Source organism: Triticum aestivum, chromosome 4A (genome assembly GCF_018294505.1).
Source record: "Triticum aestivum cultivar Chinese Spring chromosome 4A, IWGSC CS RefSeq v2.1, whole genome shotgun sequence".
Classification (NCBI taxonomy): Eukaryota; Viridiplantae; Streptophyta; class Magnoliopsida; order Poales; family Poaceae; genus Triticum; species Triticum aestivum.
In genome coordinates this window covers 170,838,425-170,905,930 of record NC_057803.1, presented here as the reverse complement: position 1 = coordinate 170,905,930, position 67,506 = coordinate 170,838,425, and the positions used below count along the sequence as shown (strand labels likewise).

Below are 67,506 nucleotides of genomic sequence, written 5' to 3'. Positions count from 1 at the left end.
CGCGATGACCGCTGTGCGTGTTGACCCGGAGGAACACCTCGCTGCCGCCGACATGGTGCAGGCTTTGGCCCAGATGAAGTGCCCCAGCGACTACCCCCATGACTTAACAAGTAAGATTTGACCAGCTAAATCTTACCAATACCACTTGCAACGGCTATGATTTGTACGATTGATGTATTAAGCATGTTCGTGCCTTGTTTATTTCAGTACTGCACACTGTGTGATGTTCAAATATTACTGTGTCCAGCTCAATTTCACCAATACCAGCAACAAACTTACAATACATGACTCGGGATATCACTAGAGATGTTGCCCATTTGCTATTTTTAGTGAATGCTAACCCTATTGTACTTAACATGCATGTCCATGTACTTACGCAGGGTCATAATGGCTAATGCTTTTGTTAGCCGTCGAGGTGAGCTACATCCCATGTCTTACAGTATTTCACATAATTTGTGCAATTGCGGTTTAACTTCTACCATTTACTGGTTGCCTGTAGGTACACATGTCAGTGGCACTGATCCATGCTTCGACCCGAAGGAATAGTTCGCCTCAGCCGTCGCTGACTTTGGGAGAGCTCTGGCTAAGATGAAGTGCCCCAGCAACTACCTCTCAGGACTTACCAAGTATGTACTCTCCAGTTCATTCTTACCAATACCAGTTGCAATTAATGGCTATGTTCTGTACGATCGATGTATTAAGCATGTTCTAGTAAACATGCCTAACACATTTTTGCTACTTTCCCTACCATTTTATAGACATCTGGGCCATTCTCTGCTCTCGCAGCACCTGCCTTGTGATGTTTAACTATGCCAATTGCATTTTTATCAGTATCGGTTTCAATATCTATTAAGCCTGTTGCAATTAACAGTTGAATCCATTTTTAAACAGTTGTATTTCAATGGCTACAAACTTACAAAACATGACTTAGGATGTTGTTAAGCCTGTTGCAATTAACAGTTGTATCCATTTTTTAATCTGTCCATTTACTACCATGCTACTCTCCACAATGAAGATATACTAGAGATGCTGCCCATTTGCTATTTTTGGTGGATGCTAACCTTGTTGTACTTAACATGCTTGTCCATGTACTTACGCAGGGTCATAACGGCCGATGTTGTTGTTTGCCGTCGAGGTTAGCTGCATCCCATGTCTTACAGTATTTCACATCATTTGTGCAATTGCAGTTTAACTTCTACCATTTACTGGTTGCCTGTAGGTACACATGTCAGTGGCACTGATCCACGCTTCGACCCGGAGGAATAGCTCGCCTCCGCCGCCGCTGACTTTGGGTGGGCTCTGGCCAAGATGAAGTGCCCCGGCAACTACCTCTCAGGACTTACCAAGTATGTACCCACCAGTTCAATCTTACCAATACCATTTGTAATTAATGGTTATGTTTTGTACTGTCGATGTATTAAGCATGTCGTAGTAAACATCCTAACACGTTTTAGCTATTTTCTCTACCTTTTTATAGACAAGTGGGTCATTATCTACTCTGGCAGCACCTGCCTTGTGATGTTTAACTCTGCCAATTGCATTTTTATCAGTACTGGCTTCAATGGTCATTAAGCCTGTTGCAATTAACATTTGTATCTATTTTTAAAGAGTTGTATTTCAATGACTACAAACTTACAAAACATGAATTAGGATGTTGTTAAGCCTGTTGCAATTAACAGTTGTATCCATTTTTTAATTCGTCCCTTTGCTACCGTGATACTCTTTCAAAATGAAGATATCACTAAAGATGTTGCCGTTTTATTACCATTTGCTATTTTTGGTGGATGTTAATCCTGTTGCAGTTAACCTTGGCTTTCCATGTACTTACACAGGGCTACAGTGGGCGATGTTGTTGTTTGCCGTCGAGGTTAGTTTCATCCCATGTCTTATACACCATCTATTCCTAAATATAAATATTTTTAGAGATTCCAATATAGACTACATAAGGAACAAAATGAGTGAATCTGGATTCTAATCTAAACTATATCTATAATTCTATATACATTTGTATGTAGTTCATATTGAAATCTCAAAAAAAAATACTTGTACTTAGGAACATAGGTAGTTGTATTTTACATCATTTGTGCAATCTTAGTTTAGCTTCTAACATTTACTGGTTGCTTGTAGGTACATATATGAGCGGTACTGATCCATGCTTCGATCCCTGTTGCGTATGGGGCAATGAGATATTCATGAACAAGCGTCAAGTGAGGAAACTAAGAAAGATTGTTAGGTGAAAGAAACGGGTGATTGGAATTAAGCTCTTTATTTACACTTTGTCGAAGACAACAGTGAACTTTAGGATGGTAAGTAATGTGTTGCCTTTCCCCCCTGCCCACAAAAAGTTACTCTATTAGACCTCAGTATCTAATATTTTTCTCTTTTCAGTGGTTTCTGAAGCTATTTACTGATGATTACCTTGAAAACTACATGACCGGAGTGGAGGCAACTAAGGTTAAAGTATATAATTCATGCTACCATGATAATGCTCTAGAAGTCTTCCTGAAGGCGGTGAAGGATGGGCGGGCGATCGTCACAAGGGGTTGGACAAAAGTGGTTCATGCCTATGGCATGCAGGAAGGCACATTATGGGCATTCCGCTTCTTCAACACCGTCGACAGTCAAAATGATTTACACTTGTCTCTTCACCTTTACCGCCTTTAAATACTGTGGTTCATCATTGTTAATTGCTGCCTAATCCTGTAATTACTGAACATATTGTACTGGCAATTTTATTTATGGATTCTTTGTTGAACCATTGTGCTGAGAATTTGAATTGCACGTTTCATATTTCAATATTTCCAATTAGAATAATAAATTACAGGCAAAAATAAAAAGAGAACAGACGGTCATGGAACTTTGCAAACGGTTCAGACAGTAAAAGTGCTTGTGATGGATAGCCCAATGCCACACAGTTTTCTATATCAAATCGTGTGTGATGTGGTTAATGAAAGCAAACAGTTAACCAAGGCAGACCGTGTGTGATAGTTACACCTTTCACACACGAGCGTATACATAAAACTGTGTGGGATGTACATACGAACGGAAACATTTTCCCTGGATTGACTGTGTGGGATGTACATAAGAACGGAAACATATTCATTGGATTGATTGTGTGTGATATACATACGAACGAAAATATTTTTCTGGGATTCACCGTGTCGGATATACATACCTACGGAAATGATTTTCTCGGATTACCGTGTGAGATGTACATACCGATGGAAATGATTGGGTTTCGATGCCTCGCTCGATCGCACACGGCCCCATCCTGGGTCCCAGGAGGGCCTATCCCCGACGATTTCTGGGTCGTGTGGGAAGGACACCCTATCGCACACACTCACTTGGCAACGGTTCCAAATGCCATCGCGGAAAGGGGTTAAAAACCATTTGTTTAGGACCGACGCGTACCAGTGTTTGTTCACTATATTTTCACTGGTGGCGAACTTTGATGCCGAGTGGATGTAATATTTGTAATATCCTAGCATAGTTTCTTGCTTATTTATTTCCTTGTTTATTTTTTTGCTGGTAGTCGATGCAGTTCTTTTTCCACGGTAACCTTTTTATTTAGATGTAGTCTTGCTACCTGCTGAAGTGGGCCTCCTAAGGTCCGTATGATCCATGGGCCTTCTACGGGCCGTAGATTCAATGGGACTTCTACGGGACGTATGATCGATTGGCCAAACATGGGCCATTCTTTCGTGGACAATTAACGGACCGCAATACGGGTCGTAAACGGACTATAAAGGGAATCGTCTGTTTATGGGCCGTTAATAGGCCCATGTGTACAACAGGCTTAATTCGAACGGCGCGCATAACGGGTCATTAATGGGCCATATGTGATGACGCCATGAAAATGGACCAACAACTTAAAGGGCCACAGACGGGCAACTTTAACCACGGGCTGAATTTAGCCCACAACCGGAACATGCCAATAACGGACCGTAAGTAATCGAATGTCGGAAATGAGCCCAATAATAAATGGGCCCTTAGAAGGCCGAAAGATAACATGGGCTGAAACGGTCCAATGGAATAATGGGCAGTTAATGGGTATAAAGCTATATACTGTTCATTATAGGCCAGTTTCACCACGGGCCGTTTAGGGGCCAAGATTTAGAAAGGGCCTCATACGGGCCGAAAGACGTCATAGGCCATACATGGGCCGGAAGTTACAACGGGCTGGAATCATATTGGAAGGCCCATATGGCGCTACTGGGCCTAATTCGGATAGGCTATAACGAGTCGTGAGTTAGCGGGCTGTAAATGGGCTATATGCAAACATGCCGTTAACATGCTTTTCGTGGGCCAGCCTGCTACCTTTTGACCAAGTTAGACGGGCCGACATTTTCACCTGAATGGGCCTCTGTTGGGCTGAGCCACGTGTCGACTTATCATAGGCGCGTCCCGTCCATTGGCTAGATGACATCTATCCCGAGGCTGAGCTGACACGTGGATCCTTCGGCGTATCAGAATTTTACACGTGGAAAATCCCCATTGGTCAAGGCTGTTAACAGGTTATCGGATCCAAACCGGACCCTGATAGCTTAACGACGACCCGTTATGGTGGATGCCATGTGTCGGTTACCCTTGACGAAAGCACTTCTATGACGCGCGATTTATCGTCATGCTTCAGTGATAATTTTGGTAATGTCATGGAACACTTCTACGACAGCATGAGTATGCCTATCTTCATTCTGTCATAAAATCATCATGGATGTACAAGCATGACAGAAAATGTGACCTACTGTGACAAACACGTATCATCATGGAAGTGGTTTTTTTTGTAGTCATGATTGAGTATGTGGAGCTCTTACTTAGACTTTGTTGAGAATAAGTTGAATTGCAATTGTTTGGTGACTAAGAACATAGGTTGTTAAGTTTCAAGAGAAGGCATTGTTTGAACTGTAACATGTGAATTGATTTCTACTTTATCATGATGAGTTTTATGAGAAAGAGTTGTTGTTATGATGCTAGGAAAAGTGATTGAAATTATCATTGATCAAACTTATGCATTATGCTAGCATTCACACTTCATAAATTATTTCTTTTATCATTTACCAACTCGAGGACGAGCAAGAATTAAGCTTGGGGATGCTGATGTGTCTCCAACGTATCTATAATTTATGAAGTACTCATGCCATGTTTACAACAATTTTATATGGTTTGGGTGCAATTTTATATGATTTAAATGAAACTAACCTGGACCGACGCTGTTTTCAGCAGAACTACCGTGGTGTTGTTTTTTGTGCAGAAGTCAAAGTTCTCCAGACGCAGTGAAACTTTTTGATGATTTTTTTGGGAAAAGAGGCATTAGAAGCTTCATGTGAGGGCCAGAAGAGCCAGGAGGTGGTCACTACCCACCTGGGCGCGCCACCCCCTTCCGGTGTGTGCTGGTGGGTAGTGGGCCCCTTGAAGCCCATCTTAGTGTGAGACCGACGCAAAAAATCCTATAAATATAGAAACCCCCAGAAATAACCCTAGATCGGAAGTTCCGCCGCCGCAAGCCTCTATAGCCACGAAAACTCAATCGGGAGCTCGTTCCGGCACCCTGCCGGAGGGGGAAATCATCACCGAAGGCCATCTTCGCCATCTTGGCGGCCACCATGATGAGGAGGGAGTAGTCCACCCTCGGGGCTGAGGGTTTGTACTAGTAGCTATGTGTTTGATCTCTTTCTCTCTCTCTCGTGTTCTGGCATGATCTTGATATATCGCGAGCTTTGTTAATATAGCTGGAACATATGGTGTTTTCCCCTCTCCATCTTGTTGTGATGGATTTAGTTTTACCTTTGAGATCTCATTATTATCGGATTGAATACTTTTATGGATTTGAGAACACTTGATGTATGTCTTGCTATGAATACCCGTGGTGACAATGGGGTATCATATTGATTCACTATTGTATGTTTTGGCACTCAACTCGTTGATTCCCGAGGTGACACTGGGGTAATCTATGCATAGGGGTTGAGCACGTTTTCGTCTTTGTTTCTCCGGTAGAAATCTTAGGGCATTTTTTGAAATTCTTTGTGTTGGATTGAGTATTATGAATCTGAAGTTGTTTGATGCATATCGTATAATTAACTCACGGATACTTGTGGTGATATTGGAGTATCTAGGTGACATTAGAGTTGGTTGATGTGTATCATATGATGTTATTTTAGTACGAACTCTTGGGCTGTTTGTGACACTTATAGGAATAGCTCGATAGGTCAATTAGAAAGGATAACTTTAAGGTGGTTTCGTACCCTACAAACAATTTCATCTTATGTTCTCTGCCGGATAAGAACTTTGGAGTGATTATTTATCGCATGTTGAGGGATTGCCATATGATCTAACTATGTTAGCATTGTTGAGAGATTGCACTAACGAAAGTATGAACCCTAGGCCTTATTTCAAGCATTGCAATACCGTTTGTGCTCACTTTCGTTACTTGCTAACTTGCTGTTTTTTATTGTTGCTATTAAAAAAATCAATATCTACTATCATTGCTACACTTGTATCACCGTCTCTTCACCGAACTAGTGCACTATACAATTTACCATTGTATTTGGTGTGTTGGGGACATAAGAGACTCTTTGTTATTTGGTTGCAGGGTTGTTTGAGAGAGACCAACTTCATCCTACACCTCCCATGGATTGATAAACCTTAGGTCATCCACTTGAGGGAATTTTGCTACTATCCTAAAAAAACTCTGCGCTTGGAGGCCCAACACGAGTCTAGAAGAACAAGTTGTGTAGTAGACATCACGAGGGTGGGAGGGGAGGGTGGGGGAGCCCGCCATGGCCGAAATCTCGCAAGGAGGTGGCGCCGACGGTAGGGTAGAAGGGCCTGGTGCTCACCAAGAACGCCGACTGAGGAGCGGCAAAGGGGGTGGAGAAGAGGCGGCAACGATGATGTCGGGGACGCACAGAGCGTGATCGACGTCTTTGCCCGTGCTGCAGTCCAAGGAGGAGCAGAGTGCATGAGCTGCAGCGTCCACTCCTCCTAACAACGCTGATGCACGGACTTGATGGAGGAGCAGCGGCCCGAGCGAGACCGGGCCTCTCTTGGCAATGGAGGAGAAGGAGGAGCGACGGGGAAGGGGCGGCGAGACGGGAACAGATGCTAGCGGGTGGCGGCGGTGGCACCGGCGTGAGTGAGAGGGATAGAGAAGAATGAGAGGAGAGAGACCAAACCCTAGCATCTCCCCTGATTGGGGATGGAGCAGCGCATCGGTGTAGGGCGCGTCACAATGGATCACGCGAAATACCACTCGTACCCTCGGCGGGGCATGGAAATTACATGTGGTGGCACATGGTATTTTTGCTGGAGAGTGCACTGTTCATTGATATAGTGCTTAGTTTTTTATCCGGCGGAAGATCGATCAGGAGGGGGATCCTACAGGTCAAAACGCATCAAGCAAACCGATCCGACGGTTAAAATGCTTTAAGACTACCTAACATAGGTGATAACATCACACTTATTTAGAAAAAATAGATGATATGGCATGTAATTAATGAAGAAAGAGATGCATGTGGTAACATAATAGTTACTGTAACATCACACATATCAAGAAAAGATGAGTCTAGAAAAGAGAGGCATATGGTAACATAGTAGTTACTGTAATATCACACATATTAAAAAAAGATGAGTCTAGAACCTAATAAATGAAGTTATGCATAACACAACACATATGTTGTTGTCCACTGTGGAAATAGTAACATACGCATGTTACTACTCTAAGTTACTCCCCACCGTGACTAGTCTAAGCTCTGAGAGAGCCCAAGTTCTCCTGCGAGTCTTATTTTTGGATGCTACCATCATATAGCGCTCCCCGATAAAAATTAAGTCAACAAGCTAATAAATACTTCTAAGAAAAAGAAAAAGAAAAAGTTACTTTAAAAAAAGCCTAAGGTAGCAAAATCCGGGGCCCACAAACCCCCTGGACTCGGTCCATGCGCATCAGCGCCTGACGCCTTCCGGTCCAATTTGAGCACCCGCCGTCCCTGACTAATTTCCATCTGCAGTCCCTGACCATTTTCCATCTGGAAGAGAGTTGGCCGTCGCACTCGCACTCGCAGCAAAGCTTCTCCTCTCCTTCCCCGCGAATTGATAACACAGCTGGAGTCTGCAGACCCTTCGAACTCCCCGCCTGTCTCGCGCAAACGACCAAGCGATCCCTCCAAAACCTTTGGCCGATCTCGTTAACTCCAGTGCAGACAAATCAAGTAATCATCCCTTCTTGTTCCTCGCTTGGCTAAATCCAATCTGAACATAGTACTAGTTGCGCCTAGCGGCTGGGTGCTTTAGTTAGTACTACGTACTCTTCCACGTGCTACGTACACCAGCATGCGGCCGCAAGGGCAATTGCCGCCACCACATCCGTTGCAATTGCAACGGCCGCAGCAAGCGACCGGAGCAGATATGGACCCGCCCGCCAGGATGCCGGACCCGGTGCCGTCGCCGATACTGAAGCACTCGCCGTCCGTATCGCGCTCGCTGCGGTCCGCGCCAGACACCTCGTCCGTCACCTTCGCGGCCGACTTCCGGTCGCCCTCCAAGCCGGAATCCACCTCGCCGTCCTTCGACAGCTTCCGGACCGCCCGGTCCAGGCCGTCCAGCGTCTCGCGGTCGTCCACCAGGCGATCCGCGTCCGAGCGCGCCGGCTCGCAGCGGGACCTCCGCGACGAGGACGCCCGGTTCGTCTACATCAACGACGCGCCGCGCACCAACGCGCCGCCGGCCATGTTCCCGGACAACTCCATCCACACCTCCAAGTACTCCGTCCTCACCTTCATCCCGCGCAACCTCTACGAGCAGTTCCACAGGGTGGCCTACATCTACTTCCTCGTCCTGGCGGTGCTCAACTTCGTGCCGCAACTCCTCGTGCTCTCCAAGGAAGCGGGCGTTCTGCCGCTGGCCTTCGTGCTCGGCGTCACGGCAGTCAAGGACGCGTACGAGGACTGGAGGCGCCACCGGTCAGACAAGAACGAGAACAACCGCACGGCGTCTGTGCTCGCGGACGGCGTGTTCCGGCCGAAGCGCTGGAAGGACATTCAGGTCGGCGACGTGGTGCGTCTCGTGGCTAACGAGACGCTGCCGTGCGACATGGTGCTTGTGTCCACGAGCGACCCCACCGGCGTGGCCTACATCCAGACCATCAACCTCGACGGCGAGTCCAACCTCAAGACGCGCTACGCCAAGCAGGAAACCATGTCCACGCCGCCGGAGGCGCTCGCCGGTGTCATCAAGTGCGAGAAACCCAACCGCAACATCTACGGCTTCCTCGCCACCGTGGACCTCAACGGCCGCCGCGCCATCTCCCTCGGCGCCTCCAACGTCATGCTCCGTGGCTGCGAGCTCAAGAATACGGTCTGGGCCATCGGAGTGGCGGTGTACACCGGCCGGGACACCAAGGTGGTGCTCAACAGCTCGGGTGCGCCATCCAAGCGCAGCCGCCTCGAGACGCACATGAACCGCGAAATCATCGCGCTGGCCGTGGCTCTGGTCGTTCTCTGCTCGGTGGTGTCTCTCCTCACCGGCATCTGGATGGGTGACCATGTGGACCGGCTCGGCATCATCCCCTTTTTCCACAAATACGACTACTCTGGGGCTGCTGAGCACGGCCACGGGAGGTACAACTGGTACGGCACGGGCGTGCAGGTGGTGTTCACGTTCATGTCGGCGGTGATACAGTTCCAGGTGATGATCCCCATCGCGCTCATCATCTCCATGGAGCTCATCAGGGTGGGGCAGGCATACTTCATGGTGCAGGACGAGCACATGTTCGACGAAAAGAGCCAGGCCAGGTTCCAATGCCGGGCGCTCAACATCAACGAGGACCTCGGGCAGATCAAGTACGTCTTCTCCGACAAGACCGGCACGCTCACGCAGAATCGGATGGAGTTCCGCTGCGCCAGCGTGCAAGGCCGCGACTTCAGCGAGACCGACGGCGGCGAGGAGGACGGACATGCCGTGCAAGGTAAGCAAATGTTTGTTTTGGTTGAAATTTTCACCAGCGGTAAGCTTGGTTGGCTAATCACCGATTTTGAGCGGCGGCGTTGGCATTATCTGACCGTAAGAAAACTAATACTACTAGAAGACATGTCACTCGCCAGTGTGTTGCGTGCTAGGACGATCGCCATGGTTATTTCGGGTACACGTATGCAGAATTTGAAGTTTCTGCATCCACACGCCGAACCAGAAACGAGCACGCGAGTTCTGCAAACACGCAAGATACAAGCACTGACACATTTCGATAGTTAGATGACCGGTGAAAAGAAAGAACATCTTTTCATGGTTACATGACAAGTACGTGCAATGGTACTGTTCATTACTGATTAGTAATGCCACTGATCGAGTCAAACTTCTGAATGAACTTTCCTCCCCCTTTTTAAGCCCAAAAGGCAAAAGCGAGATGTTCCACTATGCAAAACATTTAATCTACCGGGACCTGAAAATCCTGTAGTAGCTTGTGTTGCAAAACATTTGACTCTTCGGCTGGTCGTAATGAGAGTAGCAATAAGCGGTATCATGCATGCCAACTAGACTTTTTGTACTTTCTCCGGGGTTTTTTATTCGCATATAAGATTTGATTGAAGTCAAGTCTCGTAAAGTTTGACCAGCTTTGTAGAAAAAAGTGTCAACATTCACAATCTAAAATGAATACCACTAGATGTGTCATGACTTAAAGTTTCATATTATATAACTTTAGCATGGCAGATGTTGATATTTTTTCATATAAATGCAATCAAACTTTGTGAAGTTTGACTTCAGAGAATTCTAATATGCAGAGTAAAAAGGACCGGAGGGAGTATGATACGACACACAATTAAATGAGAAAAAGAGCGGGTGTGATTCATATCATGATACCATATCATATTAAATGTTGTACTACTACTTTGTGTCATGCATGACAATTAATAAGGCAATCTAAGATACCAACTTATAATACTCCCTCGGTTCCTAAATGTAGGTCTTTCTAGAGATTTTAACAAGTGACTGCAAGCGGAACAAAATGAGTGAATCTACACTATAAAATATATCTATATACATCCGTATGTGGTAGTCCATTTGAATCTCTAAAAAAAACTTATATCCATGAACGGAGGAAGTGCTATGCATTGTGAAGGTAGTATCATATACTAGTATCATATGCTTCATTACAACCAGCCTTCTAGCGAATGATACAACCTCGGGTCACTGATCAGGGTTGACCGTCATCTGGCCCAATAAGCATAGAATTACCGGACGTCAACAACCAACATTCTTTCGGATTTCAATTTGAGACTGACTGGGTGTATCGATAACGATGAATCCTCACCATCCATTTTCCTGGGATGGGAGCCCGACACGACACACTAATGTTACAGCACACCTTCGTTTGACACCCCAGTTATTTTTCTAGTAAGTAAAATTCAACATCCAATCACGAGGAGAAACGAATCTGATCTGGTCCATGTTTGGCGGGACATTCTGTTTGGGTGCAGCTGACGGCGTGGTTCTGAGACCCAAGACGGCGGTGAATACGGACCCGAAGCTGACGGCGCTGCTCAAGGACGGGACGGGCGCCAAGGCCAGCCGCGCCCGCGACCTGTTCCTTGCGCTGGCGACCTGCAACACCATCGTGCCCATCGTCGAGGACACGGCGAACCCGGCGGCGAAGCTGGTGGAGTACCAGGGCGAGTCCCCCGACGAGCAGGCGCTGGTGTACGCCGCCGCGGCGTACGGGCACAAGCTCGTCGAGCGCACCTCCGGCCACATCGTCGTCGACGTGTTCGGCGCCAGGCAAAGGTACGAGCTCAACACCCCGCCCGTCTACTGCAAAAAAATATTTGCTTCTCATAGCATTGCCGGCGTTTGACGTTGGTGAAATTGATTTGTTTTCTGTTAGGATTTGACTGCATTGTTTGTGGGTGAAATTTCTGTTTGTTTGTTTGTTTGTTGCCATAACGATAAATATGCGAGGTTGTGATGCGATCGACATTGACATTTCCATAGGCAGACGTCATATAGGAGTAGGAGGAGAGACGTTAGTGAGACAAGGGGAAAACTAATGTGTCCAGTTGGTGTCACAAAATCCTGGGTCCGGCGGCTAATGTGATACTCCTACGTCGCTCCGACCATCTGGGCGCACAAAGCGAAACCGTCAACTGCTCCACTTCCGTGCAAGCCACAGGGCAGGTGTGGCTGCTCGTTAGACCCGGTACTATTTCAGGCATGTCAAATCTGATGTTTTTCAGGCATGTCAAATCTGATGTTTTTCATGACAATTTATTGTTATGATGATGACAAATTTAGTTTGCAAGCATAGTAATTTTCTGACAATATAATTGAACCGAGATGGATTTGTCATGTTTGCCAGGTAAACTTGCCATTCTCAAAGAACATCATTTGTCATTAAAAATGTTTGATTTTCCATGGTAAAAACTCTGATGGCAGATTTGTAGTGGAGTCTTTAATCCTAGCCTGCTCAAGCTTTCAATCGAGAGTATATTGAGTATTTAACAAAAAATACAACATTCCAGGTTCCGATCCCACAGAACTATCACTTTCAAAACGGCAACAAAAAATAAATAGATAAAGCTAGTTTTTGCAAAAACTACCATTTTCAAATAGTGATCGGTTTGAACGATTTAGACACGTTTATAACAGGCAGGACCCATCCATCAAAACTGACGTGGCAAGAAAGTCAACTCTTTTTATTTTGATTAGTAAAAGTATCTGTAGCTGGACTTTGCAAATCCGGCCCCTCAAATTAGCCATTCTGCATCCGAGTCTTCATATTTTAACTCTTACATTCATATAAAGCATGCAAAAGAAATCATACGTACTATCTTAGCTAATGTTCGTCGTCGAAGATGTCCACGACGTTGGTGCTAGGCGCATAGGAGGGCTTTGGCTCATCCTCCTCCTGCTCGACCTCATCCATGTAGGCGAGCATCTCCGACTTCTCCGCGGCCTCCATCTCCTGCCGGCGATGACGGCTGGCCTCTGCAGCCGACTCCGAGCGAAGGGAATCTAGGTTGGCCTGCTGCTTCGCCCGCAGATTCACGTCGCCAGCGTCCCCCACATCCTCCTCCTCCTTATCCAGCTCATCCTCCTCCTTCTCAACCTCCTCCTCCTCGTCGCCGTCGTCCTCCTCCTCCTTCTCCGGTTCATCCTCCTCCTCCTCCTTTTCGGCCTCCTCCTCCTGCCCCCCCCCCACCTCCTCCTCCGGATCCACTGCATCCGGAGGTAGCCGCGCGGCGATCCAGGCTTCACACCTTGCCCGGATCTACTCAAGGGGCTCCAGCCGGCGCTCCAGCGTTAGACATGGGTGGGCTCCTCACTCGGCGGCATGGGGGCATGACTACTAGGCGAACAGGGAGTGAAAAGTGGCGGCGACCGCGGACACGCGGAGGAAAATGTGGATGATAGGATTTCGATGCCGATGGTCGACTTAAATAGCCGGCTAGGTACTACACGGCCTGGCGGAGCGGCGCCACGCGACGACATTTGTCTGATGGAGGAGACAAGTTTTGGACCGCCGGGATTCCAGGCGATTCCGCGTTGGACCCCACCGTCAGTCCGAGTGGCGGGCACGCCCGGACGCCCCCATATCAGCTCCATATTTAGGCTGGATATGAGGGGTGTTGGTTAGCCCAGGCGTCTAAGACCCGTTTGAGGCGTTCGTCTGGGTCAGATTTTCATGATCAGGCGGGCATTCCAGTCGTTTGAGCCCGGTTTAAGGCACCCGACTGTAGATGCTCTAAGTAGACTATTATGACAGATGGGGCCAACACGTCAGCATCAACTCTCTTCTTCCTCCTCCTTCTCCTCCCTCTCGTGCATCACACTTCTGCCAAAGTGCATCACCCTTCTTATATTAGGGAGTTCCGTAAGTTGAATTTGTGATGACCTAGTAGTTGTCGTCAGGGAATGCAATCCTTGGTCTGAACCATTTTTCCAGGCATGACTGGACCACCGGCTTAGGGCATCTCCAGTCGTTGGCCCCCCAGGAGGGGCAAAAAATCACCCCCTGGGGGCGCACCGGCGCTAAACCGCGCACTGGGGGCGTGATGCCCCCCAGTCGCGCCCCCCACGGGTTTTTAAAATGTTCAAATTCGGCGCAAACACAACGCAAACACGGGCGAGTTCGTTTAAATTTAAACATATTTTACAAAAAAAAGAAAAAAAACTATCGCGGGCTACCCCCGCCGTCTCCCTCACCGCCCGCCTCGTCGCCCGCCCACGCGATTCTACATGCCGAGGAGGCTGTAGAACCGCGTGTAGTCACCGTCGTCGTCGTCGTCGTCGCCTCCGCCTACGCCTCCGCCGTCCCTGCTGCATCCCTTCCCCGGTTGGCGTGGCGGGTTAGACGGTCCGGGGGCGGCGTCGTCGTCGCTATCGAGGACGATGACACCGTCCTCGTCCTCGCGCCCACGTTTGCGGGCGGCGATCTCCTCCAGGGCCCGGTGCTGCCGGATCATCTCCTCGCGCAGGTAGTCGTCGCGCGACCACCGCATGGCGTCCTTGTCGGAGAAGCCACGCCGGGCTATCTCCTCGTACTCCGGGGGGAGGCTGGACTCCGCCTTGGGCTCGACGAGGGCGCCGGAGCTGCGGGTGCGCGTGCTGACAGGCGTGTCCTGGGGCTCCGGCTTGACGGGGCGGAGGTGGAGGCAGGGAGAGCCGCCGGAGTTGCGGGTACGCGCGCTGACAGGCGTGTCCTGGGGCTCCGGCTTGACGGGGCGGAGGTGGAGGCAGGGAGAGCCGCCGGACGAGGAGGAGGACACCCCGGTCTCCATGCGCCTCGGCGTCCAGGAGCTTCCCCGGTGGCGGCGTGAGGAGCACGGGGGAGCGGGGTACTCGAGGCGCGGCGTGTTGCCGCCCTCGATGTACTCGAGGACGGACTCCAACGTGCGCCCGGGCACGCCCCACCATCGACACCGGCCGACGGCGTTGAACCTGCCGGAGGGCACGACGCTGTTGGTGGCCTCGAGTTGCTCGCCGTGCCGGCGGCGGAAGTACGACTCCGAGATTGGGCTGTCGGGGACGTATCGGGGCCCCTCCCTCGCCGCACGCGGCAGGGACGAGCGGATGCATGCGATCTCCGCACGCCGCGCCGCGCCGGTGGGTACCGGGGGCACCGGCACGCCGCCGGCACTGATCCTCCACGCCCCGGGCACCCGCATGTCTGGCGGGACCGGGTACTCGGCCTCAAAAAGGAGGCGAGCCTCGTCCTCGTGCAGATGACGGCGCCCGAATCCGTTCGCCGCCGCGCCGTCGCCTGGGAAACGCTCGGCCATGCTTTCTCAACTGGTGACGGCGAGAGGAGGAAAGGGGGAGAAATGAGCGCGTCATCGGTGGATGATCGGGGTGAGTCTCTCCGGCGCGCTTGCAGTCGGCTTTTATAGACGGAGACGCCGCGTGGTAGGCTTGGCCGACGCGTTACGCGTGGCGTGATTGCGTGGCGGCTGAGGGACGCGTCGCCCAGCCTTCACTGCGCCGCCCGTGAGGCACCAATGGAGGCTGACCGGCGCGGCAGCGCGCGACAGTTTTGGCATTGATTCGCCATGGAAAACGAGGCGATGAGGACGACGAAGGTGCGAGAAGAGAGTAGAGTCGCTGACGCGGCGGGCCCGTGGCTCTTCGCGCCAAAAACGATTCGCCCGGCGCCCCCAAGTGACCCCCAGCGCACCGGGTTCGGGTTGAGTCCGCCGGCGCCAATTTCGGTCCGAGCCGGCAAAAACTGGGCTCTTGGGGGCACGACTGGACCGATTTTTTGACGTTAGCGGACAAAAACATGTCTGGGGGGCCTTGTTGGGGGCACGGCTGAAGATGCCCTTAGTTATTTGGCTATCCAAAACCATCAATTTGTTCCAGACGATCAGCAACATCTACTAAATCCTAGTTTCCCGAAGCCTACGTGGCAAACAGAATATTCAAAGTCGAGACCTTCTAGCCTCTCTGACCAACTGCGATGCTCGTGTCTAGTGGCAACCATGAAAGCGATATAAGAAGTTTCCAAGATGAATATCCATCCGCGTTTCCAATCAGAGGCGTGGCGTAGAATTGTGACCAATTTACCTGAATTTTATTTCTTTTACAATCTTCTTATAGCAAACGATCATGCCACGAGGCTTTGACGTAGGAAGCTAGTATTTGCATGTACCACACGTAGGGGCAATCAGAGCTGCAGGCAGGCTGACTATTCTTGGCGGGGAAAATTATGCGATGGTTGGATGTGACAGGTCTCGCAGTAGACCAACTGCAAGGATCAATTCCCGATTGTGTGCGGGAATATGATGAATGCAAATGCAACCCCGTCTAGAAGCCGAGAGACTAGTACTATCCGACATGGACGTGTACTCGTACGTGTCAATTAATGGAGGGAAGAAGAATTAAGTCGAGAGAAACTCCATACTGGGTGTGCGCCCGAGCGCACAAAACACGCCGGACTGGTGTAGCATTTCACATGTGTTCCGTGCTGTGTTGGACTTGGACCTTCCCATATGGTTTGCAGGATTGTCCCACAGCTCCCAGAAGGTCAAAATTAAGCACAAGGATGTTACTCACTCTTTACCCTTCTTTGGGTTTTTTGAGCGGGTTTTACCCTTTTTTGAGGGGGTTTTAGCTCCAGAGCGTGCGAATTGGGTGGTGCGCGGCGGCACTCGTCCCGTGCTGCCCAAGGCACGTGGGCCCGTGCCTGGCCCAAAGAGGCCAAACCCGGCGGCGCCTACAAGGCTTCCAAACTAGTCTTCCATCGTCCTGGGCGGCGCCTAGTCTGGTCGGCCCACCTGCGCAGCGGCCTGCGCGGACGTGGACGTGCGCGGCCGGGTGCCATATGTCGGGCCCCATCGCATGCGAGCCATCTTGATGACCCTCCTGGCCTAGCCTACCCGGCCGTGCACGGCGACGTGAGACGATCGCGACGCCTCGAGAATGACTGGCACGGTACCCCACCATCGCACGCTACCCTCCCCTCTGCTCAACTAGTGCGTCAAAAGGGTCTCCGTGCCATGGATTTACCGCTGCCGTGGGAGCTTTTTCCGCGCTCATGGTTATGGACGGGATGGAAAATGGGATCCTAGTGCAACCGTGCGCGAGTCTGCTCCATACGTGATTATCAATGAACCTTCTAACTCGTGTGCATGCGGAATACTTTTACTTGTTTGTATCAATGAACCTCCTATCTCATGTGTGGAATACTACTTTTACTTGTTTGCGCATGGCATGACACAGACTTTTGCACGAGAGTCCGCTCCCATTCTTCATATGTGTGGAATACTAATTTTTTTAACTCATCCTAAGGATTTCAATCATGAATAAATCTTATAAAATTCCTTTCAATCAAAGAAGCCCTTAATACCTTCGTCTCGGTCCAAAATATGCGATGACTTAATAAACCGGCAGTAGTTTGTTTATGTACTATCTTTTCTTTATAATATAGGTAGACAAAAATGTCAATGTAAATGGGCTACTCTAATGGGAGTGCCTGGCGCATGGATGGTTCGTTAGTCCGGCAGCCCAGCCATGGCGTTGTTTAGATCTAACTAATCTGGGATGGAGCCTACACGACACCAATGGATCCGTATCCCATTCACGTGGCTGCCTGTCTTGTATTTCTCCATCTCAAATGGTCAACTTTAGACACCTAGACACGGGGAAAATATTCCATAAACCCCTTTTCGGTCACTGTCTGGCCTTCATACACAAGAAATCTCATCTGCACTAAGTTGATGAGAACACGCATAAATGATTACTGTGCCAAAACTCGTTTGGTCAAAGGCATGCACCCTCAAAATACCTACTCGTGAAGAGTGAAATTCCTTGGTAGTCAAAGGCATGCAACCCTCAAAATACTCGAAATTCCTTGATTATCTGGAAGAGATATACTACAAGAATTGATCCAGTCAGGTTGGGCATAAAAGTGGGCAGATACAAAGGAAAAAAGGAAAGAGCAACTTTGTCCTCTCCTGCGAGCTCCTAAGAACCAGTACTCTGCCTACTCTACTTTCCAAGGACAGATCACATCCAATTATAAAATAAAATACTTTTCTTTGTCCTAGTCAAATCCACTGTGCGAGCGATATGGCGTGGTCACTTCTTCATACATCGTCGGTCATCCATCAATCCATCCATGAACCGCGACGAGAGAGCTCTGAATTTGTGGACAATGCTCCCAGTTGGACCTCTTTTCCAGTTTTGCCATGCTCTGCGCACGGCATAGCTCCTTCCTTTTTTACCAGCTGAGAAACTTTATGCTTTCGTGAGAAGGCCTAAAATGTTTTGACCAGTTATTAGTTCCCTCCCTCTGTGCCTGGCTCTGGTGGATGGATAGATAGATACATCCCAACATCTGCAAATTGCGACACTGAATTTAAAAGCTTGGAGACGAATAGGAACATGCGGGTAGAGCCAAGACCGGTGCAGGAGCAGCCTAGTTTAGTGCAACGTAGCTTGTGGGTTCCCCGCAAAAAAAAAACAAAAAAACGTAGCTTGTGGGTTTGGTCACTGGATTAGACGATGGCGCATGCGCTATCGTCACGCATGGGTTTCTTTCTAGAATTCTTTACAGAGTCCGTCCGTCCGTCCGATGACTGCTCGCCATGTTTACCAAAGCACATGCCGTGGTTTACGGGGACTTTTGAGTCGAGGGTTTGATGTCAACTCTTACATATTGCGCGGAGGTTGAAAGCCGGCCTTGCCAAGATTTATGGCCTCCATCTCCATGCTCTGCTCCTGAAGCAAGCAGAGCAGAGCTATCCTCTGTCAAGATTCTTCCGGGCTAAAATATGATTGCGTCCAACAATTAGGTTATTTATTATGAAGGCACTTGTTCATCTAATGTAGTATTCCATTGCGAGCGTTGACTTGATTCGAAACTAAACTGTGAAAAAAATGCAGCAGCCTTGGCGTAGCGAAAAGTCATCAAGTCAGAGATGCTAGTATTTCGTGATTGCCGTGCAAGTAATGCAAATGAAATGACTTTTCTTTCGCTCTTGGTTTACGTGGGCTTAATATACTCCTACCGGACACGAATATTAAATCTTAAATCTCACCCAAAAAATGAAGGCCGAGGGGACTCCAACAGAAACCGAAGCTTCGCCCAGCACACGGTTGCAAACTGTTCGCCTGTAATTGGGAGGGAGAGGGACCCATGGGTCGCCGGCACACCATGGATGACCGAAGAAATGAAGAAGCGTCATCGATGATCGAGCCATCTGCAATCCATTTGGCGTGTCTGGAAGCTTCGCCATCTCCGCCAGAAAGAAAGAAAGCCGGCACCCCAAAGTACCAACCCGGCGAAAATGACAAGCTTGTTTAGCGAGTCGCCGTCACCGTCTCCCCACTTTCGGAGCCCGTTTCTATCCACCATTTCTTGACCAGCTATAAGCTACCGGCTGCGCTACTCCGAGTCTGTCTACGTATGACAGCTTTGTTTCTGCACTAATTAAACCACATTATTAAGTTATAAGCCGCCTATAAATAAACAAAATTAACAGCTCAAATAGTTGGCTTCATTCCCTTGTCTTCTGTCTTCTCCATCGTCTCCAATTGAAATCCTAATCAAATTTCTACTTGCCTTTGATGACTTGACTAACTAATACCGATTACTTGTCAGACTTTATTTCTAGACTTGAATCCCTTGCTTGTAAGATAGACTATTTGAGTCATGAGACATGAAGAGGAGCAGCCCCGAAACCCAAAGCCTACAGGTCTCTCCCTCGCTCGCTCATCCAAACGGTGCTTTTGTCCTCACCAACTCCCCTCTCCCAGATTTTAAGCGCCATTTCAAGCCCTCAGCAAGATCGCGTATCTTTTCTCTGCTTGCTTCCGCTTCGTCTCCGTCTCCCCCCTGAAATAAAAATTCCTCTGCAGCAGCAGCAGCAGCCCATCTTTAATGCAACACTCGCCATGGTTACTCCCACGCATCCACTTCAACCCAACCACTGCTCTGCTTCCTTCCTTCCTCCCCTGTTTCTGTTTGTTTCTTGAACCCAAACCCAGCTTGTGCCCCGTTCAAAATCGGACTTTGCCGAGCGTCGCCATGGGCGGGGATTCGAGGTTCTCCCACTGACGCGGCTGGTCCGGCCGGTCAGCGACAGCGCGCGCCATGGCCGAGGACCATGGATCGTCGCGGCACATGTCGTCCATGTCCATGTCGCACAAGGAGCTGGGCGACGACGACGCGCGGGTGGTGCATGTGGGCGACCCGGAGCGCACCAACGAGCGCCTCCAGTTCGCCGGGAACGCCGTGCGCACCGCCAAGTACTCGCCGCTCACCTTCCTGCCGCGGAACCTGTTCGAGCAGTTCCACCGCCTCGCCTACGTCTATTTCCTCGTCATCGCCGTGCTCAACCAGCTCCCCCAGCTCGCGGTCTTCGGCCGCGGGGCCTCCGTCATGCCGCTCGCCTTCGTCCTCGCGGTGACCGCCGTCAAGGACGCGTACGAGGACTGGCGACGCCACCGCTCCGACCGCGCCGAGAATAACCGCCTCGCCGCTGTCCTGTCCCCCGGCGCGGCCGCCCAATTCGTCCCCACCGAGTGGAAGCACGTCCGCGTCGGCGACGTCGTGCGGGTCGGTGCCAACGAGTCGCCCCCGGCGGACATGGTCCTCCTGGCCACCAGCGACACCACCGGCGTAGCCTACGTGCAGACGCTCAACCTTGACGGCGAGTCCAACCTAAAGACTCGCTACGCTAAGCAAGAGACGCTGACGACGCCGCTCGAGCATCTCGCCGGCGCCGTCGTCAGGTGCGAGCGCCCGAACCGTAACATTTACGGCTTCCAGGCCAACCTGGAGCTCCAGGGGGAGGGCCGCCGGATACCGCTGGGCCCGTCCAACATCGTGCTGCGCGGCTGCGACCTCAAGAACACGTCCTGGGCCGTGGGCGTGGTGGTCTACGCGGGGCGCGAGACCAAGGCGATGCTGAACAACGCGGGCACGCCGACCAAACGCAGCCGCCTGGAGACGCACATGAACCGCGAGACGCTCTTCCTCTCCGGCATCCTCATCGCGCTCTGCTCGGCCGTGGCCACGCTCTCGGGCGTGTGGCTGCGCACCCACCAGACCGACCTGGAGCTCGCGCAGTTCTTCCATAAGAAGGACTACCTCAAGGTCGGCAAGGAGGACAACGAGAACTACAACTACTACGGCATCGCGGCGCAGATCGTGTTCAACTTCCTCATGGCGGTCATCGTGTTCCAGATCATGATACCCATCTCGCTCTACATCTCCATGGAGCTGGTGAGGCTCGGTCAGGCCTACTTCATGATCCGGGACGCCAAGCTGTACGACGCGTCGTCCGACTCGAGGTTCCAGTGCAGGGCTCTCAACATCAACGAGGACCTGGGGCAGGTCAAGTGCGTCTTCTCCGATAAGACCGGCACGCTGACGCAGAACAAGATGGAGTTCCGGTGCGCGAGCATCGACGGCGTCGATTACAGCGACGTCGCACGGCAGCGACCTGTCGGTAGGGCTAGCTTCTCTCTCACTCTCAGTAAATTCTATCCAGTGGAGGAGTCTGGGCTGGGGTTTGATGGCCTTTGATTCATGGCAGAGGGCGAGCCGGCTTGGGCGCCAAAGGTGCCGGTGAAGGTCGACAGAGAGGTGATGGAGCTGGTGAGGAACGGGGGTGCTACAGAGCAAGGGATGAACGCCGGCGAGTTCTTTCTTGCCCTGGCAACGTGCAACACCATTGTTCCTTTGATCCTTGATGATGGCCCTGACCCAAAGAAGAAGGTGATTGACTACCAAGGCGAGTCGCCGGACGAGCAGGCGTTGGTTTCTGCCGCCGCGGCCTATGGCTTTGTGCTCGTGGAGCGAAGCTCCGGGCACATTGTCATTGACGTCCTTGGTCAGAAGCAGAGGTATACATCATCATTCATGATAGATTTGCATGGGAAATAAGGACAAATTGACCATGGGAATTTTGCTTTCATTTCATGATATACAGTTTGCCGTTAGTTTGTGTCTTCTAGTACGTACTAGTTGGGGAGGTTTCGTTGGTTTGTGGCCGTTGCTTGCATCTCTTTTTCTGGGCCTGCACGGCATGTGCTTCAGTCCATTTGTGGTAGTAGCAAGGCAACCGCAGAACTTCAGATATTGCTTCACCTAAACTAACATTGGTTGATGACTGCAATAGGTTTCCTTAGTTTTTGCGTACATTCAGAATGCCTGCAATAGGTTTCCTTAGTTTTTGCGTACATTCAGAATGCGCAACATATGCTTCGTTTTGCTTCAGTCCTTTGTGCATCTGGCCATTACTAATAACTTTCACAAAACATTTAATCGCCTTTACCGGACTTATTCTGCAGGTTTGACGTCCTTGGTCTTCATGAGTTTGACAGCGACCGCAAGAGGATGTCAGTTATAATTGGCTGCCCGGACAAGACTATCAAGCTGTTTGTAAAAGGTGCAGATAGTTCCATGTTTGGAATCATCGACAAAACACTGAATCCAGATGTTGTCCAGGCAACTGAGAAACATCTCCATTCATATTCGTCAGTCGGCCTGCGAACCCTCGTCATCGGCGTGCGGGAACTTAGCCAGTCAGAGTTTCAGGAGTGGCAAATGGCTTACGAGAAGGCTAGCACTGCATTATTAGGCAGAGGCAATCTCCTACGCAGTGTGGCCGCCAACATTGAAAGGAACATGCGCCTGCTGGGAGCCTCCGGTGTCGAAGACAAGCTGCAAGATGGAGTTCCTGAAGCAATTGAAAAACTAAGGGAAGCAGGGATTAAGGTTTGGGTTCTGACAGGTGACAAACAAGAAACTGCCATCTCCATTGGCTATTCCTGCAAGCTTTTGACAAGGGACATGACACAGATTGTGATCAACAGTAATTCAAGAGAGTCGTGCAGAAAAAGTTTGGATGATGCAATCTCCATGGTAAACAAACTCCGGTCACTGTCTACAGACTCCCAATCTAGAGTTCCCCTCGCTTTGATCATTGACGGTAACAGTCTCGTCTACATTTTTGACACAGAACGGGAGGAGAAGGTATGCAATCACACTAGCATCTCTATAAGTGCAGTGATTTTCCCGCAAAAGGAAAAACAGAGTCATTTTCTTATAAATAACCCATGAAATGTCAATTTTCCAGCTTTTTGAAGTCGCGATAGCATGCGATGTTGTTCTATGTTGTCGAGTGGCTCCTCTACAGAAGGCTGGGATTGTTGATTTAATAAAGAAGCGAACAAGTGACATGACTCTAGCTATTGGAGATGGTACATTTTTTGTTTCAAACTAGTTCAGCACTTTCATCTTTTTCTCTGAGTTATTTGTTTTTTGTTATTAATCTGAAGAAGTATCATTTTTCAGGTGCAAATGATGTATCCATGATCCAAATGGCCGATGTTGGCATTGGCATCAGTGGTCAAGAAGGAAGGCAAGCTGTGATGGCTTCAGATTTTGCCATGGGGCAATTTAGATTTTTGGTCCCACTGTTGTTAGTTCATGGCCACTGGAACTACCAGAGAATGAGCTACATGATCCTATACAACTTTTACAGAAATGCTACTTTTGTCTTTGTGCTTTTCTGGTAAGTGCATTCCTTTATTACCAGGTTTGTTCAATCTGCACTTAGAAATATACCTAAACCACGATAATCATTGCAGGTATGTACTTTACACTGGTTATACCCTGTCAACAGCAATAAATGAGTGGAGCAGTGTGTTATACTCTGTGGTCTATACCTCTGCGCCGACTGTCATTGTCGCCATTCTCGACAAGGATCTGAGTCGAAGGACATTGCTGAAATATCCCCAACTCTACGGTGCGGGGCAGCGCGAGGAGAGTTACAACCTAAGACTGTTCATTTTCATCATGGTGGACTCCGTTTGGCAGAGCCTCGCAGTTTTCTTCATCCCTTACGCCGCATACAAAAACAGCGCAATCGACAGCGCTAGCCTGGGAGACCTGTGGACACTGTCTGTTGTCATTCTTGTCAACATTCACCTTGCCATGGATGTCATCAGATGGACTTGGATCACTCATGCAGCAATATGGGGCAGTATTGTGGCGACATGGATTTGCGTCATCATCATAGACTCCATACCCACCTTGCCCGGTTTCTGGTACATACTCGTCCTTATTGATCCTTATTATTTGCTCGCCTATTGGAAAAAAAGGAAACCTACATGCTCTTCAAATTTGAAACAGTATCCCACATGATTTCTGATTCTCTAACTGAACCACAGGGCAATCTACGAGGTGATGGGAACTGCATTGTTCTGGGCGTTGCTTCTTGCGGTGATTGTGGTTGGAATGATCCCTCATTTTGCCGCAAAGGCCATCAGGGAACATTTCATGCCCAATGACATCCAGATTGCCAGAGAGATGGAGAAGTCACAAGATTCTCGTGATGTTAATCATCCAGAAGTCCAGATGAGTACATCCACTCGAGCTTAGGAGTAGGGGATCTTTGTTCATTCGCGTAGGCTAGAGTTACACCTTTCTCTTTCTGAAGAAATTACACCTTTTCCTTGGTTCTTTTTGTTGTGTGTATATAAAGCAATTCTTTCGGCAGTGAGCATGCTTCTTGTTGCTTGCTACCCTGTCAACTATCCAAAGGATAGATTTCTTGTAGCCATGCTGTGCATCCGCCTGCATTTTTTGTTGTTAATTTATATGAAAAGAATCGTACAGGAGTTAACTGTACATATTCAGGGACTGATTTATTTTATGAAGATTCTGAAACGGATGATACTGATTTCCGAGAGCTAACGTAGAAGCATTGCGTTTGTTGGGTGCACACATAGACATGGGGAACAACAATATGTTTTTATCTGTCTAGCAGATCCCTCATATCGCGATACTATAAAATCAATTTATGGTTCCTTGTACTGCTTCAAAAAAAAAATTATGGTTCCTTTTTTTTTTTTGCGAAAATTTATGGTTCCTTGTAAACTGTTTTTGTAGTATGAAACTGACTCGGCTCGAACAGATACTAAAAACTGTACTATAAGCAAAAGAAATATTATAATTTCCTCTCCTTTTTTTTGAGTTGTATAATTTCCTCTTCTCTTCCCCAACGTCCGCCACCGGCCAGACGTGGCCCAAAAGTAGCCGCCCCACGCTCGGCCACCGCCATCAGGCCAGCCCACCTCCTGCGCCAGATCCCGGCGGCCTCCCGCGCCCGCATCCATGGTCGGTCGCGTCTCCTGCGCCACTCGCGTTTCCGACAGCCGCCCATGCTGCGTGACGCCACTTGCGTCCAGGCCGCTTACTCAGGCGCCGCTCGGGTCGGACGCTGCCGAGGTCCTTCGCCTGCTCCCTGCTCGCGCGCTGCGCCGCCAGACCACCTACTCCGACGTTGGTTCGTTTACGGTTGACCTAAAAATCAACTCGAAAACTACAAGTACTAGATGATACCTCGCGTGTTGCTGCGGGAATTCTTAGGACATAGCCATGATGGTAGATAAATTGAACAACTTTTTGCATAGTGTATTTACATACTTAAGATAAAAATTTTACAATGGATACTTGATATAAATATAAATATTGCAAAATGTGAAATATGCTATCTTTTTTATTAAATACAGGACATAAGCAATCTCATGTGACTTACATGAATATTAACGTATATCAACATGGATTCTGAAATAGACACAATATGAAAGGTTATGTACAAATGCCTTTTTTGGATAGTTATTGTAGTTGTTGTCGTAAATCAATCTTCATATCTGCATGCTTACGATCTACACAAAGAATGATAACTACACACAAATAGTGACCATTATAGTTGCTTGCAATACGTGACAGTGAATGGTGGAGGTCCAATATCAAGAAAAAGAACAAATTCCTTCTCTGTCATTTTCACCAAAGTGAGGCCAATTTCTTTGTCTGAAAAGAGCATGACTTATAATAAGAACCGAGACCCAAATTATAGCATTGAAATCAGAATTTGTTTGCGACAAAAAGAAACTATGCATGAAAACGTGTAAGCTACATTCCTCGGCGCCCATGATGCACCCAAGTAGTACACAATGCATCGGATCATCCTATGTTGTCTTCCCAGGCAAGTTTACCCTTAGCTGCAGTCAACACGTTCCCAGCATCAGATGAGTCAAAAACTGCTCTACGTTAATAACACAATATACATGTTAAAGATTTGTATAATGATAATTGGGTCATAATGAGAAATTTTCCTTTCATCATTGACACACCAGTAGCTAGCTGCTTGGTTCGGTGCACATAATGGACATCAACTTATTTGTACCAATTAAAAGACCAACATCAGAATGGCCTAGATTGGTTGAAGTGAAATAAACTTCTCATGCTGTAGTATGTGTGAAGAGTCAGAGCAGCACTTACTATATAAATATAATATTCCCAGATGGATAACAGCAACAATCCAGTAGAAACAATGAAGAAGAATCCACAAACCGTAGATGTATCCACCAGATAAATCTACAGAAAGAAAGGAATAGGAAGAAAATAGAGTGTTGGATCAGGTGCTCGTGGTTGTCACCATGTCATGGGCTCATGGCAAATGCTTGAGTCAGAGCAGATCGACCTTGGCGTGGGATTTCCTAACGGCGCTGCTATACACACGACAACCCAGCAGCCGACTCATGGACGATCCTATGTGGCAGCTCCAACCGCGTCCGTGAACGCAGGAGGCGATTGGTTTTGTTTTTTTAGCTGATGCGTAGAGAAGGCATCGTTCGCAGATCGTTCATGTGTATCGTGTGTGAAGCAATTCCGATTTCCTAACGGCATGCAGGAGCAGATCGGCCTGGACCACCGTGGAGATGAGGCGACGACGGAGCAGACCCTCGTCCTCACCGTCAGCTTGCTATCTGCGTGGGGTTCTCTGACGGCGTGTAGGAGTAGATCAGCCTCAACCTTGGTGGAGATGAGGCAACAGTGAGCAGCCCTTGGTCCTCGCCATCTACTCGTCTACCTATGGATCGGGAAAGGAGGCCTCACCATGGTTGGGGTAGGAGCAGGAGGGTACCAGAGTTCTCCACCTCGCGCAATCCTCCTCCTCGACCTCGCGCAGGGTTGGATCGGGAGGAGAGGAGATGGGGAGGTGGGACGAAGGCCTCTTGGCGTGACTCGCGCAGGGGCTGGACAATGGGGAGGGGATGGATCAGGGTATGCGCGCAGGGGCTGGACAATGGGGAGGGGATGGATCAGGGTATGAAGAGGGAGGGCTGGGGCATCCTGCATCCATCGGCTGCGCTCGTGATGCAACAGCAGCGGGTAGGTGCGAGGCAGACGGCGGCCGTGCTTGGTGCTTCGTGTAGGCACCAATGCACATCTATTTATGATTGATGGATGGAAGACGAAAAGGAACAATTACGTTATGGGAAAGAAAAGAAAAGGTCCGCCTTTATTCAGTGGAGAAGATGAATAGGATGAGATAGAATTAGTGGATGGGCAGTTAATTGGCGTACAACCATGCGTTGTGTAGAAGGCAGCGACTCCTCCACCATGCCGGGGGCAAGAGCAAAGGGATGAGGTGGTGCATGAACCTGGAACGAAAATCATTAGATGGGCTGACGTGGTTGCATGGCTGAGGTGGATAGCTTGCATGTGGAGATAAATAAGGTAGTGGGGATGAATCTTTTAGGTATATAGGATGAGGTATATAGGTGATAATATGCGGGGACCTACAAAATATTTATTGGGATCTGCCGTGTATTACGGGATCTATTGGGTATGTTTTCTTCAACTAAAACTACAAATTTAAAGGTTTGACCATTTTTATTGGATCTGCTAGAGAGCATCTCTAATCGTTTCCTTATAATTTAGAGGAGTATATGGCATCTTATACTTTAGAGGAGTATATGGCATCTTATACTTTAGAGGAGTATATTTGCTCCTCTAAAAAATGTGGTTTCTAACAGAACCACTAAACTTAACTCTTTGAAAAAATTGAACACAAATTCAGTGCAAATTGGATTCAAAATACTTCACGGAACTTGATTTGAACTCGACTCAACCTTGCATAAACTCTTTTACACAACATTTTTTGAAGCGTATATGTAGATTGCCTAGCTCTTTTCATCAGTTCAGACTTTTGGTTGCGTTGGCTAGTGCATGAAGCTTAATGTTATTTGTGAGATGCGTTGGAATTTTCCCTGGAGAGGAAGGGTGAATCAATATAGTAGCTGATAAGTATTTCCCCCTGCGAGAACCAAGGTTATCGAACCAATAAGAGAATCACACAAACCCTAGTGAACAGTGTTAAGTTTCATGCACTAGCCGACGCAACCAAAAGTACGAACTGATGTAAAGGGCTAGTGCAATCCACATATATTGTAACATCATCTCTCACGTGTGATAACATGGACACAAAGGGGGCTACCCACAATTTTTAATAAATTGCAAAAGTCAGTATTTGAACTTAAGACCTTAGCTCAATACCATGTTAAGCTTCATGCACTAGCCAACGCGACCAAAATTCCGAACTGATGGAAAGGGCCAGTGCAATCCACATATAGTGTAACAAACAACACCTACACACATAAAAACAAATACTTGCACCCAACGCGGACAAGAGGGTTGTCAATCCCCTTCAACTCGTTACTTGCAAGGATCAAATCTTGTATAGGTAGATAGATAAATTGCAAAACAAAATAAAAAGAGTAAAATTGCAGCAAGGTATTTTTGCTTTTAGTAATATGATTAAAGTAGACCCGGGTCATAGTATTCACTAGAGGCTTCTCTCTCGAAACAATAGCATACGGTGGGCAGACAAATTATTGTTAGGCAATTGATAAGAAAATACATAGTTATGATGTTATTCATGGCAATAATCATGTATATAAGCATCACGTCCATGACAAGTAGACCGAAACTACTTTGCATCTACTGCTATTACTCCACTTCGAGAGTGCTTCTATACTTGCCTCTCTAGGTATTAAGTTCATAACAAACAGAGTAACGCATGAAGTATGATGACATGATGTAAACAAAGTAAACTCGAGCAGTATGAATAAACCCCATTGTTTTATTCTTAATGCCAACAATACAAATATGTGCCTCGCTACCCTTTCTATCACGAGGTGAGGACACCGCAAGATTGAACCTATTACAAAGCACCTCCCCCCACTAAAGATAAATCAATCTAGTTGGCCAAACCAAACAGATAGATCAGAGAGAATAAAAAGTTATAATAATCATGCATGATAAAGTTTAGAAAAGAATCAATTACTTTCAGTGAGTAATCTGATCATAAACCCATAATTCATCGGATTCCAACAAACACACGGCAAAAGAAGATTACATCGGATACAACTCCAAGAAGATCGAGGATAACATTGTATTAAAGATCAAAGAGAGAGAAGAAGCCATCTAGCCACTAGCTATGGACCCGTAGGTCTATCGTGAACTACTCACGCATCACCGGAAGGCAGCAAGGATGATGTAGAAGCCCTCCATGATCGATTCCCCCTCTAGCAAAGTACCCAAAAAGGCCTTCAGATGGGATCGCGGAAGAACAGAAGCTTGCAACAGAGGAAAAATGTTTCATATGGCTCTCTATTGTTTTTGGGAATATTTGAGAATTTACAGAGGTGGAATTATGTCAAATGGAGTTGCATGGGAGTCACGAGCTAAGGGCACGCCCACCCCCCGAACCTTCTAGGCTCCTTTCTGGTCCAGAAAAATCACCGTAAAGTTTCATCGTGTTTGGACTTCATCTGATAGTGATTTTATGAAAAGCCAGAAACAAGCAAAAAACAGGAACCGACAGTGGGCACTGGGTTAATATATTAGTCCCAAAAATGATATAGAATAGTATAAAAATGCATATAAAGCATCCAAGATTGATAATATAATAGCATGAAACAATAAAAAATTATATATACGTTGGAGACGTATCAGCATCTCCAAGCTTAATTCCTGCTCGTACTCAAGTAGGTAAATGATAAAAACAAAATTTTTGATGTTAAATGCTACCTAGAATTTTTATCATGTAATCTCTTTACGGTATAAAAATTGAGAAACGATGAAGTAACAATATCAACATAATAATATCCATGAATATAAGAAGCATAATCATTACTTTTTCAAAATATACGATCCTTAATGAATGTTATCCCTACTAATTTTATCATGTTAGCATAGGATGACTCCGCCTTCACCGCATAAATATATATATCATGAGCACCCCGGTGTCAAACCATGCAATTGGATCGTACTTCTAATGCGCCTCAGCATTTTCAACCCCACACAATACATTGCGTGAGACATGGATATAACACTATAGGTAGAATAGAATGTGGTGGTAGAGATCAATAAGGGAAGTCAAAAAGGAAGAAAGTCTCACATCAATGCCGCTGATCAACGGGCAATGGAGAGGCCCATCAATCGATATTAGTGCGAGGAGTAGGGATTACAATGCAACAAGTGCACTAAGAGCTATAAGTGTATGAAAGCTGAACAGAAAATAATTGGGTCTACATCCAACTTGCTTGCTCATGAAGACCTCCGGCATATGAGGAATCTCATCATTGGAATATGCAAGCAAAGTTTTATTATAAAAAATTCCCAGTAGCATATGAAAGTGATAACTTAGGAGACTCTTTATATGAAGAACATGGTGCTACTCTGAAGCACAAGTGTCAAAAAAAAGGATAGTAACATTGCCACTTCTCTCATTTTCTCTCATTTATATCTTTTTTTGGTTGGGCTCTTTTGGCCTTTTTCTTTTTAATTAATTAATTATTTTTTGTCCAGAGTCTCATCCTGACTTGTGGGGGAATCATAGTCTCCATCATCCTTTCCTTACTAGGACAATGCTCTAATAATGATGATCATCACACTTTTATTTAGTTACAACCCGATATTACAACTCGATAACTGAAACAATATGACTTTATATGAATGCCTCTGCCAGTGTACCAGGATGTGTAATGATCTAGCGTAACATGTATAATAATGATGAACGGTGGCTATGCCATAAATATCATGTTAGCTTATATGATCATGCAAAGCAAATATGATGATGAACACACAAGTTATGTGATGGAACGGTGGAAGTTGCATGGAAATATATCTTGTAATGGCTATGCAAATGTCATAATAGGTAGGTATGATGGCTATTTTGAGGAAGATATAAGGAGGCTTATGTGTGATAGAGCATATCATATCACGGGGTTTGGATGCACCGACGAAGTTTGCACCAACTCTCGAGGTGAGAAAGGGCAATGCACAGTACCGAAGAGGCTAGCAAATTGTGGAAATAGGAGTGCCTATAACCGATGGACTCACATTAGTCATAAAGAACTCATATACTTATTGTGGGAGTTTTATTGACACTCGAAGCAAAGTATTACACACAGGCCCCTAGGGAGGAGGTTGGTAGGAGTTAACCACCGCACGCCCCCGATTATAACAACACTCAAGGATTTCATTTCAAACATAAAAAATGCTCAATCCCCCCACCATGCCATGACCAACACTTAGATGAAAAGTTAATAACAAGCTTTAATACCGATATTTCTACTAACCAATGATCATGAACCAATATCCTTTCATATTACGACATCAATATAATTAAACCATACGTTTCATATTAAGTGATCTACATGAATGTTTTTATTATATCCCCCTTGAATACCTATCATTTTTAGACTAGTCTTATAATACGTGCATATTGTCAAATACTATTCATAAACTCTCAAAAAGATTTAAGTGAAGCATGAGAGTGCAATCATTTCTATATAACATAACCACCACCATGCTCTTACAGGTATAAGCGAAGCACAAGAGCAACTGCCTAGCTCAAAATATATAAGTGAAGTACATAGAGTATTCTAACAAATCACGATAAATAGGTGTCCCTCTCAAAAGGTGTGTTCAGCAAACAATGATTGTGGCAAACTAAAAAGCAAACAAAGGAAAACTTATGGTACAAGACGCTCCAAGCAAAACTCATTTCATGTGATGAATACAAATGTAGCTCCAAGTAACATACCGATAGATTGTGGACAAAAGAGGGGACGCCATCCGGGGCATCCCTAATCTTAGACGCTCGGGTCTTGCTTGAATATTACCTTGGGGTGCCTTGGGAATCCCCAAGCTTAGGGTCTTGCCGCTCCTTATTCCTTCATCCATCATGATAGCAAACAAAACTCAACAGAAACCTCGTGAGATCCGTTAGTATAATAGACAAATCATAAACTTTAGGTACTGTTATAAACTCATTCATAATTTATTATTGCATGATACCTACTATATTCTAACTTCTCCGTGACTTATGCCCCCCGATATAATCCATAACATCATTAAACAAGCAAACTATGCAATAAAAATAGAATTTGTCTAAGACAGAACAGTCTGTAATGATTTGAACGAAAACTATACTTATGTAACTCGAAAAATTCTACAAAATTAGGACAACGTTGGAAATTTGTATGTCAATCATGTGTTAAAAAATTCAGGATTTTATCACATTCCAGTGAATTACAGTAATTCCAACACTGAGCACAAAAGTTTCTATTTTTCACAGAATCAAGTCAACTATTATCCAAATCATCCCAAAGGCTTTACTTGACAGGAACACTAATTAAAACATAAAAAGTCAATCATTACAGTAGCAAAAATTGTGTGAACACACAAAAATAGAAAGTAAAAAACAAAAATTTAAGATAACTATTGGGTTGCCTCCCAACAAGAGCTATTGTTTTACGCCCCTAGCTAGGCGTAATGCATAGTTTCAAGTGTTGCTAAGGTAATCATAAGGGAGATCATCCATATTCATCTCATATTCCTTTCTTTTAGCAGCAAGATTTCTAATTGGTAAGCAAAAATAATTTAAGGGGCTAAATTTTATAGGGTAACGATCCGTGAGACCAAGTTTAGGAGGAGGAGGCTCCTCTTTAGGCCCCTTATAAGTGATGGTTATTTCTTCATTATACAAGTTTCGATAGAGGTATTCCCTTAGCTTTTCCATATGCACACAATCCAATCCAAGATTTCCTACCACATATTGGTCATTATGTTCGGAAATTTTATCAACCAAAACAATTGGGGGAACCTTTTTTCTAAGATTCTCACTATAAGCAGCCTAATCCGTTTATTTTAATTTCCTTACCTCCTCTTGATCATAAAGAATTTCTTCTATAGGAGGACACTCACTATTAATTCTATAGTGAGCAAATATTTCTCTTGCTTATCTCATAACATGGCTAAATCCATGAACTAGAAATATAGTAGCTAAACGCTTAGTAGGACGATCATGAATATTGGAAAATTCTAGAGACAACCATTGTATACAAGGATCCATGTGCACAGATTGTCTCTCAAATTCAAGTATAAGCAAAGATATGGCATCTGTAAGAGTATTAGTTCTAGTAAGAATTGATCCTCCTATCACAGGTAGCGAGCCAACACAAGTAAAGAAATCTTGGATAACACCTTTTCCAATAATATTACCACTACCTATATGAAATATTTTAGTATGCATGATAGTGGGCTCTTATTTATTAGGATCATCACCAGAAAGATTATCTAGTGTTTCTTTAGCAATGTCATCGAAGCCTCTTTTAGTGTTTTCATTTAATGGCAAAGCTTGATGATCAAGAGGTTCCGCACTAGTGGCGGGAGCATCACTGTCTTTTTTCAAACTCAGACATGATAGCAACTTCAAGCAAACCAAACAAACAAAATAATAATTTTGTGTTTTTGATTTTTTAGAGAAGTGGAGGGAGATGAAAAAGAGAGGCAAATAAAAACTAGAGCAAGTAGATGATAGTTTGAGTGAAGGTACTTGTAGTGATTTGATGATGTCTCCCCAGCAATGGCGCTAGAAATTCTTTCTGCTACTTGTGAGTTGTGTTGGGATTTCCCCTGAAGAGAAACTTGATAAGTATTTCCCTCTATGAGAATCAAGGTTATCGAACCAATAGGAGAATCTCGCAAACCCTAGTTAATAACACATGCGCACAAAAAAGAAAATACTTGCACCCAACACTGGCAAGAGGGTTGTCAATCCCCTTGAACTCGTAACTTGCAAGGATCAAACCTTGTATAGGTAGATAGATAAATTGCAAAACAAAATAAATAGAGAAAAATTGCAGCAAGGTATTTTTGGTTTTAGTAATATGATTAAAGTAGACCCGTGGGCCATAGTTTTCACTAGAGGCTTCTCCCTCGAAACAATAGCATATGATGGGTAGACATATTTGTTAGGCAATTGATAGAAAAGCGCATATTTATGATGTTATTCATGGCAATGATCATGTATATAGGCATCACGTCCGTGACAAGTAGGGCGAAACTATTCTGCATCCACTACTATTACTCCACTTCGACAATGCTTCTATGTTTTCCTCTCTAGGTATTAAGTTCATAACAAACAGAGTAATGCATGAAGTATGATGACATGATGTAGAAAAAGTGAACTCAAGCAATATGAATAAAGCCCATAATTTTATCCTTAATGGCAACAATACAAATACGTGGCTCGCTGCGCCTTCTAACACGAGGTGATGACACCACAAGATTGAACCTATTACAAAGCTGTTGGGGAACGTAGTAATTTCAAAAAAATTCCTACGCACATGCAAGATCATGGTGATGCATAGCAACGAGAGGGGAGAGTATTGTCCACATACCCTCGTAGACCGAAAGCGGAAGCGTTAGCACAACGCAGTTGATGTAGTCGTACGTCTTCACGATCCGACCGATCAAGTACCGAACGTACGACACCTCCGAGTTCAGCACGCGTTCAGCCCGATGACGTCCCTCGAACTCCGATCCAGCCGAGTGTTGAGGGAGAGTTTCGCCAGCACGACGGCGTGGTGATGATGTTGATGTTCTACCGACGCAGGGCTTCTCCTAAGCACCGCTACAGTAATATCGAGGTGGACTATGGTGGAGGGGGGCACCGCACACGGCTAAAAGATCAAACGATCTATTGTTGTGTCTATGGGGTGCCCCTGCCCCCGTATATAAAGGAGCAAGGGGGGGGGGTGCGACCGGCCAGGGAGGAGGCGCGCTAGGAGGAGTCCTACTCCCACCGGGAGTAGGATCCCCCCCTTTCCTAGTTGGATTAGGACTTGGGAAAAGGAAAGAGAGAGGGGGAAAAGGAAAGAGGGGGCCGGCCCCCTTGCCCTAAACCAATTCGGTTTGGGCCTTGGGGGGGGGGGGGCGCCCCACACTCCCCTTGCTGCCCTCTGTTACCACTAAGGCCCATGTAGGCCCATTAAGCCCCCGGGGGGTTCCGGTAACCTCCCGGTACTCCGGTAAAATCCTGATTTCACCCGGAACACTTCCGATATCCAAATATAGGCTTACAATATATCAATCTTCATGTCTCGACCATTTCGAGACTCCTCGTCATGTCCATGATCACATCCGGGACTCCGAACAACCTTCGGTACATCAAAACATATAAACTCATAATATAACTGCCATCAAAACGTTAAGCGTGCGGACCCTACGGGTTTGAGAACTATGTAGACATGACCGAGACACGTCTCCGGTCAATAACCAATAGCGGAACCTGGATGCTCATATTGGCTCCCACATATTCTACGAAGATCTTTTATCGGTCAAACCGCATAACAACATACGTTGTTCCCTTTGTCATCGGTATGTTACTTGCCCGAGATTCGATCGTCGGTATCTCAATACCTAGTTCAATCTCGTTATCGGCAAGTCTCTTTACTCGTTCCGTAATACATCATCCCGCAACTAACTCATTAGTTGCAATGCTTGCAAGGCTTAAGTGATGTGCATTACCGAGAGGGCCCAGAGATACCTCTCCGACAATCGGAGTGACAAATCCTAATCTCAAAATACGCCAATCCAACAAGTACCTTTGGAGACACCTGTAGAGCACCTTTATAATCACCCAGTTATGTTGTGACGTTTGGTAGCACACAAAGTGTTCCTCCGATAAATGGGAGTTGCATAATCTCATAGTCATAGGAACATGTATAAGTCATGAAGAAAGCAATAGCAACATACTAAACGATCGGGTGCTAAGCTAACGGAATGGGTCATGTCAATCACATCATTCTCCTAATGATGTGACCCCGTTAATCAAATGACAACTTATGTCCATGGTTAGGAAACATAACCATCTTTGATCAACCTGTTTGTCTATGTATTCACACATGTATTATGTTTCTGGTGAATACAATTCTAGCATGAATAATAAAAATTTATCATGATATAAGGAAATAAATAATAACTTTATTATTGCCTCTAGGGCATATTTCCTTCAGTCTCCCACTTGCACTAGAGTCAATAATCTAGATTACACAGTAATGATTCTAACACCCATGGAGCCTTGGTGCTGATCATGTTTTGCTCGTGGAAGAGGCTTAGTCAACGGGTCTACAACATTCAGAGCCGTATGTATCTTGCAAATCTCTATGTCTCCCACCTGGACTAGATCCCAGATGGAATTGAAGCGTCTTTTGATGTGCTTGGTTCTCTTGTGAAATCTGGATTCCTTTGCCAAGGAAATTGCACCAGTATTGTCACAGAATATTTTCATTGGACCCGATGCACTAGGTGTGACACCTAGATCGGATATGAACTCCTTCATCCAGACTCCTTCATTTGCTGCTTCCGAAGCAGCTATGTATTCCGCTTCACATGTAGATCCCGCCACAACGCTTTATTTAGAACTGCACCAACTGACAGCTCCACCGTTCAATGTAAACATGTATCCGGTTTGCGATTTAGAATCGTCCGGATCAGTGTCAAAGCTTGCATCAACGTAACCGTTTACGATGAGCTCTTTGTCACCTCCATAAACGAGAAACATATCCTTAGTCCTTTTCAGGTACTTCAGGATGTTCTTGACCGCTGTCCAGTGATCCACTCCTGGATTACTTTGGTACCTCCCTGCTAGACTTATAGCAAGGCACACATCAGGTCTGGTACACAGCATTGCATACATGATAGAGCCTATGGCTAAAGCATATGGAACTTCTTTCATTTTCTCTCTATCTTCTGAAGTGGTCGGGCATTGAGTCTTACTCAACTTCACACCTTGTAACACAGGCAAGAACCCTTTCTTTGCTTGATCCATTTTGAACTTCTTCAGAACTTTGTCAAGGTATGTGCTTTGTGAAAGTCCAATTAAGCGTCTTGATCTATCTCTATAGATCTTAATGCCCAATATGTAAGCAGCTTCACCGAGGTCTTTCATTGAAAAACTCTTATTCAAGTATCCCTTTATGCTATCCAGAAATTCTATATCATTTCCAATCAGCAATATGTCATCCACATATAATATCAGAAATGCTACAGAGCTCCCACTCACTTTCTTGTAAATACAGGCTTCTCCAAAAGTCTGTATAAAACCAAATGCTTTGATCACACTATCAAAACGTTTATTCCAACTCCGAGAGGCTTGCACCAGTCCATAAATGGATCGCTGGAGCTTGCACACTTTGTTAGCTCCCTTTGGATCGACAAAACCTTCCGGTTGCATCATATACAACTCTTCTTCCAGAAATCCATTCAGGAATGCAGTTTTGACATCCATTTGCCAAATTTCATAATCATAAAATGCAGCAATTGCTCACATGATTCGGACAGACTTAAGCATCACTACGGATGAGAAAGTCTCATCGTAGTCAATCCCTTGAACTTGTCGAAAACCTTTCACAACAAGTCGAGCTTTGTAGATAGTAACATTACTGTCAGCGTCAGTCTTCTTCTTGAAGATCCATTTATTCTCAATTGCTTGCCGATCATCGGGCAAGTCAACCAAAGTACATACTTTGTTCTCATACATGGATCCCATCTCAGATTTCATGGCCTCAAGCCATTTTGCGGAATCTAGGCTCACCATCGCCTCTTCATAGTTCGTAGGTTCATCATGATCTAGTAGCATGACTTCCAGAACAGGATTACCGTACCACTCTGGTGTGGATCTTACCCTGTTGACCTACGAGGTTCAGTAGTAACTTGATCTGAAGTTCCATGATCATCATCATTAACTTCCTCACTAATTGGTGTAGGCGTCACAGAAACCGGTTTCTGTGATGAACTACTTTCCAATAGAGGAGCAGGTATAGTTACCTCATCAAGTTCTACTTTCCTCCCACTCACTTCTTTCAAGAGAAACTCCTTCTCTATAAAGGATCCATTCTTAGCAATGAATGTCTTGCCTTCGGATCTATGATAGAAGGTGTACCCAACAGTCTCCTTTGGGTATCCTATGAAGACACATTTCTCCTATTTAGGTTCAAGCTTATCAGGTTGAAGCCTTTTCACATAAGCATCGCAGCCCCAAACTTTCAGAAACGACAACTTTGGTTTCTTGCTAAACCACAATTCATAAGGCGTCATCTCAATGGATTTCGATGGTGCCCTATTTAATGTGAATGCGGCCGTCTCTAAAGCATAACCCCAAAATGATAGCGGTAAATCTGTAAGAGACATCATAGATCACACCATATCTAGTAAAGTACGATTACGACGTTCGGACACACCATTACGCTGTGGTGTTCCGGGTGGCATGAGTTGCGAAACTATTCCGCATTGTTTCAAATGTAGACCAAACTCGTAACTCAAATATTCTCCTCCACGGTCAGATCATAGAAACTTTATTTTCTTGTTACGATGATTTTAAACTTCACTCTGAAATTCTTTGAACTTTTCAAATGTTTTAGACTTATGCTTCATTAAGTAGATATACACATATCTGCTTAAATCATCTGTGAAGGTGAGAAAACAACGATATCCGCCACGAGCCTCAACATTCGTCGGACCACATACATCTGTATGTATGATTTCCAACAAATCTGTTGCTCTCTCCATAGTTCCGGAAAACGACATTTTAGTCATCTTGCCCATGAGGCACGGTTCGCAAGTACCAAGTGATTCATAATCAAGTGGTTCCAAAATTCCATCAGTATGGAGTTTCTTCATGTGCTTTACACCGATATGGCCTAAAAGGCAGTGCCACAAATAAGTTGCACTATCATTATCAACTCTGCATCTTTTGGTTTCAACATTATGAATATGTGTATCACTACTATCGAGATTCATCAAAAATAAACCACTCTTCAAGGGTGCATGACCATAAAAGATATTACTCATATAAACAGAACAACCATTATTTTCTGATTTAAATGAATAATCGTCTCGCATCAAACAAGATCCGGATATAATGTTCATGCTCAACGCTGGCACTAAATAACAATTATTTAGGTCTAATACTAATCCCGAAGGTAGATGTAGAGGTAGCGTGCCGACTGCGATCACATCGACTTTGGAACCATTTCCCACGCGCATCGTCACCTCGTCCTTTGCTAGTGTTCGCTTAATCCGTAGTCCCTGTTTCGAGTTGCAAATATTAGCAACAGAACCAGTATCAAATACCCAGGTGCTACTGCGAGCTCTAGTAAGGTACACACCAATAACATGTATATCACATATACCTTTGTTCACCTTGCCATCCTTTTTATCCGCCAAATACTTGGGGCAGTTCCGCTTCCAGTGACTAGTCTGCTTGCAGTAGAAGCACTCAGTTTCAGGCTTAGGTCCAGACTTGGGTTTCTTCTCCTGAGCAGCAACTTGCTTGCTGTTCTTCTTGAAGTTCCCCTTCTTATTCCCTTTACCCTTTTTCTTGAAACTGGTGGTCTTATTGACCATCAACACTTGATGCCCCTTCTTGATTTCTACCTCCGCTGCCTTTAGCATTGCGAAGAGCTCGAGAATTGTCTTATTCATCCCTTGCATATTATAGTTCATCATGAAGCTCTTGTAGCTTGGTGGCAGTGATTGTAGAACTCTGTCAATGACACTATCAACCGGAAGATTAACTCCCAGCTGAGTTAAGTGATTATGGTACCCAGACATTCTGAGTATATGTTCACTGACAGAACTATTCTCCTCCATCTTGAAGCTGTAGAACTTATTGGAGACTTCATATCTCTCAATCCGGGCATTTGCTTGAAATATTAACTTCAACTCCTGGAACATCTCATATGCTCCATGACGTTCAAAACATCGTTGAAGTCCCGGTTCTAAGCCGTAAAGCATGCCACACCGAACTATCGAGTAGTCATCAGCTTTGCTCTGCCAGACGTTCTTAACGTCGCCAGTTGCATCAGCAGCAGGCCTGGCACTCAGCGGTGCTTCCAGGATGTAATTCTTCTGAGCAGCAATGAGGATAATCCTCAAGTTACGGACCTAGTTCATGTAATTGCTACCATCATCTTTCAACTTTGCTTTCTCAAGGAACGCATTAAAATTCAATGGAACAACATCATGGGCCATCTATCTGCAATCAAACATAGACAAGCAAGATACTATCAGGTACTAAGTTCATGATAAATTTAAGTTCAATTAATCATATTACTTAAGAACTCCCACTTAGAAAGACATCTCTCTAATCTTCTAAGTGATCACGTGATCCAAATCAACTAAACCATAACCGATCATCATGTGAAATGGAGTAGTTTTCAATGGTGAACATCACTATGTTGATCATATCTACTATATGATTCATGCTCGACCTTTCGGTCTCGGTGTTCTGAGGCCATATTTGCATATGCTAGGCTTGTCAAGTTTAACCTGAGTATTCTGCGCGTGCAAAACTGGCTTGCACCCGTTGTAGATGGACGTAGAGCTTATCACACCCGATCATCACGTGGTGTCTGGGCACGACGAACTTTGGCAACGGTGCATACTCAGGGAGAACACTTTTTATCTTGAAATTTAGTGAGAGATCATCTTATAATGCTGCCATCAATCAAAGCAAATAAGATGCATAAAAGATAAACATCACATGCAATCAATATAAGTGATATGATATGGCCATCATCATCTTGTGCTTGTGATCTCCATCTCCGAAGCACCGTCATGATCACCATCGTCACCGGCGCGACACCTTGATCTCCATCGTAGCATCGTTGTTGTCTCGCCAATCTTATGCTTCTACGACTATCGCTACCGCTTAGTGATAAAGTAAAGCATTACAGGGCGATTGCATTGCATACAACAAAGCGACAACTATATGGCTCCTGCCAGTTGCCGATAACTCGGTCACAAAACATGATCATCTCATACAATAAAATTTAGCATCATGTCTTGACCATATCACCTCACAACATGCCCTGCAAAAACAAGTTAGACGTCCTCTACTTTGTTGTTGCAAGTTTTACGTGGCTGCTACGGGCTTAGCAAGAACCGTTCTTACCTACGCATCAAAACCACAATGATAGTTTGTCAAGTTGGTGCTGTTTTAACCTTCACAAGGACCGGGCGTAGCCACACTCGGTTCAACTAAAGTTGGAGAAACTGACACCCGCCAGCCACCTATGTGCAAAGCACGTCGGTAGAAACAGTCTCACGTAAGCGTACGCGTAATGTCGGTCCAGGCCGCTTCATCCAACAATACCGCCGAACCAAAGTATGACATGCTGGTAAGCAGTATGACTTATATCGCCCACAACTCACTTGTGTTCTACTCATGCATATGACATCTACGCATAAAAAATCCTACGCACATGCAAGATCATGGTGATGCATAGCAACGAGAGGGGAGAGTGTTGTCCACATACCCTCATAGACTGAAAGCAGAAGCGTTAGCACAACGCGGTTGATGTAGTCGTACGTCTTCACGATCCAACCGATCAAGTACCGAACGTACGACACCTCCGAGTTCAGCACACGTTCAGCCCGATGACGTCCCTCGATCTCCGATCCAGCCGAGTGTTGAGGGAGAGTTTCGTCAGCACGACGGCGTGGTGATGATGTTGATGTTCTACCGACGCCGGGCTTCACCTAAGCACCGCTACAGTAATATCGAGGTGGATTATGGTGGAGGGGGCACCGCACATGGCTAAAAGATCAAACAATCTATTGTTGTGTCTATGGGGTGCCCCTGCCCCCATATATAAAGGAGCAAGGGGGGGTGCGGCCGGCCAGGGAGGAGGCATGCCAGGAGGAGTCCTACTCCCACCGGGAGTAGGATTCCCCCCTTTCCTAGTTGGATTAGGACTTGGGAGAAGGAAAGAGAGAGGGGGAAAAGGAAAGAGGGGGCCGACCCCCTTGCCCTAAACCAATTCGGTTTGGGCCTTGGGGGAGCACGCCCCACACTCCCCTTGCTGCCCTCAATTTCCACTAAGGCCCATGTAGGCCCATTAAGCCCCCGGGGGTTCCGGTAACCTCCCGGTACTCTGGTAAAATCCCGTTTTCACCCGGAACACTTCCGATATCCAAACATAGGCTTCCAGTATATCAATCTTCATGTCTCGACAATTTCGAGACTCCTTGTCATGTCCGTGATCACATCCGGGACTCCGAACAACGTTTGGTACATCAAAACATATAAACTCATAATATAACTATCATCGAAACGTTAAGCATGCGGACCCTACGGGTTCAAGAACTATGTAGACATGACGGAGACACGTCTCCAGTCAATAACCAATAGCGGAACCTGGATGCTCATATTGGTTCCCACATATTCTACGAAGACTTTTATCGGTCAAACCACATAACAACATACGTTGTTCCCTTTGTCATCGGTATGTTACTTGCCCGAGATTCGATCATCGGTATCTCAATACCTAGTTCAATCTTGTTACCGGCAAGTCTCTTTACTCGTTCCATAATACATAATCCTGGAACTAACTCATTAGTTGCAATGCTTGCCAGGCTTAATTGATGTGCATTACCGAGAGGGCCCAGAGATACCTCTCCGACAATCGGAATGACAAATCCTAATCTCGAAATACGCCAACCCAACAAGTACCTTTGGAGACACCTGTAGAGCACTTTTATAATCACCCAGTTACGTTGTGACGTTTGGTAGCACACAAAGTGTTCCTCCGATAAACAGGAGTTGCATAATCTCATAGTCATAGGAACATGTATAAGTCATGAAGAAAGCAATAGCAACATACTAAACGATCGGGTGCTAAGCTAACGGAATGGGTCATGTCAATCACATCATTCTCCTAATGATGTGACCCCATTAATCAAATGACAACTCATGTCCATGGTTAGGAAACATAACCATCTTTGATCAACGAGCTAGTCAAGTAAAGGCATACTAGTGACAACCTGTTTGTCTATGTATTCACACATGTATTATGTTTCTGGTGAATACAATTCTAGCATGAATAATAAACATTTATCATGATATAAGGAAATAAACAATAACTTTATTATTGCCTCTAGGGCATATTTCCTTCAAAAGCACCTCCCCCACTAAAGATAAGTCAATCTAGTTGGCCAAACCAAACGTATAGATCAGAGATAAATACAAAGTTATAATAATAATGCATAATAAAGTTCAGAAAAGAATCAATTACTTTCAATGAATAATCTGATCATAACCCGCAATTGATCGGATCCCAACAAACACACCGCAAAAGAAGATTACATCAGATAGAACTCCAAGAAGACCGAGGAGAACATTGTGTTGAAGATCAAAGAGAGAGAAGAATCCATCTAGCTACTAGCTATGGACCCGTAGGTGTGTGGTGAACTACTCACCCATCATCGGAAGGCAGCAAGGATAATGTAGAAGCCCTCCGTGATCGATTCCTCCTCTGACAGAGTATCAGAAAAGGCCTCCAGATGGGATCACGAAAGAACAGAAGCTTGCAAATGGCGAAAAAAGTGTTTCAAGCAGCTCTCTGTTGGTTTGGGAATATTCGGGAATTTATAGAGGTGGAATTAGGTCACACGGTGTTGAGTGGGAGTCATGAGCTCAGGGGGCACGCCCATCCCTCAGGGCGCACCCTGTGAGCTCGTGGCTCTCCCATAAGTCTTTTGGCCTCCTCCCGAACCTTCTAGGGTCCCTTCCGGTCCAGAAAAAATCACTGTAAAGTTTCATCGCGTTTGGACTTCGTTTGGTACTAATTTTTTGAAAAGCCAAAAACAAGCAAAAGAACAGGAACTGGCAGTGGGCACTGGGTCAATAGGTTAGTCCCAAAAATGATATAAAATAGCACAAAAATGCATATAAAGCATACAAGAATGATAATATAATAGCATGAAACAATCAAAAATTATAGATACGTTGGGGACGTGTCACTTAACATGCTATGAGAGCCTAAGGTCTTGAGTTCAAGTCCCGCCTTTTGTAATTTATTCAAAAATTGTTGCTGCCCCCTTTTGATGAGGAACAAAGCATGAAAATCAAAAAGAAAAATCTATGGAACACTCAAGATCTAATCTTGGATATGCATACCAATGAGAGGGGAGTGTGTCTACGTACCCTTTACTGGTACAATGACGTGCTATACAAACGGGTTTTAACCCCTTTCCGTGACGGTGTTTGGAACCGTCGCCAAGTGAGTGTGGGCGATATGGGGGTCCTTCTCACACGACCTAGAAACCGTTGGGGATAGGCCCCCTGGCTCACAGGCTAGGGAAAAATGAGCTCGTGTGCGATCTGGCGGGGCATTGAAACCCAATTGTTTCCGTTCGTATGTACATCCCACACGGTGAATCCCGAAAAATCATTTCCTTTCATATGTATATCACACACAGTTTTTTGTGTGGAATGTTTGTGCAAGGTGGCCTAACGCAAACAGTTCTCTGCCGAAAGCCGTGTGTGATTGTTAGTTGATCGAACACGCCTACTTTCTAGAAACCGTGCGGGTTGTTTGAGTTCATCGCCCACGGTGCTGTCTGAGTAACCGTCTGCAATAGAAAACCCCAATAAGCAGGGTAATTAGCCTATTATTGATAATCAATGTACTAATCAAATGGATATTTCTTATAAAACGCACCAAATATTTCATATCCGTATAATAACAACTAGGATTTCATAATCGAATTACATTAGATAGCTTCGGCACTCAGTTACGCCATTACACAACAACACCAAGTTTCACATGCAACATTAAAAACCTTTGGAAAGTAGCATCATACATGGTAAATAGATAGATGAATCTCATCTGGGAAACTGCAGAAGCGGAAGGCAAATATTGAGCCTCCAGTGATGTTGAATGTCCTTGCAACTTTAGGCCAGCGGCTTGGATAATTGCCCGCCCAACCTTCATCCTCTTCAGCAAGACTTCAATATTGTACCATGGGTGTTGAATGAATACCTTCCCCGTCTCTTGACCATGCAGGTGGTTTGAGAGGTAATCATCGGTGAACTGCTTTGAAAAGTACTGAAAACAAAGATATGCATAAATTGTTTTTATAAATTTTGAAATGGCGCAAGGGGTAAAAACAAGGTAAAAGAGTTAGTACCATCCTATAGTTGACTGATGTCTTCTTCATTGTGCCAACAAAGATCTTGCTGTTATTCGTCGCAAGTTTCTTCATCCTAGCAATCTTTCTGAGTTTCTTGACTTGACTGATATTCATGGACATCTCATTTCCCCATATGCAAAATGGGTCGAACGGTGGGTCTAAGCCTCTAACAGCAGGACCTACATGTGCAAGACCAAATTGTAAGAAACCTAAATATTAGAATGATTCCTGCAACTGCACAATAATGTGCTATTAGCCAAAGGACCATGCTTGAACAAACCTCGATGATAAACCGCAGTGTCTCCCATTGTTTCCTTGCAAGACACAAAAGGAAGATCTTGATCAGGTTAACTGAGAGTTGCCATACTATTAGTAGAATATGTATTGAGTACAGCCAAATTCGATTTATTTCACATGCATAAAAATATAAAATTGTACCCACAACAAATGAAAATCAAATTGCAGAACTGAACCAAACAGTTAAATGGACAACAGACCAAATGAACCAAAATAGTTAACTAGCACGACATTGCAGAATAGAAACATGTACTAGAAGATAAGACAGTTAACAAAACTAAGAATGCTTGAGAACAATACTACAAAATGTAGCAATTGTTGGACCAAAGTGTTAACTGAGCATTACATTTCAGAGTACCAAACTGTTAACTAAACATCAGATTGCATATTAACATTACACAGGACAAATCACTAGAAGACACTCGCGGTGGCCTCGAGAAAACATCAGGAACTGTATTTTAAAGTAGACAACCGCATGGCGGTGTCGACGATGGCCTCGAAGACGAGCTGCTCCTCCAAGATCTGGCAGTCGACACACATGACAGCCATAGCGACCTCGTGCGTGCATGTGGCCGCATGCTACTGAGCTCCATGTTATAATGCATGCAAAATGGCTGTGGACGGCGCTTAATTGGAGGAGGGGGACAGTGATTTTGGTGGAAGGTGTAGCGCCGTCGGTCGGGGCATGTGGGAGGGGAAAGGAGGAGGATGGTGTGGGTGGGGTGTGGATTACCTGACCATATCGACGAGGCCGCGCAACAAGAAGAAGGGTTGGCGGCGAGGAGGCCACGCAGCAAGAAGAAGGGTCGCCGGCGAGGAGGTGGCGCTGCAAGAAGAAGGGTCGCTGGAGAGGAGGCGGCGTTGCAAGAAGAAGGGTAGCCGGCGAGGAGGCGGCCTTGCAAGAAGAAGGGTCGTCGGCGAGGAGGCTGAGCTGCCAGTAAGTAGCAGTGACGGTTTGAACTTGGAAAGCAAGGAAGAATAGTGGAAATGTGGCTTTTGGTGGGAGGGAGGGGGCGGGGAGATAGATATTTCCGCAGTGGCAATTTTTTTTTGCTCTGTGCCGCGAGAAACTGGCGCACAAGTGTGGTTCAAGCGGATGCAGTGGACTGTAGACGACGAGGCTTCCTGCATAAGCCAGACAAGACGGTGTGCCAAGATATTTTATATCACATCCCACACGATTTTTCTAGTAAACTGTTTGTGGTATACCTGATTTTTTCATTATGTTTTGAAAGACAAAATGGTGTTACGAAGGGAAAGGATGGTGTTTGAATTGCTAGAACATTTACATACAATGAACATGCAACTAGTAGATGAGTGTCATGTTTAAATTTGGAATTATTCTGGGTTCGTTTGGCATTTTTATGCATTAATTGAGTTTCTGGGCATTTAATGTGCATAATTCAAATTTGAACTACAAGGACATGCTCCAGTGCACCAAAGTTTGTTGAAAAATCACGTGTGTGTCTTTGAGTGAATTTATAGGTCCGATGCAAGAAATGGGAATAGAATTCAAATATCTGGGCATCGTGGCTCGGCCGGAAAGATTGAGAAACTTGTTTTTTTAATTCCTATAAATCCAAAACACGCATGAAACTCATCAAACTTGGCATGGTGTCATGACATGGCACCAACATGCTGCGGTAAATTTCTGGGCCGAATTGGGACAAGGTTTGGTATAAGCTTTTTGCAAAACGGAGCTTCCCTCAAGAAGGCTTGTGGTTCTCAGAGGGAACGTGACACCTCTGTGTGCGAAACGACATACGTACACTGCCTTCTCCCGCCTTAATTTTTTACATAGGAAGATTAGACCAAATAGAAGTATCGTGCTAAATTTTGGAATTATTCCGGGTTCGTTTGGCCTTTTTATACATTAATTGAGTTTCTGGGCATTTAATGTGCATAATTCAAATTTGAACTATAACCACATGCTCCAGTGCACCAAAGTTGGTTGAAAAATCACATGTGTGTCCTTGGGTGAATTTCTAGGTCCCACCACTACTGCAGGATGGTCCAAACGCGACACTATGATCAGAGGCCCTTCGATGATACTGTGTGCGATGCCATAATCACAAACGGTGGTGTAAAAACCATCAAAAGGTGCAAAATATTTGCGATGATGGATGCATCAAACACGGTTTTGATTTTAATTGCATGTGCGATGCAGGGCATACGATTCAGTTCAATGAACTGTTTGTGATGAGGCGGAACAAAAGAAACGGGAAGCTAGATGAAGGCGTGTGCGATATACAACATACGGTTCACTCAGATGAACTATTTGTGATGAGGAGGAATAAAAGAAACAGGCAGCCAGATGAAGGTGTGTGCGATATACAACATGCGGTTCACTAGGATGAACTGTGTGTGACTAGGAAACACAATGGAAATGGTTCAACTGAACAAGATGTGTGTGATACACGGCAAATGGGTCCGTAATCAGAAATGTGTGCGAAGACCAATAATAACATAGACGATTGCTGCTAATAAGACGTGTGATTTGCTCTGTCTACAGAAGAATAACATTTATATATATAACTAAAATAAATATCCAATTACATACGTGACTATACAGATCATTCACACACACCTAAATAAACAATTATATGCATTCTAAAGTAGGAGAAACGATCGTCTAGTCATCTACTTCTTGTGACGCTCCCGCCACTGCTATGTGGCTCGATCCCTCGTCTAGGGCAGGAAGAAGACAGTTCCTCATGTCAACGATCCGCATGTACATCTCGTAGCATGTGTACGCGTCCTTGGCTGCATACTTGATGTGTTCTTCATCCAGTCTCTCATGCCAAACACTGTGCCAGGCGTTCTTTTCCTTCTTGCTCTCTTCATATTCGCGTAGTAGGGGTCGATGATGGCCGAGACGAGGTCAACCAGGGAGTTCAGTTTGTTGTTGTCGCTCCCCCAGACCTTGTAGTGGTGCTAGATGTTGACAAGATTCAGGCATTTCAAGCCTGAAACCTTGAGCGCTTTTAGATCGTTGGTGGTGTCCATCGTAGCGAAACTGTAGTCGGAGCTGTTGATAAACCTGGAGAAATGCTCGCAAGGCCTTGTGGCCAGGTGGTAGTGGTATACGAGGACGTCATGTCGCACGCACAAATGGGCGACGACAACCTTCTGATCATGCCCGACACGACCCATGGTGTACTCGAGGTCGAAGCCGACCACTTGGTACTTGTCCTCAGCAAGGAACTGCTCCATAGTTTGGATGGAGCTCTCCATTGAGACCGGATCGTTAGTGTACACCACCAAGAGATCCTTCCCCCTCATGTGGGTGTCCATGATGTGTTGTGTGGTGAACTGCCCGCCGTTGTCATTGTCGGCCGCTGGGAGCGCCATTGGAACCGCTGGATGTCCCCTCTGTATGTGTCCTAGTGGGTGTGCTTATTATGTCGTGTGACATGAGAGATGAAGGTAAATGGACGCAAGAATAAAAGGGGGTCGGGCGGCCTGGATTCTCGACACATCCGCATGGAAGTTTTTGCAGCGGGTAACTGCATTGTCACGTTGTGCCCGGCGCAACCACATGCACACGAACGTGCGTGATCGTGCGCCGGCCCCAAACACTGGCGGTGCACGTGGAGGGACGAGGGCAGAGCACCCGGAGGGAAGCGAGAGCAGAGCGCACGCGGTGGGACGCGAGCAGAGCGCGCCGCGGCCGCCTCAACCGCAAGCAACCACATGCATAGAGTCGTTGAACACGCAGGAAATGGTTGCCTACAAGCCGGCCGACAGTTGCGTCGCTACGTAGAGAGCGGCCGTGTGCTACTACCTCCGTCTTGGTCTATAGTCCCCTTTATATTCTGTGCCATATTTTGCCCTTAAATTTAACCAACAAAAATATTAATGCATGTTATAAAAATTATATAATTGGAAACTATGCTCAAATACAAATCCAACTATATAATCTTTGGCGACATGCATTTTTATTTTATTAGTTAAATCCTACTTATAAACCAGGATGGGGATATAGTAGGTAATCAAACCACAAACTTTTTTTTGTATTAACCGTATGTGTACGTGGCCTTTCGTCCTCCTCTCGCACGTCTTGTCACCCCGCTGCCACAGACGGCTTACAGCGCAAGCTTGTGCAGCGCGCGGGGGCGTTCTTTTGGCCAAACAGTGGCGCTAATGAATCATCGATGAACCTGCTCCCATGCAATCTCGCAGGTTCCCGCGCAAGCTTTCCGCCAGACTCGGTGAAATCCCCCAAAATCCCAATGCTTATCGACCTGCTATATAAACCCTCACGGCCGGCGAGTCCCACGTCGCATTTTCCCCTCCCTTCCTGTAGCTTATCTCGTTTGCTTCTCCCACAATCACCAATGGCACCGCTCCGTCTTCGTCGCTCAGCCACTCCACTGTCATCAGAGGATAGCTCCAGCTAGGAGGCTACACCGCGGCGGCGGTGCAGTCCCCGACGTAGTGTAGTGCGCGTGGCGTCCCTGTTGGGTGTGCGTGGAACACCCACCACACGCTCTGCCGCCACTGCCCGTCGACAGCTGTTGCCAGCCGCCGTTGCCGCCACACCACCGTCGAAAGCCAGGGCCATCGCCCGCTCTGCCACTGCGGCCCGAAGGCGGGAGGTGGCCGTCGTGGCCGCCACCCCACTGCCGGCCACCGTGGCCATCACCCGCTCCACCACCGCGACCCTAAGGCGAGAGGTGGTGGTCGTGGCCGCCACCCCATCGTCGGCCGCCGTGGACGCCAACCCAGCATCGACCGCCGGGGTCATCACCCGCTCCGCCACCACCGCCCGTAGGCGGGAGGCGGAGGTGGATGCCTAGACGTGCGTCAGCGACCTTGCGCGCTACACCAAGTTCCTACGGGAGGAGGAGGGCCTCGTCGAGCATGCAAAGAGCCTTACCGCCGCCGTGTCCGCGACACATGCCTCCTCAGAGGCGAGGAATCAACAGATCTACGAGGAGAACCATAGCTTCGAGATGGGTCGTCTTGAGCGGCAGAGGGCATTCGAGGTGAGCATCGCTGAAGCTGCAACAACGGCAGGCACCGTATTGCGGTTGCCCAGCTTGTCGGTAGGGTCGTCCTCCTCTGCCTCTTACTGAGCGCTCTCGGCAGAGGAGAGGTAGCCAGAAGTAGTACAAAGCTCCTCTGTAGTAGTAGTATTTAGGGGCTATTTTGTTCACTTCATCTGACTATATATAGATGTGGTGGAACTGTACAACATACTTAAAATTAGCTATTTCAGTACGTGGTTGGCAACAATTGTGGAAAAGTTTGGTCGGTTCAGCTATCGAGTTGAACTATTCGTATAAATTAAGAATGAGTGCTTAATCTATGAATGAAATCTATGCTTAATTACTGAATTTTGGTTGCAAAAATTAGATACTGCTAGTGATTTTTAGCTTCATATTTGGACAAATCACAGTGTTACAAGGATTGACAAATGGCAATGTTACTAGATCAACAAATGTCAATCTTTCTAGTTTGACAAATGGCAACATACCCAAATGGTTTGTAAGTGGTTGCACACAGATCATCCAAAAGAACCGTTTGCGTTGAAGAGATGCACAAATCCTGCTCTCACTTTGCATACGGGTGTTCTATCTAAAACGTTTGCGATCAAGTGCTGCACAAATCCTGCTCGGCTCATTTTCCCTTGGCTTCCCGGGGAAGCTGTTGGTTTGCATACATATGTTCTAACTAAAATGTTCGCGATGAGTGTTTTATATTTAAAAACCATTGACGTTTTTTCAAAAGAAAATCGTTTGATAAGTCTATACATTAAGAGAGAAAAATGCAAGTTTGCTGAAACCATATCTTTCATTCAGTCATACTGCGAATTTATATTCATATGATCGAGATATAGTATTAAACCCAAGAAAAAGAACTATTTCCGGCGGCGGCGGAGGCGGCGTGCCACGCCGTCATTGTCGTCCTCCAGGATGCTATTGTTGAAGTCTTCAATGCAGCACAGAATGTTCTTTACTTGTAAATCAAACATCATGTCATCGCGTGGTCGATGGGCGGGGCGCGGGAGGACAACAGCTGGCGGTGCTGAGAGGTAGAGGTCGACGGCCGCGTCCCATGCCGCTGAGGGGCACGCACGCACAGGCATGGGCGTGGTGGGTGCATCCAAACGCATGGGGACCGGCGCCGCGATGGGTGGAGGGGCGCGCACGGGCATGGGCACGGGCGCTGACATGTACACGAGCTCGCGTGGGTCCGCGGAGACCTCGCTGACGCCCGCGACTTCCAGTGGTACGTCTCCAACATATCTATAATTTTTGATTGTTCCATGCTATTATATTAACTGTTTTGGATGTTTAATGAGCTTTAATATACCTTATTATATTATTTTTGGGACTAACCTATTAACCAAAGGCCCAGTGCAAATTGCTGTTTTTTTGCCTACTTCAGTGTTTCCCAGAAAAGGAATATCAAACGGAATCCAAAGGGAATGAAACCTTTGGGAGAGTTATTTTTGGAACAAACATGATCCAGGAGACTTGGAGTGGATGTCAAGAAAGAAGCAAGGAGTCCACGAGGCAGGAGGGCACGCCCCACCCTCGTTGGCCCCTTGTAGCTCCACCAACGCACTTCTTCCTCCTATATATACCCATATACCTCGAAAACATCCAGGAGCACCACAAAACCCTATTTCCACCGCCAAAACCTTCTGTACCTGTGAGATCCCATCTTGGGGCCTTTTCCGGCGCTCCGTCGGAGGGGAATCGATCACGGAGGGCTTCTACATCAACACCATAGCCTCTCCGATGATGTGTGAGTAGTTTACCACAGACCTTCATGTCCATAGTTATTAGCTAGATGGTTTCTTCTCTCTCTTTGGATCTCAATACAAAGTTCTCCTCGATTCTCTTGAAGATTTATTCGATGTAATTCTTTTTGCAGTGTGTTTGTCGAGATCCGATGAATTGTGGGTTTATGATCAAGATTATCTATGAACAATATTCGACTCTTCTCTGAATTCTTTTATGCATGATTTAAAAAGATGGGGTTTAAAAAGATGGGGCAGCAAGGCACGTATTGTATTGTTGCTATCGAGGATAAAAAGATGGAGTTTATATCATATTGCTTGAGTTTATCCCTATACATCATGTCATCTTCCTATTGCATTACTCTGTTCTTATGAACTTAATACTCTAGATGCATGCTGGATAGCGGTCGATGTGTGGAGTAATAGTAGTAGATGCAGAATCGTTTTGGTCTACTTGTCACGGACGTGATGCCTATATACATGATCATGCCTAGATATTCTCATAACTATGCGCTTTTCTATCAATTGCTCGACAGTAATTTGTTCACCCATCGTAGAATTTTCTATCTCGAGAGAAGCCACTAGTGAAACCTATGGCCCCCGAGTCTATCTTCCATCATATTATTTTCCTATAAACTTGCTATTTCTATCATTGTTTAGTTTGCAATCTTTACTTTCCAATCTATATCATAAAAATACCAAAAATATATTTATCTTATTATCTCTATCAGATCTCACTTTCGTAAGTGACCGTGAAGGGATTGACAACCCCTTTATCGCGTTGTTTGCGAGGTTCTTGTTTGTTTGTGCAGGTACTGGGCGACTTGCGTGTTACCTCCTACTGGATTGATACCTTGGTTCTCAAAAACTGAGTGAAATACTTATGTTACTTTGCTGCATCACCCTTTCCTCTTCAAGGGAAAACCAATGCATGCTCAAGAGGTAGCAAGAAGGATTTCTGGCGCTGTTGCCAGGGAGGTTGCACCAAGTCAAGTCAGGATTTGATCGCCCGTCAACAAGCCATTTCTGGTGCCGTTTCCGGGGAGATCTACGCACAAGTCAAGACATACCAAGTACCCATCACAAACTCTTATGCCTCTCATTACATTATTTGCCATTTGCCTCTCGTTTTCCTCTCCCCCACTTCACCCTTGCCGTTGTATTCGCCCTCTTTTTCCGCTCGCCTCGTCTTCATTTGCTCTTTTTGTTGCCTTTTGTGTGCCTGTTCTTTGTGCAATTTGCTGCCATCATGTCTGAAATTGGGGAGGTTATCATTGATAAGGATAGTGGTAATAACATGGAAAACTTTGATGCTTTTGATGATCCTCATGAAGAACTTACTATTTTACACACTAAAAAGTTTCGGATTGGTAGTGGTAATATTATTGGAAAAGGAGTTATTCAAGATTTCTTTACTTGTGTCGGTGCTTTGCCCACCATGAGCGGGTCTATTCTTCATAAAACTGGTAGTCTTGCAGATGCTATATCTTTGCTCGTGGTTGAACTTGAAAGACAATTTATCCATATGCATCCTTGCATGTAGAGGATCTTTCTAGAATTTTCTAATATTGAGCATTCTTCTGTTAAGCGAGCAGCTACCATATTTTTAGCTCATGAGTTCAGATTTATAATAAAAGAGGCCAATGAAATTTTTGCGCACTATAGGGTGGATGCCGGCCGTCCTCCCATAGAAGCAATCCTTTTTTATCAAGAGGACATAATGCGCTTACGATCTTTAGATCATGTTGCTTTTAACGAAAACCTTAGAAAGAAGGTTCCTACCGATGTTCTTGTTGACAGGATCTCTGAACTTAATGATAATTTTGCTATCCAGAACAATGGGTTAGGTTTTTCCCTTGAACAAAGGCTCATGACTTTTTTCCAAAAGAATGCTTATAATGATGAATTGGTTGTGCAATATGAGGGGCCAAAGGAGGAACCCATACCTCCCGAGCTTGATCTTGGGGACTTTTGTCCCATTAAATTTAGCCCTTTTGATTACTTTTGATTGCCACAAAGAAAGCTTGCTGCTGAACGTAGGGAGTATGAGATGAGTTTTCGCGATTTACCTTATCATTATCATAGCAACACCTAGATCTATTCTTGTTTTTATGCCTAGCCAGGGGCGTTAAACGATAGCGCTTGTTGGGAGGCAACCCAATTTTATTTTTGTTTCTTGTTTTTTGTTCCTTTTTAGTAATAAATAATTCATATAGCTTCTGTTTAGATGTGGTTTTATGCTTTTAATTAGTGTTTGTGCCAAGTAGAACCTTTGGGACAAATTGGGGGAAGTCCTTGCGATCTTGCTGTAAAAAACAGAAACTTTAGCGCTCACGAGATTTGCTGCCATTTTTTACCGGAGATTGAAATTAGGTTGATTCTTTTTGAAGATGATTAATAGACAAATTTCTCACGTCCACCAATATATTTCATAATTTTTGGGGTTACATAAGTATTCGAAACCTACAGATTACTATAGACTGTTCTGTTTTTGACAGATTCTGTTTTTCGTGTGTTGTTTGGTTATTGTGATGAATCTATGGCTATTATCGGGGGGTATGAACCATAGAGAAGTTGGAATACAGTAGGTTTAACACCAATATAAATAAAGATTGAGTTCATTACAGTACCTTGAAGTGGTGGTTTGTTTTCTTATACTAGCGGAGCTCATGAGATTTTCTATTGAGTTTTGTGTTGTGAAGTTTTCAAGTTTTGGGTAAAGATTTGATGGATTTTGGAATAAAGAGTGGCAAGAGCCTAAGCTTGGGGATGCCCAAGGCACCCCAAGGTAAAATTAAAGGACAACCAAAAGCCTAAGCTTGGGGATGCCCCGGAAGGCATCCCCTCTTTCGTCTTCGTCTATCGGTAACTTTACTTGAGGCTATATTTTTATTCACCACATGATATGTGTTTTGCTTGGAGCATCTTGTATGATTTGAGTCTTTGCCTTTTATTTTACCACAATCATACTTGCTTTACACACCTTTTGGAGAGACACACATGAATCGGAATTTATTAGAATACTCTATGTGCTTCACTTATATCTTTTGAGCTAGATAATTTTGCTCTAGTGCTTCACTTATATCTTTTTAGAGCACGATGGTGGTTTTATTTTATAGAAATTATTGATATCTCATGCTTCACTTGTATTATTTGGAGAGTCTTTTAGAACAGCATGGTAATTTGCTTTGGCTATAAAATTAGTCCTAATATGATAGGCATCCAAGATGGGTATAATAAAAACTATCATAAAAAGTGCATTGAATACTATGAGAAGTTTGATACTTGATAATTGTTTTGAGATATGAAGATGGTGATATTAGAGTCATGCTAGTTGAGTAGTTGTGAATTTTAGAAATACTTGTTCTAAAGTCTGTGATTCCCGTAGGATGCACGTATGGTGAACCGTTATGTGATGAAGTCGGAGCATGATTTATTTATTGATTGTCTTCCTTATGAGTGGCGGTCGGGGATGAGCGATGGTCTTTTCCTACCAATCTATCCCCCTAGGAGCATGCGTGTAGTACTTTGTTTCGATAACTAATAGATTTTTGCAATAAGTATGTGAGTTCTTTATGACTAACGTTGAGTCCATGGATTATACACGCTCTCACCCTTCCACCATTGCTAGCCTCTCTAGTATCACGCAACTTTCACCGATACCATACACCCACCTTATACCTTCCTCAAAACAGCCCCCATACCTACCTATTATGGCACTTCCATAGCCATTCCGAGATATATTGCCATGCAACTTACCACCGTTCCGTTTGTTATGTCACGTTACATCATTGTCATATTGCTTTGTATGGTCATGTAGTTGACATCGTATTTGTGGCAAAGCCACTGTTCATAATTCTTTCATACATGTCACTCTCGATTCATTACACATCCCGGTACACCGCCGAAGGAATTCACATAGAGTCATATTTTGTTCTAGTATCGAGTTGTAATTTTTGAGTTGTAAGTAAATAAAAGTGTGATGATCATCATTATTAGAGCATTGTCCCAAGTGAGGAAAGGATGATGGAGACTATGATTCCCCCACAAGTCGGGATGAGACTCCGTACGAATTCTATAAAAAAGAGAAAAAGAAAAAAAGAAAAAAAGAAAAAAATGAGAGAAAAAGAGAGAAGAGATGATGACCCACAAGTATAGGGGATCTATCATAATCCTTTCGATAAGTAAGAGTGTCGAACCCAACGAGGAGCAGAAGGAAATGATAAGCGGTTTTCAGCAAGGTATTCTGTGCAAGTACTGAAATAAGTGGTAACAGATAGTTTTGTGATAAGATGAATGATAACGAGCAACAAGTAACAAAAGTAAATAAAGTGCAGCAAGATGGCCCAATCCTTTTGTAGCAAAGGACAAGCCGGAACAAACTCTTATAATAGGAAAAGCGCTCCTGAGGACACATGGGAATATCGTCAAGCTAGTTTTCATCACGTTCATATGATTCGCGTTCGATACTTTGATAATTTGATATGTGGGTGGACCGGTGCTTGGGTGTTGTTCTTACTTGAACAAGCATCCCACTTATGATTAACCTCTATTGCAAGCATCCGCAACTACAACAAAAGTATTAAGGTAAACCTAACCATATCATGAAACATATGGATCCAAATCACCCCCTTACGAAGCAACACATAAACTAGGGTTTAAGCTTCTGTCACTCTAGCAACCCATCATCTATTTATTACTTCCCAATGCCTTCCTCTAGGCCCAAATAATGGTGAAGTGTTATGTAGTCGACGTTCACATAACACCACTAGAGGCTAGACAACATACATCTTATCAAAATATCAAATGAATACCAAATTCACATGACTACTAATAGCAAGACTTCTCCCTTGTCCTCAGGAACAAACGTAATTACTAACAAAGCATATTCATGTTCATAATCAGAGGGGTAATAATATGCATATAGGATCTGAACATATGATCTTCCACCAAATAAACCAACTAGCATCAACTACAAGGAGTAATCAACACTACTAGCAACCTACTAGCACCAATCCCTGACTTTGAGACAAGAATTGGATACAAGAGATGAACTAGGGTTTGGAGATGAGATGGTGCTGGTGAAGATGTTGATGGAGATTGCCCTCTCCCGATGAGAGGAGCGTTGGTGATGACGATGGTGATGATTTCCCCCTCTTGGAGGGAAGTTTCCCCGGCAGAACAGCTCTGTCGGAGCTCTAGATTGGATCCGCCAAGGTTCCGCCTCGTGGCGGCGGAGTCTCATCCCGAAAAGTTCCTTCTTACTTTTTTCTCATCGAAAGACTTCATATAGGAGAAGATGGATGTCGGAGAGCCACCAAGGGGCCCACGAGGTAGGGGGGCGCGCCACTGGGGGGGGGGGCGACCCCACCCTCGTGAGCAGGGTGTGGCCCCCTGGCCTTCATCTTTGGCGAGGATTTTTCTTTATTTATTTTTAGATGTTCCATGGAGTTTCAGGACTTTTGGAGTTGCACAGAATAGGTCTCTAATATTTGCTGCTTTTCCCGCCCAGAATTCCAGCTGCCGGCATTCTCCCTCCTTATGTAAACCTTGTAAAATAAGAGAGAATAGCCATAAGTATTGTGACATAAAGTGAAATAACAGTCCATAATGCAATAAATATCGATATAAAAGCATGATGCAAAATGGACGTATCAACTCCGCCAAGCTTAGACCTCGCTTGTCCTCAAGCGAAAAGCCGATAACAATAAATATGTCCTCATGTTTAGAGGTAGAGGCGTCGATAAAAATAAAAATATGGACATGAAGGCATCATGATTATTCTCATAACAGCAACATATATAGATTTTGTCATATGATTACTTATGTTCAAGTGATGATCTATTCACAATGCAAAAGTATAAATCATAAACCTTATTGGGCTCCGACAAACTATAATCCCAGTCATTGCAGCAATTGCAATTTATCATAACATCGGAAAGAGTCTATGTGAGAGCTAAAAAGCAAGTCCACATACTCAACTATCATTTAGTCCTCCATAATTTCTAACACTCACGCAATACTTGTGGTTACGGAGTTTTAGTCGGACACAGAGAAAGATAGGGGCTTATAGTTTTGCCCCACAACCTTTTACCTCAAGGGTAATGTCAACAATAATGGTTCATGCTCCCTTACATCCAATTAGATATATATATCATGTTCTTTCCAACATGCTGAGCTTGCCAAAGGATAAAATGAAAAAGAAAAGGTGATGATCACCATGACTCTTGCATAAGGTAGAAGATAATAATAAATTATAGGCCCTTCGCAGAGGGAAGTAGAGGTTGCCATGTACTTTTATGATTGGATGCACAAAATCTCAATGCGAAAGAACGTCACTTTATATTGCCCCTTGTGATATGAACCTTTATTATGCAGTCCGTCGCTTTTATTACTTCCACATCACAAGATTGTATAAAGCTTATTTCTCCCACACCAATCAATCATACATATTTAGAGCAATTTTTATTGCTTTGCACCGATGACAACTTACTTGAAGGATCTTACTCAATCCATAGGTAGATATGGTGGACTCTCATGGCAAAACTGGTTTAAGGGTATTTGGAAGCACAAGTAGTATTTCTACTTGGTGCTGAGAATTTGGCTAGCATGAGGGGGAAAGGCAAGCTCAACAAGTTAGAGGATCCATGACAACATACTTTATCTCAGATATAAGAAAGACATAACTCATTACGTTGTCTTCCTTGTCCAACATCAACTATTTAGCATGTCATATTTCAATGAGTGCTCCCAATCATAAAAGATGTCAATGATAATATATCTGTATGTGAAAACCTCTCTTTCCTTATTACTTCCTATCAATTGCAACAATGACCAAAGCTATGTTTGCCAATTCCCAACAACTTTTAATCATCATACTCTTTCTATGTGAAGTCATTACTCTCAATAAGATCAATACGAACTCTTTGTTTCTTTTTATTCTTTCTTTTATTCACCCAAGATCATGGCAAAATAATCAAGCCCTTGACTCAACACTAATCTTTATTATATATAGCCCACGGACTCGATTACAAAGAGAGATCATAAAGCAAACTCGAACTTGATCATGCCATAAAGTTTATTCTACTAGATCAAGATACAACTAATAGGATCGAACTAAGAAAAAACGGTAAAGATAGGAGTTGTGATTGTGATACGATACCGGGGCACCTCCCCCAAGCTTGGCAGTTGCCAAGGGGAGTGCCCATACCCATGTGATTATGCCTCCTTTGTCGGTGAAGAAGGTGGTGCTGATGTTGGCTTAGTTGATGGCTTAGGCTTCTCCCTTAATTTGCGCTTGAGGACGGCATTTTGATCCCTAAGATCATCAATCTCCCACTCCAGGGTTAATATCTTTTTGCATAGGTCCTGCTTATTTTCCTGCAAGAGACGAAAAGGGATAAACTCAAACTTGGGTTTCTTTACCCTATCAGGGAGATTTGCCTTTTTGAACTCCACGTGCATGTCCCCAGGTTGAGGCTATGGGGCTTCATCTTCATCTGAGCTCGTCTCCTCCTTCCCCTTGGGTTCATAGTCCTCTTCTTCCTCCGTGGTCCAACCATCGTGTTCCACATCTCCGTAGACCTTGGGATTTGCTAAGTAATCATCCACATAGCTTTCTCCTTCTGAATCCTGGGAAGACATGTTGATTTAATCTGCAACGGGACAGCTCGAAACGAAAATAGAGGATATTTGCGTGATACAGGAGTCAAAACCTTCAGGAGAATATATAGTGAATTTTTACCGACCAAAATACGTATCGTGCAAGAAAACGGAGTCCGAAAGGCACACGAGGTGCTCACGAGGTAGGGGGCGTGCCCAAGGGGGTAGGGCGCGCCCACCACCCTCGTGGGGCCCTCGTGTCCTTCCCGGACTGATACTTATTTTTCTATTTTTCTAAATATTCCAAAATGGAGAAATATTGCCTTAAAAATTGTTTTGGAGTCGGTTTACTTATCGTACCACATACCTATTCCTTTTCGGAGTCTGAAACGTTCCGGAAAGTGTCCCTTATGTATTCCTCCGGGGTTACGGGTTCAATAATATTGGTTTCAACATTTATGGGATTACCTGAGATATAATGTTTGATTCTTTGACCGTTTACCACCTTCGGATTTGTGCCCTCGAAGTTGTTGATCTTTATGGCACCGGAACGATAGACCTCTTCGATAACATAGGGGCCTTCCCATTTAGAGAGAAGTTTCCCTGCAAAAAATCTTAAACGAGAGTTGTATAGCAATACATAATCACCTACATTAAACTCACGCTTTTGTATCCTTTTGTCATGCCATCTTTTAACTTTTTCTTTAAACAACTTGGCATTTTCAAAAGCTTGGGTTCTCCATTCATCAAGTGAGCTAATATCAAATAACCTCTTCTCACCGGCAAGTTTAAAATCATAGTTGAGCTCTTTAATAGCCCAATATGCCTTATGTTCTAGTTCAAGAGGTAAGTGCATGCTTTTCCATAAACCATTTTATACAGAGACATACCCATAGGATTTTTGTATGCAGTTCTATAAGCCCATAATGCATCATCAAGTTTCTTGGACCAATTCTTTCTAGACCTATTAACAGTCTTTTGCAAAATTAATTTGAGCTCTCTATTGCTCAACTCTACTTGACCACTAGACCGTGGGTGATAAGGAGATGCAATTCTATGATTAACATCATATTGAGCAAGCATTTTACGGAAAGCACCATGAATAAAGTGTGAACCACCATCAGTCATTAAATATCTAGGGACTCCAAACCTCGGGAAAATAACTTCCTTAAGCATTTTAATAGAAGTGTTATGATCAACACTACTAGTTGGAATAGCTTCTACCCACTTAGTAACGTAATCAACAACAACTAAAATATGAGTATATCCATTAGAGGCAGGAAAAGGTCCCATATAATCAAAGACCCAAACATCAAACGGTTCAATAACAAGAGAATAATTCATAGGCATTTCTTGACGTCTACTAATATTACCAATTCTTTGACATTCATCATAAGACAAGACAAACTTACGGGCATCCTTGAAGAGAGTAGGCCAATAAAAACCAGATTGCAATACCTTATGTGCAGTTCTATCTCCAACGTGGTGTCCTCCATAAGCCTCGGAATGACACTTGCGTAGGATATGTTCCTGTTCATGCTCAGGTACACAACGTCTAATAAAACCATCTACTCCTTCTTTATAAAGATGTGGGTCATCCCAAAAGTAATGTCTTAAATCATAGAAAAACTTTTTCTTTTGTTGGTATGTGAAGCTAGGTGGTATAAATTTAGCAACAATATAATTAGCATAATCAGCATACCATGGAGTACTACGAGAAGTACTTATAACATTTAATTGTTCATCAGGAAGCTATCATTAATAGGTAGTGGGTCATCAAGAATATTTTCTAACCTAGACAAGTTGTCTGCAACGGGGTTCTCAGCTCCCTTTCTATCAACAATATTCAAATCAAATTCTTGTAGCAAGAGAACCCATCTAATAAGTCTAGGTTTAGCATCTTTCTTTTCCATAAGATATTTAATAGCAGCATGATCAGTGTGAATAGTTACTTTAGAATCAACAATATAAGATCTGAACTTATCACAAGCAAATACAACTGCTAAAAGCTCTTTTTCAGTAGTAGCATAATTTCTTTGAGCATTGTCTAGAGTCTTACTAGCATAATGAATAACATTTAATTTCTTATCAACTCTTTGCCCTAGAACAACACCTACAGCATAATCACTAGCACCACACATAATTTCAAAGGGTAAATTCCAATCAGGTGGCTGAACAACAGGTGCAGAGACTAATGCTTTCTTAAGTATTTCAAATGCTTCTACACAATCATCATTGTAACGCCCGGATAATTAGGCTACAGTAAAACTCTTATAATGATGCCATGTCACCAGTGTTACTGTTGCTAACCAAGTGGTATTTCAAAATCATTGCTAATTCAAAATATGAATTAGTGACAAACACCCTAAGTTTTCAAAAGTCAAAGCGAAAATGTTCGGGGGTTGCCAAATATTGCACTGGTAATTATGGTGAAGCAAACACCATTTTATAAAATGCCTAGATGCCCTAAAACTAAATAAAACAAAAGGGGAAAATAGATAAAAGAAAGAGTTTACAAAAAAAAACTAAAAAGGGGGGAGGAGCCCCTGGACCAGACAGCCCAACCCACCCGCACGGCCACCGCCCAATCCCCCTGGCCCGCAGCCAGACTGGCCGGCCCAGCCGGCCCAGCCCCCGCACCACGTCCCCTTCCCCTGTTCCCCCGACCCGGGACGGAACAGGGCGCGTCCCAACCGAACCCCCCTCGTCGGCGACGAGACGGGGGATAAGATCGCCAGCACCCTCCGCCTCCTCGATCCCGCCTCCCACTCGCCCCCACGCTCGCCCTCGGCCCCCGCGCCTCTCCCTCTCCCCTCCAGATCCATCTCCCCCTCCTTCCCCACCGCAACCGAGCGCCGCCATGGCCTCGCCGCCGTAAATCGCGCGGCCACAGTCTCCGCCTCGCCGCGCCTGCGTGTCTGTCGATGCCTCCGTCACCTTCCTCGCCTACCGGAGGCCTCAGCTGGAGCTCGGAGGCGCTGCAGCATCGGATCCCCTTCGTCCCCTTCTCCGGCTGCCATCGATCTTCTTCGTCTCCGGCGCCGCCCCTGCAGCTCCTAAACCGCCACCGAGCCTTCTTGTGTGCTCCATGGTGAGCTCTCCTTCCTCTCCGCTCTCTTCTCCTCGCCCCAACGTGCTCGTAATCACCGCCTCGTACGTGCCCGAACCCATCACCGCGGGAGCTCATCGCCGACGAGCTTTCGGCGACCAAATGGTCCCGCTCCAGTGCCCGTTTAGCTCGCCCGCGCACGTAGAGCCTGCCTAGCCTCTTCTTTTGCTCCGTAGCCCGCTGTTCCGCCGTCTCCGACATCCACCCGTACGAGTCGCCGCCTCCGCTGCTCGCCGGCGTGGTTCCGGTCATCCCCGAGACCAACCCGTAGCCCCATGCGACGCGCGACGTCGTTAGCTTTCGAACGGGAGTAGCCACACCCGTTTTGGGCCACCGTGGCAGAATCTCGAGGCTCGCCGGCGTCCTCCGCCGTGTTTTGGCTTGCCAAAGCCAACTCCGGCGCCGGCATCCGACGTGGCTGACCTGGGGCTACTACCAGGGTCACTGCCAACGGGCCCCACGGGCCCCAGTTGACTGGGTTGACCAGTCAACCCTGCTGACTTGGCAACCCCCAGCCACTGACCAGTGGGGCCCACCCCCTAATTAACAGGAATTAATTAAATTAGTTTAGTTAACCTAAATTAGACAATGACAGGTGGGCCCAGTAGTTTAATAACTGAATTTAGATTAGTTTGAACCCTGTTTAACCCACTGTCTATGACAGGTGGGTCCCCCATGTCAATTTGACTAGTTAACCGAACTGTTGGCTGCTGACATCACTCTTATGTCATGCTGACGTCATAAATTCATTTTTGAATTAAATAATTAATTAATTAAATTTCAGAAATTAATATAATCTTTAGAAAATCATATCTTTTAATCCGTAACTCGGATGAAAATACTTTCTACATGAAAGTTGCTCAGAACGACGAGACGAATCCGGATACGCAGCCCGTTCGTCCGCTACACACCCCTAGCATACCGAACACGCAACTTTCCCCCTCCGGTTCACCGGTCTGAAAACGCGAAACACCGGGAATACTTTCCCGGATGTTTTCCCCCTTCGTCGGTATCACCTACTACCGCGATTGGGCACACCTAGCATTGTTACTTGTCATGTCATGCATCGATATGCATTTGTTTGCATTGTATTCATTGTTTCTTCCCCCTCCTCTCTCCGGTAGACTACGAGACCGACGCTGCTGCTGCCCAGTTCGACTATGGAGTTGACGACCCCTCTCTCTTGCCAGAGCAACCAGGCAAGCCCCCCCCCTTGATCACCAGATATCGCCTATTCTACTCTATACTGCTTGCATTAGAGTAGTGTAGCATGTTACTGCTTTCCGTTGATCCTATTCTGATGCATAGCCTGACATTGTTGCTACACCTGTTGATACCTTACCTGCAATCCTAAATGCTTAGTATAGGATGCTAGTTTATCATCATTGGCCCTACATTCTTGTAAGTCTGCCTTGCTATACTATTGGGCCGTGATCACTCGGGAGGTGATCACGGGTATATACTATACATACATACATACTATACAGATGGTGACTAAAGTCGGGTCAGCTCGAAGAGTACCCGCGAGTGATCCACGGATTGGGGGCTGAAAGGACCTTTGTCCCGACGGCCCTCTGTGTGGATCTTTGTGGCGGAGCGACAGGGCAGGTTGAGACTGCCTAGGAGAGAGGTGGGCCTGGCCCTGTTCGGCGTTCGTGGACACTTAACACGCTTAACGAGATCTTGGTATTTGATCTGAGTTGGCTACGAGCCTATACGCACTAACCATCTACGTGGGAGTAGTTATGGGTATCCCGACGTCGTGGTATCAGCCGAAGCACTTCAGACGTCAGCGACGGAGCGACGCGCGCCGGATTGGACTGGAACGCCTGCTAGGCTAGGTCTGCTTCCGGCCGCCCACGCAACGTGCAGGTGTGCTCAGGGCGATGGGCCCAGACCCCTGCGCGCTTAGGTTTAGACCGGCGTGCTGGCCTCTCTGTTGTGCCTAGGTGGGGCTGCGACGTGTTGATCTTCCGAGGCCGGGCATGACCCAGGAAAGTGTGTCCGGCCAAATGGGATCAAGCGTGTTGGGTAAGTTGGTGCACCCCTGCAGGGAAGTTAATCTATTCGAATAGCCCTGATCTTCGGTAACAGGACGACTTGGAGTTGTACCTTGACCTTATGACAACTAGAACCGGATACTTAATAAAACACACCCTTCCAAGTGCCAGATACAACCCGGTGATCGCTTTTCTACAGGGCGACGAGGAGAGGATCGCCGGGTAGGATTATGCTATGCGATGCTACTGGAGATGCTACTTGGAGATGCTACTTGGAGATGCTATTTGGAGGACTTCAGTCTACTCTCTTCTACATGCTGTAAGACGGAGGCTGCCAGAAGTGTAGTCTTCGACAGGATTAGCTATCCCCCTCTTATTCTGGCATTCTGCAGTTCAGTCCACTGATATGGCCTCCTTACACATATACCCATGCATATGTAGTGTAGTTCCTTGCTTGCGAGTACTTTGGATGAGTACTCACGGTTGCTTTCTCCCCCCCTTTTCCCCTTTTCCTTCCTTTCTGGTTGTCGCAACCAGATGCTGGAGTCCAGGAGCCAGACGCCACCGTCGACGACGACCCCTACTACACTGGAGGTGCCTACTACTACGTGCTGCCCGCTGATGACGACCTGGAGTAGTTTAGGAGGATCCCAGGCAGGAGGCCTGCGCTTCTTTCGATCTGTATCCCAGTTTGTGCTAGCCTTCTTAAGGCAAACTTGTTTAACTTATGTCTGTACTCAGATTTTGTTGCTTCCGCTAACTCGTCTATAATCGAGCACCTGTATTCGAGCCCTCGAGGCCCCTGGCTTGTATTATGATGCTTGTATGACTTATTTATGTTTTAGAGTTGTGTTGTGATATCTTCCCGTGAGTCCCTGATCTTGATCGCACACATTTGCGTGCATGATTAGTGTATGATTAAACCGGGGAGTCACAAGTTGGTATCAGAGCCGACTGCCTGTAGGAATCCCCCTTCCACACTCCTTGGCCGAAGTCGAGTCTAGTCATTGCAAAACTTTTACTAACATGGCTGTGTGCCTTAAGGGCCCACGTCGCCATCGGGTGGTACTAGGATCTTTTACTCCTCGACCTTTACTCTGGGACTCTGAACTCTTTTCTACTCGGGTTAAACGAATTTACTAACTCTGACATTAGGATCCCGTCACCACGTTCACCCCAAAGTTGGATAAGCCATAGTTATTCTGTAGGATAGCATTTTGAATAGTGCCCATGTTGTCATTTGACTCCATTGAAACATCTTTGTTTTCAGATGGAACCCGCGAGGCAGGTCGTGCGCCACACTGCGGCCATTGGTGCCTCAAGATCACCTGCTGTGCTAGCTGATATGATGACCTATCTGGGTTATCGCTGGCACCCTGAGTACACCGTCTACGAGGAGTACCAGGACTTTAACCAGGAGCAGTACCGCGCCATCGTCCACCTCTACTCTCGGGAGTATGAGTCCACTACCGTGCTGCACACCGCTCATGGTGTTGGAGTGACCATCGAGATGGCAGTCCACGATGCTGCTCATGCTGCTCTAACACGTCTTCGTGGAGAGTATCAGGCATTGGACACTTCCCCTTTCAGGCACATTCCTATCGCATCTGACGTTGGTGCGGAGGGTTACTACACTGCCGCCTACTCCACCGTCACCCGAGAGCCCTTCCACCATCAGCGCCTGGTTCTGCATGCTGATGGGCTGGACCGAGCTAACAGAGCTCTTCGCCATGAGTTGTACACCACTCGTCAGCACCTTTACAGGGCTCTGACGCTGTTGCACCCCTTTGTCCGGTCTGGACAGCTGCCGCATTCTGCGGTCTACCCAGCCAGGACCGTGATGCCCCACGGTGTCGGATGGCCAGAGGTGGGAGGCTACTCTCCCGCACTTGGTCCTCTTCTGCCACCTGAGCGTCGGGTTCTACACCAGAGTATCCGCGGCCCCCAGGCCACTGACGTGGAGGACTATCCGTTGCCTCACTACCAGCTGTCAGGTTACAGCTACCTTCACAGTACCTCCTGGGACTGATGTAGTCTTGCTCATTAGTCTTAGATGCACTCTCGAGCCTGCGTGCCGCCTATGATGACTTAATCTATGTACTGAACTCTGTGTACTGAACTTTATGTCCGACCCCTTTTGTAAGTTATGCCGACTATCTATGTGGTATCTGTCGTGCTCCTTTCATTATGCATGTTTCATCATGAATGACTCTTGTCTATGCAAATTTCTCAATACTGAACTACCCCTGTTATATATTAGCAGGATGGTTAGACCAGCTGGTCGTGGTCGTGGTGGCAACTTCCCACCACCGCCTGAGTACATGGCTGGTATGATCCAACAGCTTGAGATGAATCGCCAGTTCATGGAAAACATGATGGCTCAGTTTCCTCGCCCCAATATGAACCAGCATCCAAACACAACCACTCTGCAGGATTTCATACGCCTCAACCCAAGTGTGTACCGCAGCTCAACCCAGCCGCTTGATGCTGATGACTGGCTCCGTGACATCACCTATGAGATGGAGTCTGCTGATGTAGCCCCTGCCAGCTATGTCACTTTTGCTTCATTCTTTCTAAAGGGACCCGCAGCGCAATGGTGGGACAGCCACAGGCGTACTCTGCCAGTTGGGAC

The 67,506-nt window shown here is 45.7% G+C and overlaps 1 protein-coding gene across 2 annotated transcripts; it reads left to right on the top strand.

Annotated features, from left to right (window-relative positions):
• The first annotated feature begins 8,216 nt into the window (after window positions 1-8,216).
• LOC123085744 (phospholipid-transporting ATPase 1) lies at window positions 8,217-24,626 on the top strand. 2 transcript variants are annotated; one of them, XM_044507440.1, is made up of 7 exons: window positions 8,217-9,958; window positions 11,466-11,769; window positions 22,279-22,963; window positions 23,067-23,190; window positions 23,285-23,504; window positions 23,581-24,039; window positions 24,163-24,626. In XM_044507440.1, exons 1-7 carry the CDS (start codon window positions 8,326-8,328, stop codon window positions 24,371-24,373), a joined length of 3,636 nt encoding a protein of 1,211 aa, XP_044363375.1. In that variant the 5' UTR covers window positions 8,217-8,325; the 3' UTR covers window positions 24,374-24,626. The 2 variants fall into 2 exon arrangements, with proteins under 2 accessions (XP_044363375.1, XP_044363376.1); XM_044507441.1 differs by lacking the exons at window positions 8,217-9,958; window positions 11,466-11,769 and adding exons at window positions 19,650-21,434; window positions 21,522-21,831.
• The last annotated feature ends 42,880 nt before the right edge of the window (window positions 24,627-67,506 follow it).

What these genes read in the sequence shown, in the direction of transcription:
- LOC123085744 (XM_044507440.1), top strand. Translation starts at nt 8,326, where the DNA reads ATGCGGCCGCAAGGGCAATTGCCGCCACCACATCCGTTGCAATTGCAA. An exon ending in GGACGGACATGCCGTGCAAG is followed by an intron (nt 9,959 to 11,465) that starts GTAAGCAAATGT and finishes GTTTGGGTGCAG; the next exon opens with CTGACGGCGTGGTTCTGAGA. An exon ending in GTGTTCGGCGCCAGGCAAAG is followed by an intron (nt 11,770 to 22,278) that starts GTACGAGCTCAA and finishes CTTATTCTGCAG; the next exon opens with GTTTGACGTCCTTGGTCTTC.